Consider the following 72,089-nt stretch of genomic DNA (forward strand, 5'->3'; position numbering starts at 1 on the left):
TAGTTGTCTTTTCATGTTATAGTTCCAAAGCAAGTGTAAGAAGGGGTAATTCTCATAATTCATATTCTGAGTTTTAAAATGATATGAAGTTAGACAAATAATATTAAGGACTGTGTGCCAGAAATTGTTCTAAATGTTGTACATAGCTTAATTCATTTGATCCTCACATGCATCTTATAAAAAACTAAGGCAAATGGCTTGCAAAATTTGCCCAAGATTGTATATCTGGAAGTTGGTGGACTTAACTTCACAGAACCATGTGAAGGGTTTCTGTGCTTTCAGGCCCCATGGCAGTTGAACATTAAAAAGCCCTGTTATTTGCTTAAGAACAGTTATCCTATCATTAGGAAATTAATAGATGCATTTAATTTTGCCAACCCTTTGCTATACCCATATGCTATACAACCCAAAGCATATGAAAACTGCTGAGTCATGCTGTGAAATGGTCATTTTTCAGCTATATTCAATTGACTAATGAACTTTCTTAAACATCTGAATGTATTACTCCAGTAAGACATTTCAGTGTTTTAAATAGCTGTTAGGAGCAGTAAGTTTTCTATGAAGACCTATGTTAAGAAATAACGAAGTTGGGAGATCCTCAAAGGTTTATTCTTCTGTTCAAGTAGCAAAATTTATTCAGCAACCATTCTTTCATTGCATTTAAGACTCTACAACTATGCTTTCAAGACTGTGACAGTTACTGGAGACACAAGAAGAAGAAAATGTTCTTTGTCCTTGCAGAGCTCAAGATTGAGAAGGAACAGGTCACCGGGCCTTGCTAATGGAAACATGTGTAAGGAGCCTATCAAGATTGGGGAAGACACATGTATCATAAGGTAGTTCAAAATAGAATAGACTTCACAATTTCATTTGACAACTGATAAAAGCCTAAGATGACTGTACAGGCTAAGCATCCCTAATCCAAATCTGAAACCTGAAATACTCCAAAATCTGAAACTTTTTGAATCTTGGCATGATGCCACAAATGGAAAATTCTGCCCCTGACCTCATGTGGTGGGTCACAGTCAAAATGCAGGCAACAACACAGTTTATTCAGTATCTCCAAGGGAAAAAGACCCCTTTATCTGTGATATATCTTTTCCATATCAGCCCAGATTTCCCCATGGAAATACATCCACAGAGTGTATTAAAATGGCATGTGTACAGGCCAGACACAACAATGGTAGGCTCCCCACGATGCCCTACATGGGGCCAAGACCTGTGTGCATTGCTCACTGTGTTTTGCTTGTTCTCTGTGGTAAAAGATATTACTGAAAATGTCAACAGGCCTGCAAATACCCCTATGAGTTAACAGTGATTCTGAAAAGGGGAAGCATTTATGTCTATAGAACAGAAAGTCAAGCTGTTGGAGAACAACTGGACAGCAGTGTCAATGTGAAACACCTTACAGGAGAGTATGGTGTTGGAGTGGCTACTGTACATGACCTTGGGAAAGAGAAGGGTAAACTGTTGAAGTTTTATGCTTTAAGTGATGAACATAAGTTAAAAAACATGTTTTAAAACACTGCATGTAGCTAAAAATGAAGATCTCAAGTGTGTATTGAAATGTGGATCTATCAGAGTCACAGTGAACACATCCACTTAAGAGTATGCCGATCATGAAACAAGCAAAGATATATTACAATGAACTGAAAATTTAGAGAAACTGAATATTCAATAGACTGATTGTAGAAATTTAGGAAAATACATGGCATTATTTTTTTAAAGATTTGTGCTGATAAAGTATCTGCTGATCATGCATCAGTAAATAAATTCATTGACAAGTTTACCAAAGTCATTGCTGATAAAATTTGATGCCAGAACAAGTCCATAATGCTGATGAAACATCACTGTTTTGGTGTTATTGGTCCAGAAAGACACCAATTTTAGCTGATGATACAGCCCCAATAAGGGGAGGAGAGAACAACTGTGCTGGGATGTGCTAATACAGCAGACTGGCATAAACATACATTTGCCGTGATAGACAAAAGCTTGCATCCTCACTGTTTTCAAGTAGTGAGTATTTTGCCAGTCCATTGTTATGCTAACAAACAGACAAATATTATCAGGGATATCTTTACTGATTGATCTCACAAATATTTTGTATTAGTGGGTCACGTTCACTGCAGGGAAGCTTGACTGAATCATGACTATAAGATTTTGTTCTCCCTCGATTTTGTTCTGCTCCTCTTCCAGCTGAAATTCTCATTAAAGGATATGTTTATGTCGTATGCTTTTCCTCAAACGTGGCTATTCAGTCATGTGACCACAATCTCCTTAGGTCAATGAAAAGTAAATATAAAAGTACTTTCTTGAATACTATGCTAGCAGCAGTGAACAGAGAGGCACGGATCTGGAAGGTATTAAAAAGGATTTTAGCATGAAGTATGCCACATATACCGTTACCAATGCTTGGAACACAGTGACTGAAGACGCAGATGTGCATGTCTGGCACAACCTCTGTCTTGTGACTATGTTCAGTGATGATGATGAACAAAGTAGTACCTTTGAAGAATTCCGTACATCAAATGAGAAAAAAAAATGTCTAACCTCCTTCCAAAAGCAGAAAATACACCTTCAGAGTCCATTAGTAAGCTGGAAGAAGTGAATATTGAAGAACTTGTTTAATATTGATAATGAGACTCCAGTTGTTCCTTTACTGACTGATGGTGAAATAGCTGAAATGCTTTTGAATCTAAATGCTATGATCATAATAATAGCAATGATAAAAATGTCTTTACTAACGCTGCAGAAGAAGTGCCTATAGACAACAGAGGAAAAATGTGTGACGGACCTGTTGAAGGATTAGAGCAGCATACAGTTAGAACAAGAAGTCACATCAGTTTATAAAATCAGAGAGTCTTCTAAGACAAAACTATTGTTACTGAAGCAGATGACTCTGGGAGAAGCATTTTAAAAAGCCGTCTAGCAGAATGCCTCCTCATCCCTATGGGATACACTTGCTGGTCCCTCAGCTGCTTCTCATGTTTCTTCTCAGCTAAAAATAAAGTAAAATGATAAAGTCTACAGTAGCCTTTTAAATTAAAAAAAAAAAAAAAAGCACTGCAAGTAGAGACCAAAAGCCTGCCATCATTTGTCGTTGTCATTGTTTAAGCTGATACAGATATTCTGGTGATGCTAATGTGCACCTTAGTTATCTTGATCACATTTTTTTTACCATAATAACAGTATGTCATATCTTTACTGTTAAGTACTTATATGTGAATAAGTGTAAGAAAATGATTGCTCATCAGTAGCATACAAATTGAAAGTCGGGAATGATGGTGATGCTAAACAACCAATTGTCCATGTTGGTGGCTTAGTGACACCTTTGCTTTCTGATGATTTAATGTACACAAACTTTGTTTCATACACAAAATTATTTAAAATATTATATAAATTACCCTCATGCTGTGTCTATAAGGTATATATGAAACATAAATGAATTCATGTTTGAGTTTCATCCCCAAGATATCTCATTAGGTACATGATAATATTCCAAAACCAGAAAACATCCAAAATCTAAAACACTTCTAGTCCCAAGCTTTTTGGATAATGAATGCTTAACCTGTATTTATTTAATATAAATTAATGAAATGTATTCCTGAGCATAGTCGTAGTCTTTCTTGACATTATTATTGGTGTTTCAGATTGCTATTCTCATGAACATGCTATACAGCAGATACTCACACTTGCTGTGGAGTTGGATGACATGAGCTTGAATTTAGTTCCATCAGCCAGTATCTCTCTAACGTTGTACAAAGTTACTTAGCCCCTCTGAGCTTTGGCACCATCTTCTATAAAATTAGGGTAACGGGAGATAAATCATATAAACATTCAATACATATTACTTGTAGCTACTAGTATTACTGTTGTTGAGAATGAAATAATGAAGTGTGAAATTGACAAAAACATATTTTTACATTCAAATTTAAGCTTTAAAAAATGCTGTAATAATGGAAGTAGAGATTTTTGATGATCAATTCAAGCATGCATTTGAGAATATCTGGACACTTCTCTCACTGATACTGGTCAGATCAATGTGGTTAATACTTCATGTAATTGCAAATATGCATTGTTCAGTGTTCACTAGTCAGAATCACTGTGAAATATGCCACAGAATGGGCAGAGACAGAGGCTCATTTTTCTGATGTATTGTGTGAGCTGGCGTGGGATTAAAGTAATCATGAATCAAGCCTGTTGCCTAGGTTGCTCTCCCTCCCCTTATCATGGTCCAGTCCATCTGCTTTGAGAGATCGCAACAGAGTCAACAATTTTTAGCATGTTTTCTTGACCTTATTGGCATTGTTTTAGTTTGAAGTACACAAATTTGGGGTACCATTTCTATTTAGACAATTAAACTTGAATATTTATGCTGGTTGCTAAGTCTATCAAACATTCTCACCAAAAGAGGAAAAGGAATAATTCAAGCCATTTAGGAATTTGGAGCTGTAATGATGCAAGTGTGGCTATCAGTTTTCTTTCTTTAAAATAAAATTGGCAGCTTAAATAATGGAGTCAAATTGACCAGATGTTTTGCACTTGATTAAATGCATTCTAATTAACCAATCAGTAAGAACAACTGATTAGATCTTTTGCTAAAGAATTTCCACTAAACAAATAACAACAATGGCAACAACAATAACAAAACAGTTCAAAGAAGTTTCTTTTGCCTTCTACTTGCTGAAATGAGAGAATCTGCAAATGGAGAAACCATGTTAGATGAATCTCTACCCTAAGTTTTTATGTAGCTTCCAGCTGACCTAAACAATATCCTAAAATAAGTTTGAAGTTTTTGTTTAAAAAAAGTTTCAAATGGATGAACACAGTATTCGCATAGCTTTGGTAATGACGACATATGCAGTTTTTTACATTGTGGACTATAGATATGAAAATTACAGACACTACATCTTAAACATAAGTAGAATGTTTTACTTTTTCTACAAATCCTTATTTATAAAAGGTGTTTATTAGGAAGAATTGGCTCACCTGATTACAAGGCAAAGTCCTGAGATAAGCCATCTGCAAGCTGGGGAAAGAGGAAAGCTGGTAGCATAGCTCAGTCCAAGTCCCAAAAGTCTCAAAACTGGGGAAGCTGACATTGCAGTCCTTACTCTGAGGCTGAAGGCCTGAGAGCCCCTGGGAGGTCACCGATGCTAGTTCCAGAGTCCAAAAGCCAAAGAACTTGGAGTCTGATGTCCAAGGGCAAGAGGAAAGGAAGCCAAGCATGTGGCATGGCACAGCAAGAGATAAAGCAAGCAGACTCAGCAGGCAGTTTATTCCCCTTCTTCTGCCTGCTTCATTCCAGCCACACGGGAAGCTGGTTAGATGGTGCCCACCCACACTGAGGGTGGGTCTCCCTCTTCGAGTCCATTGACTCAAAAGTCAATGTCCACTGGAAACATCCTCAGAGACACATCCGGAAACAGTATTTCACCAGCCATCCAGGCATCCCTCAATCCAGTCAAGTTGGACACCTAATATTAATCATCACATATAGTTATGACTTTTGCATAAGGTAAGAGTTTAATATGAACAAAAATAAAATTAAATCAGAATTGAAAAATACTGCCGTGACTGTACGATACAAGTGGGTAGACCACTTCCAGAATTCCAGAATTACTGGCTAAGTTCATCATAATCATAAACACCAAACTTGGAATCTGGTTAATGGGAGTTTTCCTCTTAGATAATAATATATAATATGGCCAGGCATGGTGGCTCATGCCTGTAATCCCAGCACTTTGGGAGGCCAAGGGGGATGGATCGGTTGAGCCCAGGAGTTCAAGACCGGCCTGGACAACATTTGAGACCAGGCTGGGCAACATGGTGAGAACCCATATCTACAAAAAATAAAAATAAAAAATTAGCCAGACTTGGTGGTGCATGCCTGTAGTCCCAGCTACTCAGGAGGCCAAAGAAGGAAGAGACCTTAGGGCTTAAGCCATGATCGAACTACTGCACTCTATAGCATGGGCAACAGAACAAGACCCTGTCTCAAAAAAAAAAAAAAAAAAAAAGAGAGAATAAATTTAGCAAAGTATTCTCATCACAGTATATAAATAAAAATGCACACATTACATGTCCATAGAAAATAATAACTTACCTTTTGGTGGTGGTAATATATATGGTTTTTGTTTAACTACTTTCTATTGGCTTGCATTGTCCATGTTTCTATAACAATTGTTTGCTTTATGAATATATATTCAATGAAGCTTAGTTTTTTAGAAGGAGACTTGTAGTGGATAATCTATTATTTGGTCATAAATGTACACACCTGTACATTTAGTATCTATTTATTCCTGCCTGGAAATCTTCGTACCAGGACTGACGATTCCCTTTGCCAGGAATAATACTTCCCAGTACCTTCTTACTTCCCTCCTGATCACTTAGGCCTCACTTGTCATTAGAATTCATCCTTATGAGCCTTCACTGAACCACTCTATGGTAGTTCTCCAATAAATCACATCACCATTTTATGTACATTAAAATTACAAAAGCTATTTAACATTTTCTTCCTGTTAGTATATTAGATGTTTGTCTAATAGAATTTAAACTCCATAATAATGGTGACCCACTATAAAGTCTTATTTATTACCACACCCCCATTATATGATTACAAGGGAAAGTCCCACGATAAACTGCCTGCAAGCTGGTGAAAGAAAGAAGCCAGTAGCATGGCTTAGCCCAAGTCCAAAAGCCTCAAAACCAGGGAATTGTTTTCTGGTATTGTGTGTGCGTGGGGCGGGGGGCATTGGATGGAGGGAATAGGAATGCTATAGGAATTTTTGGTTTCTATAGTGTATTAGGCTTTCAGAGGAATGGAAGATATATATAATATATATCCTATTAATACTACAAATCCTTATATGGTGGATTAGTACATAGTAGATGCACAATAAATTTTAGTTAGAGAATTGAGTTGAAATGAATTCAGTAAGTGAATAAATCAATTGTGCTCAAATGGCAGTCTTGTAAACTCTTGGGCTGTGTCTCTTGTCCATGGGCTAAAATGGTGTTTAGAGATAATGAAGTTATTTCAATGAATAACTTCATACCACATATTGATAGAAGATGTTGTTTTGTATAATTTGACTCTTCCTGTGATAGTGAGGGCTTTACTTACATGATTTTTTCAAGGGAGACCCTGACCGTCCCAAGTAGATGCATGATCAATAATCCATTTTTCCTGGGGAAAAATGGAACATTTTATAGCTTAGAAATATGTCGGATTAGACATAGTGAATGAGAATTAAAAGGCTGCAAACTACTCTGTAAGCCAAGTCAACCCAATAGACCATATTCAGTGTAACCATAAGGGATTTCTCTCAAACTCAACTCACAAGAAGGAAAATATGCAAGGCAGTCAATTTTCCACTTGAGGTCCCATAACAAAAGCTTTCAGAACTGACAGCTTATACTTTATTAAACAGAATATAAATTAATAAATATGCACAAACAACCTTGTGACTAATTGTATTTACCAGCATTTCAGGGTCAGACAAGAAAGAATGTCTTTTTGAGAAAACCGTCTTATTCTTCTCTCTCCTCCATCACTTTTTATGCCTGCTGACTTTTGCAGTCTTTAAAGAATGTTAATGCATTTTTTAAATTTAGGAACTATGACATGAAAGCTTTCTACAAGCCAGAGACTATTCCAAGTGCAGAAGATAATGCACTGAAAAAAAAAGACAAAAACAAAATGTTAAAATTCTTATTTTATATATTTATATTTTTATTGTACTTTAGATTCTGGGGTACATGTGCAGATCATGCAAGATTGTTGCATAGGTACATTCATGGCAAGGTGGTTTGCTGCCTCCATCCCCCCATCACCTATACCTGACATTTCTCCCCACATTACCCCTCCCCATCCTCCGTCCCACTGTCCCTCCCCTCCCCTAGCCCCCACCAACAGACCCTGGTGTGTGATGCTCCCCTCTCTGTGTCTACATGTTCTCATTGTTCAACACCTGCCTATGAGTGAGAACATGCGGTGTTTGATTTCCTGTTCTTGTAGATGGAGGGAGAAAAATATATTATTTAACAAAATACACCAGAATGTGTTAAATACTAAGGAGAAAAATAAACAGAAATGCCAGCCATGAAGTGTCGGGAGGAGATAGGAAGGAGAACTAAGTACGATGGCCCTGAGGTCAAAATATTCCTAGGAGTTCAAATCAAGATCTATAGAGTTGGGACAAATAGAGCATGGGCAAAAGTAGTTAGAGGTAAGTTACAGAGGTGATGAGAGCCAAATCCGAGAGCCTTGCAGCCCACGTAACTTAGCTTCTGCCATAAGAAAGAACAAGAAATAAAAGGCCCCAGATGAATAAAGTCTTTTTGGCCATAGAGACCAGGTGAGAGGAAATTCCACTGTCCAGGATGGGTGAGATTCTTGGCAAAATCATATTTTGGTGGGAGATGGGTGTCAGTTGTTTGATTTTGGACATCAACATTTAAAGAAACCTGTAAATAGTTGGTTGTCTCTGTCTGGACCTCAGTTGAGAGGTCTGGGAGTTATCAGGTAGAGATGGTACCAAAAGCTATGAGAGTGGATGAGGTGACCAAAAGAGAGTATGGAGCCCTTTGAAGTAAACTGAGTCACATTGAAGTGGAGCAGTTAGGGAGAGGAAGAGAAGTGCCTGGTCAAGTAGGAAGAAAATCACCAAAGAGTGTGGTGTCCTGGAAGCCTGCTCAGGAAAGAGTTTGCAGAAAAATGGAGGGACTCACTCTGTTATATTCTACTAGTAGGTCAGGTATAAGAAAAACTTAAAATTGACCACTGGATTTAGCAGATGGAGGTCCCGAGGAATCCTGACAAGAACATTTTCATTTTCCATTCTCACTCACTTGAGTTCCCACTTAGTGAGAATGGGAAAAGCCTGAGTTAAATGAGCTCAAGGAGAGAATGTAGAGATGGTGACAGCTTTTAGAGAAGGTTTTCAGTAAAGGAGGACTAGAAAGCAGGTTACTAGCTGAAAGCCAAATGAAGAAATTTTGAACGTGAAATAAGTTGCAGCATGTTTGCATGCTAAAGAGAATGACCAAGTAAAGATGGAAAAATGGATAATTCATTAGAGTAGGTAATTTGCTAGAGTGGCAATCTTGAGTAGACTAGAGGGAAGTGGGTCTAGAGCAAATGCCAGCATGCATGTTTCTCTGTAATGAGCAGAAAATTTTCAATTGAAACAAAAATCTCAATTAAACTAACATACACAGTAGTAGGCAGAAAAACAAATGGTAGTAATGTAGAGCTTCCATGTTTACTGCTTCTTTTTCACGACATAAAATATGAACCAAAAGCATCAGCTGAAAGTGACAACTCAGGCAGTATTGTTGGAAAGTTAAGAAGATAAACAAGGCTAAAAATTGTCCTCCAGGAGAATGGGAGAGTAAATATATAAGAAGAGATATCAGCAAACTGTCTATGAAGGACCAGATAATAAATATAAATATTTTATGGTTTGTGGTCTATCTGGGTTTTTTCACAACTACTAAGCCCTGCATAACAGCCAAAGCAGCCATAGATACATATACGAGTGGGTGTTGCTATGTTTCAACAAAACTTAAAAAAATCAGACAATGGATTAGATTTGGCTCTTCAGGCCATAGGGTGCTTACTTTGGGAAAGCACTAAGGGGTATCTGAGAATATTTGTTGATATGGTCTAAATGCTTATGTCCCCCCAAACATATGTTGCAATCCTAACCCCCAAGGTGATGGTATTGAGATAGGGCAGTAATTAGGTTATGAGGGTGGCGTCTTCACAAATAGAATGAGTGATTGAGGCAAAAGATACCCCAGAGAGCTAGCTAGATCCATCCATCATTTGAGGACATAGCAAGAAAGCATTGTCTATGATCCAGAAAGGAGTTCCTCATCAGATTCTGAGTCCACCTTGATCTTGGACTTTCCAGTCTCTAGAACTCTAAGAAATACATCTTTGTTAATTTTAAGCCACCCAGTAGTATTTTGTTAAAACAGCTTAACCAGACTAAGATAGTGGTCACGAAAATGTAAGACCATGTAATACATTGCATGTTCTTTTTAAATCAAGTTCTCTATGCCAAATAAGTAGAAAATCTGATTTAATCAGAATTGAGGGTGTACAAGGTAAGAGTAACAAGTAGAGTGAAGTAGAAGGAAATTGAGCATGTATACAAAGGAAATATTGTAATAGATAATCATAGAATGTAATTAAGCCCATTAAAGAAGGGAGGAGGACATGAGGAAAATGAAAAAGTAAAAAGTTGGTAGGCTCAAAAGATTGCAGTTGTAGTTAAGGAATGCTGTATTCAGCATATTAAAAAGACAGATGTTACTTGTTGAATGAGGTAGCTAAATTATATTATGGAGGGATACAATTATTAGTATTAAGACCTAGAAAAACATCAACGATAGTGAATTGCTATGTATTGGAACAAGATCTCTGGAGCAAAGGAAGTAAAAGAATTGAGAAGCCAAGGAATTAGAAGAGTCATTCACAGATATATTTAATTTACCAAGAATTTTGAGAAGTAGTTTTACAGAGCAATATATTTGATTGACCAAAAATTTAGAGAGTCATTTTAGAGAATTTGGAAGTAATTTTAAATCAGGTGATAAAATCTCCAGGGAGTTAAAATATGAAATAACCCAGAAAAGGATGGGTAATAGTTAATGTAGTCTAATGGTTAAAACTTCCAATCTGGGGAATTGTTTAGGAAAAAAAAAAAGAAGAAGATGTCTGAAAACAATCATAAAGATAAGGGAGAACCCTAGCACAGCTTCAGGTAGGAAGTGTGTTCCATTTCCTGGGAATATGGAAAAAAAGGCACCAACTGAGAGAACTGTAAGGAAGCAGCATCCTCAAAGGAGAATCGGGTGTCAGAGAAAGAAGGTAAAATTAACACTCAGCAGAGAGATGGAGAATGTAGGAGGTTTGCTCATACATGACCCTCAGGTCCAGCACAATCTGATAAAGCTTTTGGGAGTTGGACATTGGCAGTAGAAGGACATAGAAAAGAAAATGCATAGAAACAGAAAATAAAACTGAAGGATTATATGGGATTCCCAGTGCTTGAAGAAAACAAGAATAAAAGGCGTAAGATTAGTCTTGATGGGCACAAGGCAGGTGGTGATGAGATATTGCTCGTTGGAGAGAAAGGAGGAATGGTAGTCTTGCCCACATGTTCCTAAGCAAGAACAGGACCATGCTCCTTCATCTTTTTCAACATTTAGCTCCCAGTTCTGACTTGCAGGTTTATGTCATATGATTTTTGCCTTCCACCCAAAATCTTCAAGAAATGTTTAAAGTGCTGGGTTACTTCAATTCTCAAAGCAATCTAATACTTAAAAGTCCCATCCTTTTCCCAGACCATGACTGGTCTCATTTCTTGCTCTTGCTGTTTAACTCTGGGCTAGGATCTTGCTGTACCCATGGAGTCACTGGATTTTCTTAATTTTTAATAGGCAAGTAATCTTCAAGTTGAAACTCACTGCAATTCTGAGATGACAATATAACTCTGAAAGCCATGTTTTTCAAGTAAAAAGATTGTTCTGAGCTTCTTTATTGTTCTGTCTTTATGGTCAAAGGCTTTGTAGAGTTTGTCTGGATTCGCTTTCAAAACATAAAAAGGCATCACTCTCTGCCCTTCAGGGTGTTCACATACGAGAATGCTTTTTGTAACAAATAGCATAGTCAAATAATAATGCTTATGGGGCAAAATATTTCTCGAGGTTGGAGAATGAGTGCATGATATAAAAATAACCACTTGTGTGTTTAGAGCTATAGTGATTATATCATTTGTTGTCTAATCCAGGATACTTTCAAGCATGAAATAGGGAACTGATAATAATTAATCTGGGACAGCAGGTATTGTGTTAGTGTATTGCTAGTCTTCTTTAACAAAGATATTTCCAAATACAGAGACTTAAATAAGATAGAATTTTATTTGTCTCACAAGATACAGAGGTGAGAGGTTGGTGGATGCCAAGTGGCCCTGAATCTTGTTATCTTTTTAGGTCTAAGGACTGCTCCATCTATAACGACTTTGCAAAAAGCAGGAAAAGAGAGAGTGGGTTCGAGGCAAGCAGCAGGATTTTAAGAACTTAATGCAAAAATTGCTCAGATGTCACTCATGTGCCACTGGACAAAGCATAGCCACCTGGCACACCTAGCTGCAGGGAAGCTGGTCTTTAACTGGTTGGCACAGGCCCTGGCAAAATCCGGGAAGTAGATACTCAGGAATAATTAGCAATATCTGCCTAAGGAATGTTAATGGTATAATAAATGTGCAAGATTAATAAATCCCAGAATTAGAAATACTTTGAATTTCCTGAACATCTCACTTCCCAATTTTCTTACATTTGTTCTTTTATTGCTTTGTATTTTTATTGCCCTTTCACCATTTAATCTATTATGTATTTTAAAAATTTATTGTATTTCCTCTTTCTTGAGGCTGAAGTCTCCATGAAGGTAGTGAATCTTGCCTATTTGGTTTAGTGACAAAACTTTGGTTTCTAGAAAAGATCTAGTATTGAGTTGATGCTCAAAATATATTTTTGGTGCCAATGAAATAATGAACGAAAGCATATTTTCAGTGGTCTATGTGTTTCTAGAGACACATATGTTAGGGTTTTCACCCATGGTAATGCATACTTATGTAAAACATAAGATAAAAATAAATCCTCTTCCAGTGACATTGCTATGATCATTAGTTGTTTATATGACATTAAAAGTCAAATTATACTCTTCCCTTGGAATTCACAAATGTGATTGGAAAATGCATTAATACATCAATTATTTATTTTGCCCTGTATTTTTCCTTCTTTCTTCCACAAAGACAGTCATACCTTCTTGACTCTTGAAACCTCAGAAATTTAAATGACAGGCCAGATTCAGGACAAGATGGCTGACTAGATGCAGCCAGGAAGCACCTCTTCCACTAAGAGAGACAAAAATATTGAGTAAACTAACATACTGTGAACAGATGTTTTAAGAAAAGACACTGAAAGGCAATAGAGAAGTGACACAGACTCTGAGGCTGAAGAGGGAGGAAGCTTGGATCCCTGCACAGGGTTGCTGAGCACCAGAACTGGCTCCTCATCCTGAACAGCTCCTAAGGAAGGGTGAGTGAAGCGATGGCAGGGCAACTCACACTCTTCTTAGACTTCTGGGATCTTCACTACGGGAGATCCCATGACCTCCATAGACATTTGAATTGGCATCAGGATCTTCCCAGAGGGTAGGCAGAAATAGAGCTGGAGCCTGCAGGTAGCCCAGGGGTTTTTGCACCTGGGTCTGCTGTAGCAAAATGTGGCCATGAGTGCCCATCTCCTAAGGCTGTCCATCTTCCTTGGACTGATTCTAACCACTACCAACTTCTGGGCCAGGAGAGAGCAGGGCTGTCGTCTTTCCTGCAGGACTGGGACACATTGGCTCTGTGTACCCACCTGCCTATCAGCCCCTCCCAAGGCTCCTACCTGAACACTCCTTCAAGAATGTACATACAGCACAGCATCTAGTGCCCAGCCTAAGCACTTTGCTGGTATCCTGGGAGCATATCAGCTTCTATAGCACAGATTGACTCTGAGGGGCCAGGAAACAAAAGCTGACAGCCCAGTCCTAACACCAAGGGTTAGAGCTCAGGAAGGCTGAGCTGAGATCTGTATCTGGCACTTGAGAGGAAGAAGAGTCCCTACTCTCAGAACACGAAGAAGAATGAGATGCAAGTTTATGGACTGATGTGGGAGCTGGGCTTGCCTCCCTCTTCAAGGCCAGTCTGGGAAGGATGTGACCTGTCTGCTAGCCACAATCTCTGCCTAAGGGAGCACCACAGCCTGGAACACCTAATAACCTAGCAATGTGGGTGCAGAAGGTATGAAAAAACACCAGCAGATCAGGCCAGATTCTGGTGGCTCCCCAGAGTGAGCTAAGGGAGAGTGAGCTAAGCAGTCCCACAGCTGTCTGCTCAGCAAAAAACCATGGGCTGTGGGTGCCACACCAGCTACACACCCAAGGCAATACCACCCCTCCTGGAGATTATCACCCCTTAAATTACTGCATCAACAGATGGCCTGCAGATATACCCTACAATCCACTCTGACTCTGCTAAGCACAGAGGACCAGCAGGCCTCTAGAATGCTATGGGTTTCCTGGCAACCTACTTTTCAGCTTGGGTTGGTCTCAGGGAGGGGAGCACGGCTGGCTAGGGCACGCTTGGGGCTAAGGAAATACAGATGTAGTGCCAGCAATTGGAGGGGAATCCCATAAGGCCTGGGAATGGACCTGGCAAGCAGGTCATTGCACCCTATTGTCTCCCTCACCACAGAGCACTGCTGTGTATGCCCTGAATTGCAGAAGTTTGGAGCTGAGTGAGAATCTATCTGCCATCCATTACTTTTAAGCACTATCTACTGGATCACAGCCTGAATTATACCAACAACAAAATCCTTTTTGTATGCATTACTTGTGAAACCTAATGCAGGAATCTAGCCACAAATAGATTCCAAACATAGCCTTAACTCACTGAAAAAACTCAAAAATGAACACAATCAACTATACTCAACTTAATATAAAAACAAAAATCCCTATCCAAATAACAGCAAATTTGAAAAGATAAAGAAATACCAGCCCTGTCAGATAAGAAAGAATCTTGCAAGAACTCTGGCAATTAAAAAACCAGGGTGTATCCTTACCTTCCAATGATCACACTAGCTCCCCAGCAATGGTTCTTAAATAGATTGAAACAGCTAAAATGACAGACATAGAACATAGAATCTGGATGGCAAGGAAGCTCAACAAGATCCCGGAGACAGTTGAAATCCAATTTAAGGAAGCCTGTAAAACAACCCAAGAGTTGAAAGACGACACAGCCACGTGAAGAAAGAACTGAACTGAACTTCTTAAATTGAGACAAAAATAAAAAAATGTTTTAAATGAACAAAGCCTCTGAGAGATACAGGATTGTGTAGAGACCAAACCTATGACTCATTGGCATGCCTGAGAGAGAAGAGAGTAAACAATTTGCAAAACATATTTGAGGATATAGTCCACAAAAAATTTTCCAATCTCACTAGAGAGGTAGATATGTAAATTTAATAGATTCAGAGAACCCGCACTAGATACTATACAATACATCCATTCCCAAGATTTATCGTCATCAAGTTTCCCCAAGATCAACATGAAAAAAATAAATAAATGCAAGTAAAGAGAAGGGTGAGGTCACTTACAATGGGAATCCCATCAGTCTAGCAATAGACCTCTCAGCAGAAGCTTTACAAGCTAGAACAGAGTAGGGACCTATTTTTAGTATACTTTAAAAAATTCCAACCAGGAATTTCATATCTGGTCAACATTTCTCATATGTTTCATAAGCAAAGAAGAAATAAAATCCTTTTTGGAGAAGGAAAGGCTAAGGGAACTCATTACCATTAGAACATCATTGCAACAAGTCCTTAAGGGAGTGTTTCAACATGGAAATGAAAGAACAATACCTGCAACCACAAAAACATACTTAAGTACATAGCAAACAGACACTATAAAGCAGCTACACAATCAAATCTACAAGACAACCAGATAACAACATGATGACAGGATCAAAATTTCACATATCGATATTAATCTTCAATGTAAATGGTCTAAGTGACCCCCTAAAAAGGCATAGAGTGGCAAGTTGGATGAAAATTCAGACCCAACTGTCAGCTGTCTTAAAGAGACCATCTCACATGTAACAACACACACAGGCTCAAAGTTAAGGGATAAAGAAAGATCCATCATGCAAATAGAAAACCAAAAAGAGAAGGAGTGGCTATTCTTATATAAGATAAAATAGTCATTAAAGCAATAAAAGTAAAAAAAGGACAAAGAAGAACATTACATACTGATAATGGGTTCAATTCAACAGGACAATTTAATTAAATATATACACACCCAACCATGGAACACCTAGATTCAAAAACGAGTTCTTCTAGACCTACAAAAAGACCTACAATAATAAGGGGAGACCTGAGACCTCAATACTCCACTGTCTCATGGGTATTTTTTATTAGTTTCTGCCTGAATGATCTGTCTAATGCATTGCAAAGATCATTAAGGCAGAAAACTAACAAAAAAATTCTGAACTTAAACTTGATACTTGACCAGTTGGACCTAATAAACATCTATAGAATAGTTCAATTAACAACCACAGAATATATATTCTTCTTATCTGCACATAGAACATAATCTAAATTGACCACATGCTTGTACATAAAGAAGTCACAATAAATTAAAAAAAAAATCAAAATCATACCAAGCACCTTCTTAGACCACAGTTCAATAAAATAGAAATTAATGCCAGGAAGATCTCCAAAGTTTGCATAGTTACATGGAAATTAAACAACATGCTTCTGAATGACTTTGGGTAAATAAAATTAATGCAAAAACTTAAAAATTCTTTGAAATTAATAAAAATTGAGGCACAACATACCAAAATATTTAGAATGCAGCTAAAGCAATGTTAAAAGGAAAATTTATAGCACCAAACATTTCCATCAATAAGTTAGATCTCAAATTAACAATCTTATGCACCTGGAGGAACTATAAAAACAAGAACAGGGGACTTCTGCCAAGATAGCCAAGTACGAACAGCTCCGGAGCACAGTTCCCAGTGAGAGCAATGCAGAAGGTGAGTGATCTCCACACTAACAACTAAGGTACCAGGTTCATCTCAATGGGACTGGTTGGACAGGAGGTGTAGTCCAAGAAGGTCAAACCGAGGCAGGGCAGAGTGCTGCCTCACCCAGGAAGTGCAACTGACCGGAGGACTCCCCTCCTACTAAACAGAGGCCATTGGAGACTTTTCCTCACCAGCATTCCGGTTCAGATACTGCACTTCTCCCAAGGCCTTGACAACCTACAGACCAGGAGATCCCTGCCGGTCTGACAAGTGCTGTGAGTTACCTTCACAGATCTGAGTGGCTGCTCTGGCCAGCATCATGAGCTATCAGGACAAATCTGGGTGGGCGTTTTGGCTGGAGCCTGGAGCACTTGCAAGACAGAGCTTCTCTCTCCCCAGAAGGAGGGGGAACTGAAAACAGGAAGCCAAGTGATACAGCTTGGTGGGTCCCACCCCTACAAAACCAGCAAACTGAAACCCTCATCAAGTAGAACTGCAAACAACTGCTCAAGGAAATAAGAGAGGACACGAACAGATGGAAAAACATTCCATGCTCATAGTTAGGAAGAATCAGTATCATGGAAATGGCCATACTGTTCACAGTAATTTATAGATTCAATGATATCCCCATCAAGCTACCATTGATCTTCACAGAACTGGAAAAAACCACCTTAAACTTCATATGGAACCAAAAAAGAGCCCATATAGACAAGACAATCCTAAGCAAAAAGAGCAAAGCTGGAGGCATCATGCTACCTGACTTCAAAGTATACTGCAAGTCTACAGTAATCAAAACAGCGTGGTACTGGTACCAAAACAGAGATATAGACAAACGGAAGAGAACAGAGGCCTTGGAAGTAATACCACACAACTATAACCATCTGATCTTTGACAAACCTGACAAAAACAAGCAATGGGAAAAAGATTCCCTGTTTAATTAATGGTGTTCGGAAAACTGGCTAGCCATGTGCAGAAAGCTGAAACTGGACCCTTTCCTTTCACCTTACAGAAAAATTAACACCAGATGAATTAAAGATTTAAACATAGGACCTAGCACCATAAAAGCCCTAAAAGACAACCTAGACAATATCATTCAGGACATAGGCATGGGCAAGGATTTCATGACTAAAACACTAAAAGAAAAGGCAACAAAAACCAAAATAGACAAATGGGATCTAATTAAACTCCAGAGCTTCTGCATAGCAAAAGAAACAATCATTGGAGTGAAACAGCAACCAACAGAATGGGAAAAAAATTTTGCAATCTACCCATCTGACAAAGGGCTAATATCCAGAGTCTACAAAGAGCTAAAACAGATTTACAAGAAAAGAACAAACAACCCTATTCAAAAGTGGGTGAAGGATATTATCAGACACTTTTCAAAAGAAGACATTTATGTGGCCAATAAACATATGAAAAAATGCTCATCATCACTGGTCATTAGAAAAATGCAAATCAAGACCACATTGAGATACCATCTCATGCCAGTTAGAATGATGATAATTAAAAAATATGGAGACAAGAGATGGTGGAGAGGATCTGGAGAAGTAGGAACGCTTTTACACTGTTGGTGGGAGTGTAAATTAGTTCAACTATTGTGGAAGACACTGTGGTGATTCCTCAAGGATCTAGAAATAGAAATACCATTTGACCCAGAAATTCCATTACTGGGTATATACCAAAAGGATTATAAATTGTTCTGTTATAAAGACAGAAGCACATGTATGTTCATTGCAACAGTGTTTGCAATAGCAAAGACCTGGAACCAAACCAAATTCCCATCAATGATAGATTGGATAAAGAAAATGTGGCACATATACACCATGAAATACTATGCAGCCATAAAAAAAGATGAGTCCATCTCCTTTGTAGGGACATGGATGAATCTGGAAACCATAATTCTCAGCAAACTGACCCAAGAACAGAAAACCAAACACTGCGTGTTCTCACTCACAGGTGAGTGCTGAACAATGAGAACACAAGGACACAGGAAGGGGTACATCCCACACTGGGGTGTGTTGCAAGGTGGCGGGGGGGCAGGGGAAGGATAGTAGGGGGTAGGGAGGTTGGGGAGGGATAACATTGAAAGAAATGCCTGATGTAAGTGATGGGGGGATGGAGGCAGCAGACCACCCTGGCATGTGTATAACTATGTGGCAATCCTGCAGGATCTGCACATGTACTCCAGAACTTAAAGTGTAATAAAAATTAATAAGTACCTAAAAATAAATACCACTAAAATGAAAACAAAACAAAACAAGAACAAACTAACCATCCCAAAGCTAGCAGAAGAAAAGAAATAACGAAAATCAGGATAGAAGCGAACAAAACTGAGACTTGAAAATCTGTACAAAATATCATAAATGAAAAGTTGGTTCCTTGTAACTATGAATAAGGTTGATAGGCTTCTAGCTAGATTAACAAAAAAAGAGAAAAGATCCAAATAAGCACAATCTGAAATGAATACTATGACACTACATGTAATTCCACATAGATATAAAAGATCCTCAGAGACTATTATGAACATCTCTATACACACAGATTAGGAAATCTAGAGGAAATAGATAAATTCCTGGAACCAGGTAACCTCCTAAGATTTAACCAGGAAAAAAAATTGAAAACCAAAACAGACCAATAACAAGTTCAGAAACTGAATCAGTAATAAAAACCTACCAATTATACAATGCCCCAGACTACATGAATTCACAGACAAGTTTACCAGATATTTTAAAAAGAGCTGGTTCTAACCCTGCTGAAACTATTCCAAAAAATTGAGGAGGAGGAACTCTTCCCTGACTCATTCTATGAAGCAAGCATTATCTTCATTCTAAAATCTGGTACACAATGAAAACGAAAACTTTAGGCTAATATCCTTGATAAGACTAGATACAAAAATTCTTAACAAAATACTAGTAAACCAAATTCAGGAGCCCATCAATAGCTATTTTCCCATGATCAATTCTGCTTTCTTCCTAGAGTACAATGTTGGCTCAACATGTGCAAATCAATAAACGTGATTCACAACATAAATAGGATGAAAAACAAATCCACATCATCATCTTAATAGATGCAGAAAAGGATTCTATAAAATTCAACATTTCTTCATGATAAAAGCCCTCAAGAAACTCTCAAGACGTTGAAGGCACACATCTCAAAATAACAAGCGCCATCTATGTCTAACCCACAGCCAACATCATATTGAATGGGTAAAAGTTCAAACCATTCCATTTGAGAACTGGAGAAAGACAAGAATGTCTACTCACCACTCCTATTTAACGCAGTACAAGTAATCAGGCAAGAGAAATAAAAAAAAAGTCACCCAAATAGAAAAATATATCTAAGAATCTCTCTTTTCTGAAAATATGATTCTATATAAAGAAAACTCTAAAAACTGCTAAAAGGTTTCTATTGATAGAACTGATAACCAAGTTCAGTAAAGTTTGAGGATACAAAAATTAATGCACAAAAATCAGTAGCATTTTAATACACCAATATGTTCAATCTGAGAGCCAAATGAAGAATGCAATCCCATTAACTATAGCCAGAAAAAGAATAAAATACCAAAAAGTACCTGTAACCATGGAGGTGAAAGATTTCTAAAAGGACTACTATAAAACATTTCTGAAAGCAATCATAGATGACACAAAGAAATAGAAAAACATTTATTTTATGATTAAACATTTTATGATAATGGATTGGAAGAATCCATATTATTAAAATGACCATACTGCCAAGGCAATCTACAGATTCAATCCCATTTCCAATGTCAATTTTCACAGAACTGGGAAAAAACTACAAAAAAATTCACAGGGAATCAAAAAAGAGCCCAAATAGCCAAAGCAAGCCTAAGCAAAAAGAACAAAGCTAGAGACATCACATTAGCTGACTCCAAACTATACTATAAGGCTACAAAAACCAAAGCAGCATGGTACTGGTACACAAACAGACATGTAGGCCAATACCACAGAATAGGAAACCCAGAAACAAAGCCACACACCTCCAATTATCTGAACTTTGACAAAGTTTATGAAAATAGGCAATGTGGAAAAAACTGGCTATTCAATAAATGATGCAGGGCAACTGTGTAGCCATATGCCAAAGATTAAAACTGGACTTCTTCTTTACACCATATACAAAAATTAAGATGAATTAAAGACTTAAATGTAAGACCTTAGGCTGTAACAATTCTAGAAGAAAACCTAGAAAATACCCTTCTCAATATCAACCATGGGAAAGAATTCATGGCTAAGTTCTCAAAAACAATGGCAGCAAAAACAAAAATTGACAAGTGGGAACAAATTAAAGGGGTTTTTTCACAGCAAGAGAAACTTTCAAGAACATAGACAACCTACAGAAGGAAGAAAATATTCACAAACTGCATCCAACAAAGGTCTAATGTCCAGAGTCTAAAAGGAACTTCAGCAAATCAACAAACAAAAAGACAAATAACCCCATTAAAAATAGGTAAAGGACATGAACAGATATTTCTCAAAAGAAGACATACAGAGGCCAAAAAACATGAAAAATGTTCATTATCACTAATCATCAGAGAAATGCAAATCAAAACTATAATGCCATATCATACCAGTCAAAATGGCTTTGGCTAAAAAGTTAAAAAATTACAGACGTTGACAAGGCTGTGGAGAAAAAGAACACTTATACCCCGCTGGTTGAAATGTAAATTAGTTTAGCCACTGTGGATAGTAGTTCAGATGTTTCTCAAAGAGAAACTACCATTCCACCCAGCCGTTCTATTACTGGTTAGATACTGAAATTAAAATAAATCGTTCTACCAAAAGGACACATGTACGCTTATGTTCATCACAGTGTTACTCACAAGAGCAAAGATGTGGAATCAACCTAGGTTTCCATCAACAGAGGACTGGATCAAGAGAATGTGGTACATAAATATCATTGAATACTATGCAGCCATAAAAAGAAGGAAATCATGTTCCTTTGCAGCAACATGAGTGCTGCTGGAAACCATTATACCAAGCAAACTGAAATAGAAACAGTAAACCAAATATTGCATTTTTTTGCTGTACATTGGGTACACATGGACATAAATATGGGAAAAAATAGAAATGGGAATACAAGAGCAGGAGGAGAAAGGGCAATAAGAGTTGAAAAATTATCTCTTTGGTGCTATGCTTACTACATGGGTGACAGATCTATTCGTACATCAAATTTCTGCATCACGTAATAGACCTTTATAATAAACTTGCACATGTACTTCCTGAATCTAAAATACAAGTTGAAGAAATAAATAAATTATAGGCCAAATGGAGACATTCAGAGCAAGAAGCTGTCTCCTTTTTGTTTTATATTTCCTGAAGCGTGAGCTATTAAAATATAGTTGTAGGTAGACAATGGGGTTTTACATAAATATTTGTTCTTTCTCTCTCTGGAAACATTGGTGAGATTGTATTTCTCTATTGCATTGAATTCAGTTGTACTTTTATGATTTCTCTGGCAATGAAATGTGAGCACTATAGATGGTTTTTATTTGCAGGTGGAAAGTGGGAATTTTAAAAGTCAGTGCTTATTTTCCACATTTTCTTCTTTTTTTCCCTTCCGTTGTTACTTCCAATGTTCCAGAGAGTTTCTGTGTTGATATCCTATGTCCCAAAATGAGAATAATAAGAATGCAGAATAGTGCCCAGCCTCCCAAAATAGACATAGTGTGAGCAAAAAATAAACCACTGAGCTTTAGGGTTTTGTAATACCACAGCACAACTTTGTCTCTCTCTCAAGGGAGACAATTAACCAGCTGGGAACATGGAGAGAGGAATTCCCTTAAGATTCATCAAGATCAATAAGTAATAGTATCTTGATTAAGGTGAAGGTTCAATGGGTTTATACATATGTCAAAACTTATTAAGTTGTATACTTTAAATATGCAGTTTATTGTATTTCATTAATAGGTTACTAGAACTGTTTTTTTTTTTTTGAAAAAGAATTAATAAAGAAACATGCCCTGAGACTGGAGAAGGGGCAGACTATTGTAGTTTTATCAAATTCAGCCTTACATTTGCTCCACAGCAATGCCCAGGTTAATAACATGATCTTCAATGATGGTAAGCATATAGGCTGACTGCAACCCAAGCTTGGCATTAAACTTGAGTCTGAAAGACCTACAAGAGTTGAGACAGTGGGATTTTTATAGATAACTAAACTAAACTGAACAAATTACCTCTAACTCAAGAAACTGATCAATGCCTTGGAATAACAAAGTAGCACAGATGATAAGACCTAAGCAAATTAAATATAACACTAGGTAAAGAGTTTTATGTAATGCAGTAAGGTATATGTCAGAAGTTAGAATAACAAACACACACACACACACAATAAACACATATACTTCCTTAATACTTTAAAACTTTATCCTATTACATTATGTAAGTAGTGTATTAATCCATTTTTACACTGTTGATAGACATACCTGAAACTGAGAAGAAAAATAGGTTTCATGAACTCACAGTTCCATGTGGCTGGAACAACCTCACAATCACGGTGGAAGGTGAAAGGTACTTCTTACATGATGGGGACAATAGAGAACAAGAAAGAAGTGTTAAGTAGAAACCTCTTATGAAACAATCAGATCTTGTTAGACTTATTCACTACTACAAGAACAGTAGGGGGGAAACCATCCCATGATTCAATTATCTCTCACTGGGTTCCTCCCACAACATGTGGGAATTATGAGAGTACCCTTCAAGATGGGATCTGGGTGGGGACACACAGCTAAACCATACCATTCCATTCCTGGTCCTTCCAAATATCGTGCTCTCACATTTCAGAATCAATCATGCCTTCCCAGCAGTCCCCCAAAGTCTTGACTCATTTCAGCATTAACACAGAACTCCACAGTTCAAAGTCTTATCTGAGACAAGCAAATCCCATCCACCTATGAGTCCATAATATAAAAAAGCAAGTTAGTTACTTCCTTGCTACAAAGAGGGTATGGGCATTGGATAAATACAGCCATTCCAAATGGGAGAAATTGGCCAAAACAAAGGAGCTACAGGCTCCATGCAAGTCTGAAATCCAGTGGAGCAGTCAAATCTTAAAGCTTTAAAATGATCCCCTTTGACTCCATGTCTCACATCCAGGTCATGCTGATGCAAGAGGTGTGTTCCCATGGCCTTGAGCAGCTCCACCCCCGTGGCTTTGCAGGGTATATCCGCCTTTCTGATTGCTTTCAGAGACTGGTGTCAAGTGTCTGTGGCTTTTCCAGTCACATGGTGCAAGCTCAGTGGAGCTACCATTCTGGAGTCTGGGGGATGGTGGCCCTCTTCTCATAGCTACAGAATGTGGTGTCCCAGTAGGGATTCTGTGTGGGGGCTCTGACCCCACATTTCCCTTCTACACTGCCCTTGCCGAAGTTCTCCATGAGGGCCTCATCCCTGCAGCAAACTTCTACCTTGGCATCCAGGCATTTCCATACATCCTCTGAAATCTAGGCAGTTGTTCCCAAACCCCAATTCTTGACTTCTGTGTACCCGCAGGCCCAACACCTATGGAAGCTACCAACGCTGGGGCTGCCACCCTCTGAAGCAACAGCCTGAGCTGTCCCTTGGCCCCTTTTAGTCACAGCTGGAGCAGCTGGGACACAGGGCACCAAATTCCTAGACTGCATACAGCAGAGGGACCATTTTTTCCTCCTAAATGTCTGGGCCTGTGATAGGAGTGACTGCTGCAAAAGTCTCTGGCATCCCCTGGAGACATTTTCCCCATTGTCTTGATGATTCACATTTGGCTCCTCATTACTTATGCAAATTTCTGCAGCAGGCTTGAATTTCCCCTCAGAAAATGGGATTTTTCTTTTCTATTGCATTTCCAGGCTGCAAATTTTCCAAACTTTTATGCTCTGTTTCTTTTTAAAATGGAATGCATTTAATAGTGCCCAAGTCACATCTTGAATGCATTTGTGCTTAGAAATTTCTTCAGCCAGGTACCTTAAATCATTGCTCTCAAGTTCAAAGTTCCACAAATCTTTAGGGCAGGGGCAAAACGTTGCCAGTCTCTTTGCTAAAACATAACAAAAGTCATCCTTGCTCCAGTTCCCAATAAGTTCCTTATTTCTTTTTTTTTTTTTTTTTTTGAGACGGAGTCTCGCTCTTGTTACCCAGGCTGGAGTGCAATGGCGCGATCTCGGCTCACCGCAACCTCCGCTTCCTGGGTTCAGGCAATTCTCCTGCCTCAGCCTCCTGAGTAGCTGGGATTACAGGCACGCGCCACCGTGCCCAGCTAATTTTTTTGTATTAATAGAGACGGGGTTTCACAATGTTGACCAGGATGGTCTCGATCTCTCGACCTCGTGATCCACCCGCCTCGGCCTCCCAAAGTGCTGGGATTACAGGCTTGAGCCACTGCGCCCGGCCTCTTTTTTTTTTTTTTAGACAGAGTCTTGCTCTGTTGCCAGGCGCCAGGGTGGAGTGCAGTGGCACTACCTCAGCTCACTGCAACCTCCGCCTTCCGGGTTCAAGCAATTCTCCTGCCTCAGCCTCCCGAGTAGTTGGGACTACAGGTGCGTGCCACCACGCCCAGCTGATTTTTGTATTTTTAGTAGAGATGGGGTTTCACCATGTTGGCAGGGATGGTCTCGATCTCTTGACCTTGTGATCCGCCTGCCTTGACCTCCCAAAGTGCTGGGATTACAGGTGTGAGCCACTGTGCCTAGCCTAAGTTCCTTATTTCTATCTGAGACCATCTCAGCCTGGATTTCATTGTTCATATCATTATCAGCATTTTTATTAAAGTCATTCAACAAATTTCTAGGGAGTTCCAAACTTCCTACATTTTCCTGTCTTCTTCTGAGTCTTCCAAACTCTTCCAACCTCTGCCTTTTACCCAGTTCCAAAGCTGCTTCCACAGTTTTGGGTACTTCTTCAGCAGCACCCACTATACGGGTACCAATTTCCTGTATTAGTCCATTTTCACAATGCTGATAAAGACACACCCAAGATTTGGGAAGAAAAACAGGTTTAATGAGCTGACAGTTCCACATGGCAGGGGAAGCCTCACGATCATGGTGGAAGGTGAAAGGTACTTCTTACATGACAGCAGCAAGAGAGAATGAAAAAGAGGCAAAGTGGAAACCTCTATGAAAACCATCAGATCTCATGAGACTTATCACTACCATAAGAGGAGCATGGGGGAAAAAAATGCCCTCATGATATAATTATCTCCCATGGGGTCCCTCTTACAATATGTAGAAATTATGGGAGTACAATCCAAGATGAGATATGGGTAGGGACACAGAAAATTGTAAAAATACTCTGAGGTTGGTAGGACCCATGAAATTATTATCTCATATCCCATAAAACCTCCTCATTTTTTCTAGCTGAAATTAAAGTTTATAATAATCAATCACTTGTCTGCTTTGTTTCCTGGATAATAGGAACTAAAACACAGATTCATAGCGTTTTAAGGCTGAAAGAGAATTTGAAGATCACTTGATCTGTTTCACTCATATAATAGGAGAAGCTGAGGTACAGTAATGTTGAAACTCAACCCTATTTTTCACCTGATTAGTACTAGAACCAGGGCAGAAATTGTTCCAAGTTCCCTAATCCTTTGCTTATTTAATTCATTCTGAGGTGATAACACTGAATGAAAATCCAACAGTGACTTCCAAGTGGCTGGCTTTAACTGTTGTTCTGCTTTTCACCCATGGCTTCTCAATTTGGCTTCATCAAAGAGACCAAAAGACATTTGTAGGATTACAAATGAATTTTCATTCATTTTATTTTCATTTTTATTTCATTTATTTTATTTTCATTCATACCTTTTAAAATGCTTTGCAAACCTAAATTGCATAATTTTTTTCAACACTTTAAAAACTGAATTAACCTATACTGCCTCTTCTTAACTTGAGATTTCTACCATGAAATTTCCAGTGAAAGAAAAATCACTTAATATGTAATTTACCTGTGTTAAAGTAAACACATACACATGTTAATGGCCTTTATGAGACTCTGGAATAAATGTCTTTGTGTTTCTTTATGTTTTTGAACACTATATAAACTTTATGCCTGATTTTGTGTTATTTCTTTGCAACATGGGTTATAAAACACGATTTAAACTTTTGAATGGTACAAACTAATCAATAACATAGTGTTTTGAGCCAGGGAATGCATGCAGGGAACCAGCATGGGTCTTTTAAGGAAAAATGCTGTTCAGGGACTGAAAAATAGCACTACCACTTGCCAGGGTAATGCTAAGTTTAATCTCAGGGAGGAGTGAAAATCACTTAATGTGTGTGGCAGTGAGAAGTCTTTGTTCTCCAGTGGAGGCCAGGTTTCTATAATCAAAGCCCAGTTGAATGTTGAGAGTGAAATGAGTCTCTACTTCAAGTTCCAAGAAAATCATTTCTGTTCCAAGTGGAGCATATACAGAATGGCTTCATAGAAAATTGACTGGAGTTGATTTTGAGACAAAGTTCCTCTGCTTATTGTGGGAAACAGGCTCAGAAAAGTGAAAGGTTTTCAGCCTTTCAGGAAGAGTGAAAAATGTACATTGCCTTTTGAAGACCAGCTCAAGGACATAAGAGCAGGAGGATTAAAGAAATAGAGTTGAGTGACAAAAATTACATTGTCAGATAAAAGACAAGTAGAAAGGAGCCAACATCAACTGCAGGGACAGTGGGAAATAAATAGAAGGTCAAAATTAAGTGTTTAAGAGTTTAAGGAAACTGAACCAAGATTAAAATTCACTATGGATGGTGACATTATAACTGATAATTATTCTCCTTTTTTTTCAGGAGATTATCTGTATTTTCTAAATTTCTATAAAGCAAATGAAGGTTTCCATAATATGAAAAATACAATAAAATGTATTATAGAAAAAGAAACAAAATATATGCTACAGGAATGTAAGAATTGAAATTGAAACGGAAATCTTGCTAACGTGAGAGGTTCTTGCAGTGATTATAGATTGTAAACCAAAAATTATGATGTGTAGGTTAAAATACATGCATATGCACACACATTTTTCCCTAAATTTGTCAGGTATTTATTTAAAAGAGCTTCAAATGTTAAAAAATTAAATCCATTTTAGTTTTATATTCAGTGCATTGCAGATAATTATGTGAAATCATGGCATTGTCCTGGAAAATTTAGTACAAGGGGTAGCTATATAAACTGTCTTCATTTAGGTCGCAGATATCAATGAATGTAAAGTTTATAGTTCAATAATGCCGAAGATATGTGGCAGACATTAAGAAATATTGCAGTAGAATGGTAATATTCAGAAGACCAGAGGAAGCTTATGACTTTGCTGAAAAGAGAATACTGTGCACAGTTAAAAATGTTGTTAATAAATACCTTAATAGTTTTAAAAAATATATTGCCATTGTTTCTTCAAAGATACTGATTTTTTTTTAAGCTAAAAAGAATCTTTAGAGGAAATTTTATAGAAATTTCATATTTTAGGATAATTTTTAAATGACTTATATGACTAAAATGTATAGAAAGTTCAGTTGGAATTTATACATTCAAAATGATTACACAAATTAAATAGGACAGAGGTAAGACTTCTCATTTCAAACATTTCCATTCATGGAATTCAACTTTTTCCAGACAGAAGCAACTACCACCCATAATTTCTTTGAATAAAAAAATTTCATCATGATTTTAAGTACATGAGTATGCCTTTGCTTTTCTAAGATCACAATTACCACCCTACCTTTCAAAAAACATTATTAAGTCATCACAATGTATTTTGATCCAATACCTTATGGGAATTGAGTATTTTATTCACTAATTCAAATACAAGAACTGAATGCATCTGCTTTTATTGAATACTAACATTATGTTGTTCACTGTGTTTTTGTAAGAAAGTATGCTTACTGCTGGGCGCGGTGGTTCACGCCTGTAATCCCAGCACTTTGGGAGGCTGAGGCGGGTGGATCACGAGGTCAAGAGATCGAGACCATCCTGGTCAACATGGTGAAACCCCGTCTCTACTAAAAATACAAGAAATTAGCTGGGCATGGTGGCGTGTGCCTTAATCCCCGCTACTCAGGAGGCTGAGGCAGGAGAATTGCCTGAACCCAGGAGGCGGAGGTTGCGGTGAGCCGAGATCGCGCCATTGCACTCCAGCCTGGGTAACAAGAGTGAAACTCCATCTCAAAGGGAAAAAAAAAAAAGAAAGAAAGTATGCTTACTTTTGCCTTTTTTTCCTCTGTCTACTCACAATTTCAGTTTTTTAATTTTTAAATTATTTGTATAAGTGTATAGGATGCCAGTGTAATTTTATTATACACATAAATTGTGAAGTTAGACTTTAGGACATCCATCACTCAAATAGTGTATATTGTACCTGTTAAGTAATTTTTTATCATCCTCGCCCAAACTTTGTAATTGTGCAAATACTTAAGTAATTACTAAAGCCATTCAAACAATATTTGACTGTGTTTTAAATCTCTTAGGCCCTTCTCCCCACCTCTTCCCTCAATGTGGCATATGACACAGGTAGATGAAAAGTGTTATTGTGAATATCATTAGCTAGAAAATGGAATTCTTTCTGTTTATGTGGTTGCAATAGATTTTATTTGAAGCTTTTGAAATATAATTAGGAATTATATTTCTTAATATTATAGTTCATGAAATACATAGTTTAAAGAGTTAATATATAGGAGACACACATATTCCTATTTATGGGTAATAATGATAATACACAAATACTTTGTCCATAATAAAACTGACATCTCAATAAAGAATTAAAATCAGGAATCTATATTACATTGTGAAACTCAGAGAGGGACATTTAATTGGTTGAGAATATTGCATTTTTTCATTGAAAACGAGTTAGAGATATTTGGCATGGAGAACTTTTAGTGAATTTGTAGGATTTGGTCTTGAAATCTGACTAGAAAACAACTGAAAAAATCAGTTGTAAATAAATGTTTAACAGCTATGTTAAGTTATAGTTGATATACAAAGAATTGCACATATTTAGTGTGTACAGTTTTGATGAATATAGACATATGCAAATACCTACGATTCCATCACCACAATCAATGCAATTGACATATTCAGCACCTTCAGAAGTTTTCTTGTGTCCCTTTGTTGTTTTTTTTTGTTTGTTTTGCTGTTTATGATAAGAACACTTAACAGAAGTTTAACTTTATGCTTATTGAACAAAAATTTATCATTTCTTACACTCCCAACTGCTGGTAACCATAATGGTATTCTCTGACTGTATAAATTTAACTATTTTAGATACCTCATATAAATGGAATTATGTAGCATTTGTGACTGGATTATTTCTGGACATTAGAATGTCCCCCAGATTAATCCATGTTGTCTCAAACATCAGAATTTTCTTCTTTTCTGAGGCTGAATCATATTCCATTGTATGTATTTATCACACTTTTTAATCCATATATCTGTTAATGAACATATGTTGTTTCCATATCTTGGCTATTATGAATAACACTGCAATGAACATGAGGGTGCAGATATATCTCTTCAAGATTCTGATTTCAATTATTTTAGATGTATACCAAGAATTGGAATAGCTGCATCATATGGTCGTTCTATTTTTAATTTGGGGGGGAAATTCTATATTGTTTTCCATGGCTGCTGCACTACTTTACATTCCCACCAATGGTGCTTAAGATTTCTAAATTCTCCATATTTTCACCAACACTTGCCTTTTGTTTTTTTGACAATAGACATCCTAACAAGTAGGAAGCAAATTCTCACAGTTTTTCATCTGAATTTCCCTCATCATGAATGATACTGAGCATCTTTTCATGTACCTGATGGCCACTTGTGTGTCTTCTTTAACTAAATGTCTCAGTGCCTCTTTATTAATCAGTTGATTTGGGTTTTGCAATTGAGTTTTGTAAGTTCCTTATGTATTTTAAAAATCAATCCCTTATCATATATGTGGCTTGCAAGTTTTATCTTTTATTTCATAGGTTGTCTTTTCCGATTGTGTTGTTTCCCTTGGTGTGCAGAACTTTTATAATTTGATGTAGTTTCTCTTATCTATTTTGCTTCTTTTTCCTGTGCCTGGTACCAAATCCAGGAAACCTTTGCCGAGACCAAGAAACTTTTCTCCTATGTTTTCTTCTAGGAGATTTAGTTTCAGGTCTTACGGTTAAGACTTTGATCCATCTTAAGTTTACTTTTCTGTATAGTGTAGTTAAGAATCCAATGTTATTCCTTTGTGTGAGAATATCCAGTTTTTCCCAACTCCAGTTGCTGAGGAGACTATTGTATCCCTGTTGTGTATTCTCAGCGACCACTTCAAAGATCAGTTGACTGTATTCTGGGCTCCCTATTCTGTTCCAATAGTTTGTATCTGTTTCTATGCCAGCACTATACTGTTTAATTACTGTAGCTTTGTAATACACCTTGAAATCAGGAAGTATGATGACTCCAGCTTTGCTCTTCTTTTTCAAGATTGCTTTTGATAGTTTGTATCTTTTCTAGTTTCATATAAATTTCAGGATTTTTTTCTATTTCTGTTATAAATGCCATTGGGATTTAATGAGGGTATCATTAAATATGTAGAAAGCTTTGGGTAGTATGAATATTTTAACAGTATTAAGTCTTCCAATATATAAACAAGAGATGTCTTCTGTTTGTATGTGTCTCCTATAATTTCTTTCATCAGTAATTTGTAGTTTTCAGTGTATGAGACTTTCACCTTCTTGGTTACAATTATTTCTAACTAATTATTTTAGATACTTATCTACATGTTCTCATTGTTCAACACCCACCTATGAGTGAGAACGTGGTGTTTGATTTTCTGCTCCTGTGTCAGTTTGCTGAGAATGATGGTTTCCAGATTCATTCATGTCCCTACAAAGAACACAAACTCATCATTTTTTATGGCTGCATAGTATTCCATGGTGTATATGTGCCACATTTTCTTTGTCCATTCTATTGTTGATGGGCATTTGGGTTGGCTCCAAGTCTTTGCTATTGTAAACAGTGCCACAATGAACATACGTGTGCATGTGTCTTTATAACAGAACAATTTATAATCCTTTGGGTACATACCCAGTAATGGGATTGCTGAGTCAAATGGAATTTCTATTTCTAGATACTTGAGGAATTGCCATACTGTCTTCCACAATGGTTGAACTAATTTACACTCCCATCAACAGTGTAAAAGTGTTCCTATTTCTCCACATCCTCTCCAGCATCTGTTGTCTCCAGATTTTTTCATGACCTCCATTCTAACTGACATGAGATGATATCTCAATGTGGTTTTGATTTGCATTTCTCTAATGACTAGTGATGATGAGCATTTTTTCATGTTTGTTGGCCTCATATATGTTCATAACCTTTGCTCACTTTTGAATGGGTTTGTTTGCTTTTTTCTTGTAAATCTGTTTTAGTTCTTTGTAGATTCTGTATATTAGCCCTTTGTCAGATGGGTAGAATGTAAAAATTTTTTCCCATTCTGTTGGTTGCTGGTTTGCTCTAATGATTGTTTATTTTGCTGTACAGAAGCTCTGAAGACTAATTAGATCCCATTTGTCTATTTTGGCTTTTGTTGCCATTGCTTTTAGTGCTTTAGTCATGAAGTCCTTGCCTGTGCCTGTATCCTGAATGGTTTTGCCTAGGTTTTCTTCTAGGGTTTTTATTACGATAGGTCTTATGTTTTAGATACTTTTAAAAATGGAATTGTTTCTTAACTTTCATTGTTAATTTACAGAAACACAATCTAACTTTTAAGCTTATATATTCTGGTTAATTTCTTTCCATAAGGTTAACTGATAGTATAAATTATACGTGTCCTTGGGATCATTTTATTTAAACGGAAATATCTTCTCAGGCATGAAATAGGCAAAATTTTCAAGTAGGTAATTGGTATCTGCCTTCCTCCACCTCTCCTGATAGACTGACAGAGAGGGAAAGAAAGAAAGAGAGAAACACACACATACACACACACTCAGTCTGGAAATACAAAGAAAGTGAAAGGTTAGCACTAAAATGTGAGTATTGCTTTTTTGTTATTCTATATCCTTATCTATCAACATCATTGTCATGATGTACAAAAGATATTTCATTGAGCATAAACAATTAAAAGCTCTGTTTTAATAAGTCTCTTTAAAATATGGCTCAAGCCTGTAATTTCAGCACTTCAGGAGGCCAAGGTGGGTGGATCAACTGAGGTCCAGAGTTCGAGAGACCTACCTGACTAACATGGAGAAACACCATCTCTTAAAAATACAAAATTAGCCCAGCATGGTGGTGCATGCCTGTAACCCCAGCTACTCAGGAGGCTGACGCAGGAGAATCGCTTGAACCCAGGGCGTGGAGGTTGCAGTGAGCCAAGATCACGCCATTGCACTCCAGCCTGGGCAACAAGAGCAAAACTCCATCTCAAAAAAACAAAATTTAAAAGAGCACATTTTCATTTTTAAAAAGTCAGCAATTGCTTCAAGTTTCAATCAGCTAATTATTGTTTACTTATATCTATCACTTATTTAATTCAGCAGAGTAAAACTAGAATATATATTCAAAGAAAGTCTTTATTACTTTCTTCATCTCATTTCTCCTCTGCAATGTCAAGTATAAGTTCAACAAAAGACAGACCTCTATTACACTAGAGATGTAAAAGTTTCCATAAACTTTAAAACAAATTACACTACAGTTTATTATTAGTATAGAGTATACTACAGTATATTTTTAGTACATGATATACTATAATATCTGATTAGTGTGTGGTCAGCTACATTAAACATATTGTATGTATTTCCCTTGAATAATATACAATTGTAGAAAAATAAGATAATTTGTCAAATATTTTTTTAAAAAGTAAAACTTTATAGCCTATTTTATACTTATATGTTGAATTCTTTATTTCTCTACCTCTATTTATAACCCACGGGAATCAGCTCTTCACCTAAAAATGTTCTGTTTAAATGGTTAGCATTTTTTGCATATATCAAATTATTTTTGTATACCACCAAACAGTCAATACAGCTGGTTTACAAAAGTTAAAACAGTAAATGATTACAAGTAATAATTACATTGTTGCCTGAAATGTTAGTATAATATGGGCCATATCAATGGCACATACTGTTTGAAATCATTAACCAATTGAGCTATTATGCAGTTGCCATGCATGGGTTTATAGAGTGTCTACCTACCATACACCTATGAGTTGGGCACTAAGCACCCAGAGACAGACCACAGCGGGAAAGAGGTTGGGAAATTAAGTGATGCTTTACAAAAGACAAAGACCACAAGAAGCAGGTTTTATTTTATTTAGTATTTACCTTATGTAGAATGCCCAAATGCACCTGGCATAAATTTTTTACACCTTATTGGCATAAGTATGAGATTAATATACTCATTGGCATAAGATTAAATATTCCTATTATCAAAGGAAACATTTTGGCTTCCTTTTCATTCTTTACTGCATTGTTCCCTAGCACATCTTCTGTTGTCAAAATTGTTGCTTGCTTTGACATTTTCACATGATGTACGTTATCTGACTATTGTGTATTTAGATATTACAGAATAAACTTTAAAATAGTCCTAAATATCTATTTGTTAATTATCTAGTTTCTAATATTCTGTAATTGTTTTTATGTATGTCAGGTAATGGGTAATGACCATTTTATCAATGTAAATAAACATGTCCAGCAAGTCACAGCCTTAGTTCATGGCTGCATTTCAAGAGACTTACAAAGGGCATTTAATATTGTTTCTTTTCATTTGCCCAACACTAAATGGTGTTGAACTTAATTGATGAGATCTTTCTTCTATTTAGTTTTTGTAATGGCCATAGTTTCATATTAAAACCAGAACTGACTTCTCTCTGGCTTTTTATGTAACATCATACAACATGCTTTATTGCTTGAACTTTTTGTGCCAGCCCCAAATCTATTGTTATATTTCATACTTGTAATTTGAATTAAATTAGAAAATTCTAGAGCTCAGTTTTGTTTTTAATGTTTTTAAATCTTTTTCACATGTTTTTAGGTGAAATAATACTTAAATATAGTTTTTAATTTCTCTTTATCTGACTTTTCATTTAATCCTTTATTTATATTCCCAGGTTTCATAATGATTTTTTCTAGAGAAAGAGAGAGCTATTTTTGGTAAAGTGACATGAAACCCCTCCTCATTTTTATGAAAGAGCTGAAACATATGTTCCTTCCCCTATGTTAAGATTTTTGAACAAGGGAAAGTTATAAGTGTCTTTGACATTCCCCTGTATTTAAAGCCATATTGAAATTTTTTGCAGGTAGACTGACAGTTACAATTTTTTTTTTCTCCTATTACCTTTTAAAACCACAGCTTGGTCTCTAGAAAGAGTAATAATAGGGGAGTTAGAAAGCTAATTTACCGTACTTGATAATGTAAGACAAGAGACTTTGTCAGGTAAAATACGGTGCTTTATTTTGTAAGAGTATTATTTTTTTAAAGACTATTAAGCAAGATTTAGTTTTTATTTTCCACCAACACTTTCCAATTGTTGTATGCTTATCTGTGGATGATGTTAAAGTTCATTTTTCTTTTTTTTTTTTGAGACGGAGTTTCGCTCTTGATACCCAGGCTGGAGTGCAATGGCGCGATCTCGGCTCACCGCAACCTCCGCCTCCTGGGTTCAGGCAATTCTCCTGCCTCAGCCTCCTGAGTAGCTGGGATTACAGGCACGCGCCACCGTGCCCAGCTAATTTTTTGTATTAGTAGAGACGGGGTTTCACCATGTTGACCAGGATGGTCTCGATCTCTTGACCTCGTGATCCACCCGCCTTGGCCTCCCAAAGTGCTGGGATTACAGGTGTGAGCCACCGCGCCCGGCCTAAAGTTCATTTTTCTAATAAAATTCAAGAAATTTTCTCGACCATGCTCCTTTATAGGTACCCTTGTATGGCAGTGCTGACCATCTACATACAAGATAGCTATGGGCAGCACACGCCTTTAGTCTTTATCTTGGCTATGTTTTAGTACTGTGGTTTGTTGAAGAAATTTTGTTTTTAAAGTGTTTTCTTTTCTTTTCTATTCTTTTTTGAGATGGAGTTTTGTTCTTGTTACCCAGGCTGGAGTGCAATGGTGCGATCTTGGCTCACCGCAACCTCCGCCTCCTGGGTTCAGGCAATTCTCCTGCCTCAGCCTCCTGAGTAGCTGGGATTACAGGCACGCACCACCATGCCCAGCTAATTTTTTGTATTTTTAGTAGAGACGGGGTTTCACCATGTTGACCAGGATGGTCTTGATCTCTGGACCTCGTGATCCACCCGCCTCGGCCTCCCAAAGTGCTGGGATTACAGGTGTGAGCCACCGCGCCGGGCTAAAGCTGTTTTCTTATATAATAAAATTGCACAGAATTACCATGTCTGAAAAATAACTAAAAATTTTCTTAACTGAGCACAAAAACACCTCTGCACATGTCTTTGATGTTTTTATTCAGTTATTTGAAGAATAATTAGTGCTTATGACTTCTAGTATTTTAGTATCCAATAGCTTCTGTGGTTTTTGGGGTAGTCACATTTTAAAATATTTGGTTTTGTTTTATGTTTTTGTTTTTCCCCATGTTGTTGTTTCTACTTCTTACACGTTGAACTGATTTTTTCCCATTTAATTTGTAAGGCTGCAGATGTTGCATACCATTTGGCATAGTGGCTGGAAAAACTCTCAGCAGCCCTAGAGATGTTCAGTTAACCTATGACAATTCTAACAACATACTTTCTTTCCTCCCCGCCTGATCTCTTAATTAATATTTATTCATTAGTGAAAATTAGGTACTGTGTATCATGAAAGAGATGCATATTGTCCATTTCCTTGAAGAAATGCATATTTCAGTTTAAAAGATAAGATACCATCTGATTTAGAGAATTTTTTTGACAAAACATCAGGGAAGATTCTCTTTTCTTTGTCTGACCTCAAGCCCAATAATATGTCCTTGAAGTGACTCATTGGGTGGTAGTTAAGAATACTCAAACATTAAGAAAGGCTTTTCAGCAAATGTTTGGAAAATCACTCAATGATCAGACATCGTCCTTGTTTTGGTGAGGTTGCACTGTCTCTCTATTCTTCAGATGTTTATATATCCTTCTCTCTCTCATCCTTGGTGAAAAAAAAAATCATGTATGAGCTAACTTTGTTTTATTTATATATAGATTATATAAAATATAAATTTTTATAATTTATATTAATTATATAGTTTATTACTCAAAGTATTTACATAGGAAATATATAAACATTTTATTAGTATGTACAGTCTATAACATATGGTTATATATATTAATGTTGCATATTTATTGAATCATGAATATAATTTTTATTTATAGAATACAGAAAATATAATTTGTTTATAGACTATGCATATAAATTATATATAGACTATAAAATAGGTATATATACATATATGATATATATAATATATATTACATATACATTCATAAATATATATGTATATATGTTATATATACATATCTCCTATATATTTGTGTGTATATATATAATACATATCTATTTGAAACCTAATGTTTTTAACATTTTTCTGAAGATAAAAATCTTCAAAATACTTTTGCAAAACACATTCCTGGGCTCTAATCCAGACCTAAAAAAATCACAATTGATAGGAATAAATTCTGTTTATCTACATACTCAATATTTACCCCAGATGATTTTTATCAGGAATTATAACAGTACTGTACTCTAGTCAACACAGATTGGTGTGCCATACAAAGGATTTACAAGATGGTCATCACCCAGTTTTACAAGTTTTTCTCCTGTGACTACCCTCATCTATGTTCTAGCCACAAAGCATGAGATTCTTATGATATTCATGCTTTTAAGCTTTACACTTGCTATTTCCTCCTCTTAGAATACCCTTTCCTCTCCCTTTATTCACTAGTTGAATTCCTTGCAATTTTCTAGACTTAGCTAAAATATAAACCCCTCTAGAAAACCTAAAATACAAAGTTTATATTCATAATAATCACTAATAACTTTTTAAGTTGTTTTTATGGACTATGGTAACTTGCTAAGTACTTTATTCACATTTTCTCATTAAGCTGTATATCATCATCCTCTATGCCTAGGTATTGTTGATGTCCCCATTTTATAAAGGAGGTAGAAAATTTTAAACATATACAAAATTAAAGGGAAATGTTGTGGTCCGTGAGAACGGCACGTCTGCCGGGGGTCTCTTGACCAGCAAGAGGGTCCCAATACCTGGAAGAGAGAGTGTGCAGAAGAAAAGAGAGATAGACAAATGGGGTCTGGAGGACTGACTAAGGAATCCTCAAGTCAGCAATTTATTTTATGCACAGGGTCTCATTATGTACTCTTTAGCCTGCAGTGGCTGACGTCAAGTCTCTTAGTGAGGTTACTACAACAAAGGAGAAGGGAAAGTTACAACATTGCAAGCCTGGGGTTCAAGATAAAACTAGTAAAAGGAGAAGCATACAATCAACTGTCATAAAGATTGATAAAGAAGTCATAAAACAAACAGGTGACCTTTTCTACTTATCCGATAATCAAAAACACAGAAACAAGATCACATTTTACAACAGTCAAACCAAGGTATAAATCTTAATGGTAACAATTTCAAATGTCATATGAATAGTCACAAGCTTCAGTGAGTACCTGGTAACAGAGTCATAAAACTAGCCCAGAACAGGAACTTCAAGACACAATGCCTAGTAAAACCACACAGCCTTCACCCAGCCATAGTGTTAGGTCAATGAACCAGAACTAGACCTCTGCAAAATCAGGCTTCTTTCAGTTCCTTCTTTCCCTCAACTCGACTGCCTCCAGCGAGGTAGAAATGTGTCTGAGCTCAAACTCCATTATGGCGGAGACACTTAGGGGTCTCTATGTTGGAGTGATCCCCACAGGGAAAGGCCTAATATAACTACACCTGTTTATTACCTAGTTCAAACAGTTGTGTGAATTAGATTAAATACTTCTATTGATTATTTTTTCCAAGATGGTAAATTAGAGACATTTAACATGCCTTAGTCACTTGGGAATAGCAAGATAGTACATAAATATCACCTCTGTGAGCTTTAATTCAAGTAGCAAAATGGAAATCCCTTGGAATAACTCAGGACTCTCCAGATCCCAGAGAGTAGAATATGAGCAAACAGCCCCTGTGTTGGTGTCTGACTGATAAAAGTGAGTTAAGCCCTAGTACCGGAGAGAGGCAGAGAGCCTCCTTCTGTGACTCACCTTTCCACTGGGGATCCAAGCAACCCAGGATAAAAGACAGCACATTGTTTCTCCCAAAACCTTGAGCTAACTTGGGGAGAGGCTTGGAGATGCTGAGAGGGGAAGACACCATCCAGACATTTTCCCAGACCTGGAACCAGGAAAAGGACATTTTTAATCTGGGTGCATACAAAATCAGCAATTCTTTGGCAACCCAGAAACATGGCCACATAGGCATTTTAGTTTTGGGACAGAGATTAGAGGACCTTCTCTGGAGCAGGATAGGTGCTTCCACAGCCAAAACTGTGGAAAGTGTCTCAGCAGTAGGCACTGAGTACGATTTCAGTGCCTACTCCTGAGGCACTTTCCACAGTTTTGGCTGTGGAAGCACCAATGTCACAGGCCTGGTCAGAAGGAGAGCTGCTATCGCTGCAGTTTCTCTTGGGTGATGAGACTTACAGACAGAGCCAGCTTGGTGACCTGGAACTGGTCTGCATGTATCACTTCTGGGTGCCTCAGACTCCTCCTCTGAGATCTTGGTGCAGTAGGGCCCTCTCCAGTCCATGCCCAGGCAGGTCTCTAGACATTCCAAGCACCTCCCTGCTTGGATCAGCCAACTGAGCTGCCCCACCTTTCCTGTGCATAGATCATGGTGCAGTGGAAACTTTTTTGCTCCACCATGCAGGCAGATGTTCAGGCATTTGGAGCGCTTTCTTCCATGGACTTGCAGCATGAGTTGCCCACCCTTCTTGTGCATAGATCATTGTGGAGCAGGGCCCTCTCCACTCCATGCCCAGGCATATCTTCAGGCATTGAGAGAAACTACTTGCCCTGATTGGCAGTCTGAGCCACCCCACCTTTCTTGTGCAGAGATTTTGGTGAAGCAGAGCCATCTCCACTCCATGCCAAAGCAGATACCCAGGCATTCAGAGCACCTGCTTCCCTGGATTGGCAGCCTAAGCTAAACTGTCCTTCCTGCACAGAGATTATGATGAAGCAGGATCCTCTCTACTTCATGTCCAGGCAGATCTCTAGGCATTTAGTGTGGCCACTTGCTCGAATCAGCAGCCTGAGCTTGTCCATCCTTCCTTTGCATAGTGTGGTAAAGTGGGGCCTTCCCTGCCCAGGTTTAGGTATATTTACATGCATTCAAAGCACTCATTTGCATGGATTTGCAGAGGTGACAATCTCACCCTCCCTGGATAGAGATTGTGTGTCATCAGGGCCCTCTACATTCCACACTCAGACAGATCACCAGGTATCTGGATCACCCCCTTCCCTGAGTGAGGAGTCTAGGCTGCCTACACTCCCCATGAAGAGAATTTGAGGCCTCTAGGTTGCCTCCACTCCCCATGCAGAGAACTGGAGGCCAAGAGATTCCTCAGCTCCATGGCTAGGCACACTACCAGAAACTTGGCCACTTGCTGGATTCTGCCTTGGTGCTGATACTTAGGAGATTAGGGGACCTCTAGGCAGGCCTGCTCAATATGGCCATACCCATCTTGCTTCCTGAACTGTCCTGCCCCGCAGCAGGGCTGAACAGGAAACTCAGATCACTGTATAATCTATGAATCAGCCTGTTGCCTGAGGCACCAGAGAGCTTCTCCCAGTAGACTAGGATGTAGTATATACCCAGCCACGTTGGCTGAAGCCGGCTCTTACTCATAAGTGTCAACTACTGGAATATAGGTTGAACCACACAGCCCAATATAAAACCTGCCAACAGAGGTGCATAGGGCTAGAGAAGGGAAGGCAAAAGACTCTACCCAACATTCTGTATGGTCACATACTCTAAGGAGTGGTAAAGGGAAAGAAAAATGAAATAAGTAATATTATAGTGAAAGAAAGAAAAATATCCTACCTGTATGAAAATAAGCACAAAAATTAAAAGTGCCATCATCTTCAGATGAGAAGAAACCAGTACAATAATTCTATCATCATAAAAATTCTGAATGTAGTGACACCACTAAAGGATCACACTAGTTCTCCAGGAGCATTCCCTAACCAAAATGGAAACTAAGAAATAACAGATAAAGAATTCAAAACATGGATTACAAGGAAGCTCAATGAGATCCAACCCAAGATGGAAAGTCAATACAAGTAAACTAAAGTAATAGAGAAAAGAAAGAATGAGATAAACATCTTTTAAAAATCAGAGTTTTTGGAATTGAAAAACTCACTTATAAGTTTCAACATACAGTTGAAAGCTTTATCAATAAACTAAACCAAACAGAAGAATATCAGAACCTAAAGATGGTCTTTTGAACTAACTCAGTCAGAAAAATAATAAAACTTTTTAAAAATGAACAAAGCCTTTGAAAGATATGGGATTATGCAAAGTGACCAAAATTATGCATCACTGATGTTTCTGAGAGAGAAACAAAAAATGTAAACAACATGAAAAATATATATGAGGGAATAAATAAAAAACATTCTCCTAATCCTGCCAGAGAGGTAGAAATCTAGATATAAGGAATCCAGAGACCATCTGCCAGATACAATAGAAAATGAACATCACCAAAGCATATAGTCTCTGGACTCTCCAAGATCAATGCTAAATTATAAAATCTTAAAGGAAATTGGAAAAAAAAAGGAAGCTGGAAAGAAAGGTGAGATCATGTACAAAAGGAACTTCATCAACCTCACAGCAGACTTCTCAACAGAAATGTTATAAGAGAGAAGAGATTAGAGGGTTATTTTCAGTATTCTTAAAGAAAAGAAATTCAAACCAAGAATTTTATGTTCTCCCAAACTAAAGCTCATAAGTGAAGAATAAATAAAAACCTTTTCAGACAAGCAAGCACAAAGGGAATTTGTTATCACTAGATCACCTTTACAAGAGATCCTTTAGGGAGCTCTAAATGTGGAAATGAAAGAACAGTATCTGCTACCACAAAAATACATTTAAGTACATTGCCCACAGATCTTATAAAATATCCACATGATAGAAACAACAAAGCAATCAGCTAAGAACTGTATAATGGGATCAAAATCTAATGTATCAATATTAACCTTGAATGTCAATGATCTAAACACTCCACTTAAAAGGCAGAGTGGCAAGTGGGATAAAATAGTTAAGACAAATCCATCTGCTATATTCCAGAGACTCAACTCACACATAACAACACCCATACGCTCAAAGTAAAGAGTTGGAGGGGAGAGTCTGTCACACAAATGGAAAACAAAAAATAGTAGGAGTTATTATTCTTCTAGCAGATAAAATAGACTTTAAACCAACAACAGTAGAAATTGACAAAGAAGGGCATTATATAGTGATAAAGAGTTCAATTCAAAAAGAAGACTTAACTATGCTAAATGCATACACACCTAACAATGGAGCACCAGATTCATAAAACAAGTAATTCTCAACCTACAAGAAGACATAGACAGCCACACAATAACAGTGAGGAACTTAAACACCCCATTGACAACATTAGACAGATCATTGAGGCAGAATACTAACGAAAGTGTTCTGGATGTAAATTTGACACTTGACCAATTGTATCTGATACATATCTACAGAATACACCTCAACCACAGAATATGCATTCTTCTCATCTGCACATGGACCATAGTCCAAGATCAACCACATGCTCTGCCATAAAGCAGGTATCAGTAAGTTCAAAACTATCAAAATCTCACCAACCATACTAACAGACCACAATAGGATAAAAATATCAAGAAGTTAATTCAAGAAAATCTCTCAAATCAACGAAATTACATGAAAATTATACAACTTACTCCTGAATGATTTTAGGTAAACAATGACATTAAGGAGGAAATTTTTTAAAACTTTGAAATAAACAACAAGAACAGAGATGTAACATGACACAATTTTTAAGACAAAAAGGTGAGAAAATTCAAATAAGCACATTCAGAAGTAAAAAAGTTGAGATTATAGTGATCCTCTAGAAATACAAAAGACTCTCTGAGACTATTAGCAACACTGCTATGCACTCAAACTAGAAAATCTAGAGGAAATGGATAATTTCCTGAAAATGCACAATTTCCCAAGATTGTGTCAGGAAGAAATTGAAACCCTGAACAGGTCAAACATAGAGTTCTGAAATTGAATCAGTAATAAAAAACCTACCAGCCATAAAAAGCCCCAGACTAGAGAGAGTCACAGCTGAATTCTACCAGATGTAAAAGAAGAGCTTGTATCAATCCTATTGAAACTATTCAAAACTATCAAGGAGGATGGAATTCTCCCTAACTCATTCTCTGAAGCCAGCATCACCCTGAAACAAGAACTTGGCAAAGACACAATGAAGAAAGAAAGCTACAGGTCAATATCCCTGATGAATATAGATGCAAACATCCTGAACAAAATACTAGCAAACTGAATTTAGCATGACATCAAAAATCCATCAGATTCTAAGTTAGCTTCATTCCTGGGATGCAAGATTGGTTCAACCATATGCAAGTGAATAAACGTGATTCGCCACATAAAAAGAATTAAAAACAAAACCATGTGATCATCTCAAAAGATACAGTAAAAGCTTTCAATAAAATCCAACATCCCATTGTGATAGAAACCCTCAAGAAACTAGGCATCAGAGGAACATAACACAAAAAAATAACAATTTATGTCAAACCCACATTTAACATCATGAATGGGCAAGTGTTGGAAGCATTCCCCTTGAAAACTGGTGGAAGACAAGGATACCTTCTCTTACAACTCCTGTTGAACATAATATTGAAAGCCTGCACAATCAGGCAAGAGAAAGAAAGAAAAGGCATCCAAATGGGAAAACAAGAAGTCAAACTCTCTCTCTTCACTGATAATGTCTTGTATACCTAGAAAACTCTAAACATTCTGTCAACAGTCTCCTGCAACTGATAATTGACTCCAAGACAGTTTCAGGTTACAGAATCAATGTACAAAATTCAGTAGCATTTCTGTATACTAATAACATTCAAGCTGAGAGTCAAATCAAGAATGTACATGACTATGTAACAAACCTGCACATGTACTCCAGAACTTAAAGTATAATAAATACTTTTTTTAAAAAAAGAATACATGTAACCAAGGAGGTGAAATATCTCTATGAGGAGAAACTATGAAATAATCCTGAGATAAATCAGAATAACACAAACATATGCAAAACAATTCCATGCTCATTAATTGGAAGAGTCAATACCATTAGAATGCCCATACTGCTCAAAGAAAACTACAGACTCAATGCTATTCCTATCAATTGACCAATGTCATTTTTCATAGAATTAGGGGAAAAACTGTTCTAAATTGTATATGGAACCAATAAAAGAGCCCACATAGTCAAAGAAATCCTAAACAAAATGAACAAAGCTGGAAGCATCACATTATCTGACTTCAAAGTATAAAGCTACAGTAACCAAAACAGCATGGTACTGATACACAAGCAGACACATAAAGCAAGAGAACAGAATAGAGAACCTAGAAATAAAACCACATACTTGTAGCTATCTGATCTTCAACACAGTTGATAAAAATAAGCAATAGAATAAAGACTTTCTTTTCAATAAATGGTGCTGGGATAGCAGGTTAGATATATGCAGAAAACTAAAACTGGTAAAATTGCCTTTCACCATATATAAAAATTAACTCAAGATTGATTAAAGATTTAAGTGTAAGACTTCATACTGTAAGAATCCTAGAAGAAAACCCAGGAAACACCATTCTGGACATCAGCCTTGGGAAAAATTATATGACTAAGTCCTCAAAAGTAATTACAATAAAACAAAAATTGGCAAGCAGGACCTTATTAAACTAAAGAGCTTCTGCACAGCAAAAGAAATGATCAATAGAGTAAACAGAAAATCTACAGAAAAGGAAAAAATATTCACAAACTATGCATCCAACAAAGGTCTAATATCCATAATCTATAAGGAACTTAAATGATTTAACATGTAAACAACACGTAATCCTATTAAAATGTAGGCAAAAGACATGAACAGACAATTCTCAAAAGAGGATATACAAGCAGTCAACAAACATGAAAAAAATGCTCAACATCACTAATCATCAGAGAAATGTAATTCAAAATCACAATGAGATGCCATCTTACACTAGACAGAATGACTATTATTAAAAAGTCTAAAAATAACAGATGCTGGCAAGGCTGTGGAAAAAAGGAAACACATCCTGTTAGTGGGAATGTAAATTAGTTCAGTCACTATTGAGAGCAGTTTGGAGATTTCTCAAAGCACTTAAAACATAACTACCATTTGATCCAGCAATCCCATTACTGGATATATATCCAAAAGAAAACAAATCATTCTACCAAAAAGATGCATGTACTTATATGTTCAGCACAGCAGTATTAACAATAGCAAAGACATGTAATCAATCTAGGTGCCCATCAATGGTGGATTGCATTAAGAAAATGTAGTACATACATAACATGGAATACTATGCATCCATAAAAAAGAACAAAATAACGTCTTCTGTAGCAACTTGGATGCAGTTGGAGACCTTTATTCTAAGCAAATTCAAACAGGAACAGAAAACCTAATAGTGCACATTCTTACATCTAAGTGGGAACTAAACACTCTGTACTTATGGACATAAAAATGGCAGCAGTAGATACTGGGGACTATTAGAGGATAAAAGGAGGGAAGGGGACAGGGTTGAAAAACTATTGGATATTATGCTCACTACCTTGGTCATGGCATCCGTTGTACATACTCCAAACCTCAGCATCACACAGTACAGCTGTGTAACAAACATGTGCATATACCTCCTGAATCCTAAATAAAAGTAGAAATTATTTAAAAAATAATTTTATTAAAGTTACTTAAGACAGTGCCTGGCATATGGTACATACTCAACAGTGAAATTAATTTTATTTTACCAGAATGAGCATTGAGTAGTATCTCATGGCCCCTTTTTCAAACCCATTTTCTGTTCCTAGTAAAAATATTTTAGTTTAAAAATAGAAGATAAAGGAAGTAGAAAGTAAATGTCTGTAGAGGCGTCTTCTAATTTTTTGCCTCCCTTTTAATTGGAGGCCAGAGTCTAAAGCAATTACAGGCGCCCCACATAAACCTGGCTCAAACTAATCAAAGGCAACCCATCAGAACTATAAGATTTTTCATATGTGTTTCCCATGTCTCTTCTTAACCTCTTTTCCTCATCTTTGCATTCAGTTTTCCTCCAAGACTCCTGGCTCTGCACACCCGGCTTTTGCTCTTCCCTTCACAGCTCTGGCTCTGTGCACCTCTTGACCCCTAGTTCTTACCACTCTTCCTAAGACCTCGCTATGCTGTTGACTTTGATAATTTTTCTGCACTTAAATTGTGCTCTGGATGATAATACGTTTTCACAACCCATTGTATTTTTTATCTTCTTATTATAATTCAGTTCAATTTTCCAACAAAACCTCTCTCTCCATTTTTCATTTCTTCATGTTTTTCTAGAAACCAGTACAGAGAATCATACATAAGAAACGTCCCTTTTTTTTAAAGAAAAATTTTCTTGTTGTGGCCTAAACATACTGTTCATGCTCATAATATACCACATGTTATAAGGAACCAAATCAATAGAAGAAGGCTATTTTATGAATGGATGCCATAATCATTTTCCTTGTATATGCTAATAGATGTCCAAAGAGCAGGCTAGAAGTCACTAAATTGGGACATGTGAGTTCTAAAAGGAAAAAAAGTAAGTTGACTGCGCTTAATCTTTTCCCCTGAATTATTGTTTTGCTCTAGTTCGTAAAGCTGTCGTATACATTGTGTAGATCCACTCTGAGTATTGCAAAAGTCTCAAAGCAGTGCCTTGCACAATAGCATGAGGATGTTCTGTCTTTTCTGCCCTCGCTTTTCCTATGTAATGGTGTCCATTTTAACTGTTTATATAGAGATCATGAATTGAACCTCTAGCAAAATTTTATAATAGACTATTGCAAATTTTATTATCAGCCTCTGACCACTCCAAATAACTCTACATCCCCTGATTTCACCCCATTTGAGACACTGAGCATTCATAGGAACCTCAGTAAGTTTGAGTTCTTTACCTCCTTATCCTCAAACCCATTAAAACCTGAAAGCCAGAATGGAGATGGAATCACAGCTTTAGTTTTGGAGTAAGACACTTCTGATTTCAATGCCAAGCCCTGAGAACTGGTTCAATATAACCCATAGCAACTTATTTAATCAATTTAACATCCCTTATAAATTGAGTTTCCTCCCTTATAAATGAGGATAGTAACAGTCCTTAGTTCTCATAAACTGTTGTGAGGATTGTATGAAATTGCTAGATACTGCTGAGGTTTGGTAGGAGTATTAATTCTAAGCTGGGATCTTTCTTCTTTCTCTCTCTAAAAAAAAAAAAAAAAGAATTAAAGTAAAAATATGAGTGCGGTGGCTCACGCCTGTAATCCCAGCACTTTGGGAGACTGAGGCAGATGGATCACGAGGCCAAGGGATCGAGACCATCCTGACCAACATGGTGAAATCCTGTCTTTACTCAAAATACAAAAAATTAGCCAGGCGTGGTGGTGCACACTTGTAATCCCAGCTACTAAGGAGGCTGAGGCAGGAGAATCACTTGAACCGGGAGGCAGAGATTGCAGTAAACCACGACTGAGCCACTGCACTCCAGCCGGTGTCAGAGAGAGACTCCATCTCAAACAAACAAATAAACAAAAAAGTAAAAAATATATATATACACACATACATATACACATGCACACACACGTGTACACATATACATATAAAACATATAAATATATACACATGTATCTATACACATATTTGTTTATACTAGAATAAGTGTTTGGCATTTCAGTTTTTTATCTTGTTATTGGAAGGATCCGTCCTGTTTCTTGTACATATCTCCAAGAGCACACCTTGAAAAGATGTATTCATTTCTCCCATAAAGGAAGTTTTCCCTACTGTGTTGTTGTCACACTTAATATGCATCTTCAAGGTAAATGATGTTTTAATGGTGAGTGAGAAAAATTACTACCTTTACAAGACAAATCATGTAATGAAGAAAGCATTTTAAAACAGATGTGTGAAAATATCCCCATTATTATGTGAGCTTCTTTTGAAAAATACTTACTGAGTGTATGTACCACCTACATAACCTCTCATATCTGGACACGTGCTCAGAAATTGATTTTCTAAAGTGTTTCAGTATCCTTTAAAGGATAAGTTCCAGTGAATTTTCATCACTTTGATTAAACACAAATATATACACTTTCTGACTGGTTTAAAAATGCAATTCATATAGATAGAAAAGGAGATGACATTTTCTAGCCTATTTTTTCAATTAGAACCTTACCTTAGTTGGTAGTTGAGGCTGGAAAAATGAGTCCTATGATTTAGTGAGAACAGTCAATCAAACCCCTTCCAAAAATGGACCAATATATCTCTGTGACAGGATTTCACCATGTTGGTCTGTGACGTAGTTTTCTGATTTGACAGTCATTAGGACCATGACCTGAAATACACTGAATTTGAACTGGGGCTTTTCAAAGCTTTATGACAAAGTTAAAGTAAACATTTACTAAAAATTTTAAAGTACAGGTTTTTTGATTTATCTCACTGAAAAGTTATTACTAATAATATGTCATATGATAGCAGTTTAGAGAGAAAAAGACAATGTATTTATTAATAAATATGGTAGTAACTAAAATATTCCTTTATCTTTCATCTATTATTAATTGCTATTTTTGTTTAATTATAATATCTGATAAATGTTACTATATTAGTACATTTGTCTATGTATACATTGATGGCAGATCTTAATGTCAAAAAATGTTTCTAAACATTTTGAAAGGACCACATTTTTTAAAAGCATCTTCTTGATGTGGGCACTACTGATTTTGTTGTAAAGGTGACACTGAGACAATGTATGAATTCCTTTGCAGAAGACATAGATTGAGGGTTGGTTGAAAGAGAAGGAATTTGTGTTTTTGTGTTTACAGAGTGAGAGTGTCCTCCCTCCCTCTAGCTCCCTCTGTGTTAATTTCTGGGCCTGGCATAACAATGTACCAGAGACAGCATTGCTTAAAACAATAGAAATCTATTCTCTGGCAGTTTGGGAGGCCAGAGATCTGAAACAAAGATGGCAGAAGGGCCATCTCCCTCTGAAGGCTCTAGGGAAGTGTCCTTCCTTGCCTTTTCCTGGCTCCTAGCTCTTGGCCAACCATTGGCACTCCTTGACTCATAGCTGCATCACTCTACTCTCCACCTCTTATCATCCAAGGTCTTCTTCCCTCTATGTCTCTGTATCCAAATCTCTCTCTTTTTTGTCTTATTCAAACACCAGTCATTAGCTTTAGGGCCCACCCAAATCCAGTATGACCTCACCTTAACTTGGCAAAGACCCTATTTCCAAATAAGGTCACATTCACAGGTAATAGGGATTAGGACTTGAACCTCTTTTTGGGGGTCACAATTCAACCCACTATATCCTGGTTCTCCCAATCCTTCTCTGCTTCCCTGCTCTCTTCAATCATTGCCTTCTTTTTACCTAGTACTACAGGGGCCTTTGCATTTTCTGGATATTCTCCATATTAGAGCCCTTGTACAACACCAAAAGACCACGGACTGTGTGGGACATGAGGCTTCAACTTGCAGGAGGGACTGAGCTGGGTCGGGGCATGAAGGATCATGCAGTGTGCTTCAGTGGTTATCATTTGTTTTCTTATCCTCTGCAGTCCTCTGTGCCCTAGAACTAAGTGGAAGTAATTGAGTACATTTTTTTCCTTTTATTCTATTGTGGCTGCATCCAAGAGCAGCATGGATTATGCCATTTTACCCAACACTGTCTAGATTTCAGAAGCCTGCACTTCAACCCCAAAGGGAACCAGTCACTTTCTCTGTATCCATGCAGAGGAGCATTGGGATGAATACACCAGCCCAATCACAAGCCTTCTTTGAATTGAGTATCTCGAAGTTCATGTTATCCATCCGAACCTATTTCATAAAAGTGTCCACATTTTCCCAGTAGTCTGAAGACTTTTCTTTGTTCAGTTCAATAACATTTCCATGTGCTTTTGTTATCCAGTATTTACTCTGCAATCACGAGTCCAGGCTAGATATAGATGCTCCACAGAAAGATGTGCCTTGATTATTGATGCTTAAATTAATGAGTTTTATTTTTCAACTTCTACAGTCCTTGTGCTATATTCTTTTACTCTCTCATATTTTTCTTCTTTTTCATGATTAGATTCCTGATACTCATTCTGGCAATATATAGGTAGTTGTCCTTCCTCTCCTCTGTCTCATCTCTAATTCAACTCTTCATTATATAAGATATATATACCAGCCTAGTACCATCATAGTTTATCTCTGTAACTTTTTTTCCCCTCAATAGCTGCCTAATCATTTCATGTTTTATGTTTTGTTTCAACTGATATATTAGACTGCAGCTTTTCATTTATGCCAAATTCACCTGTAGAGTCTCTTTCCAGAGTAGACTCAGGGGAACCAGCTTCTTTGTTCTCCTTATCTTTGACACTACCTCACTATTAATGACACTCTAAAGAACTGAGCTAACTGGCCCAAAAGGATAATTTAATAGAACTAATAGGTGACAGACATTTGACTTTATGAAAGGCAGACATTTTTTCCCCACAGGAGAACATAGAGTTCTTTCAATAGAAAAATAGGATGCAATTTTATTTTTGAGTGTTAGGGGACATGTCTGTTATTCAGACCAATTGTCTTTCAAGCTGTGACAGTTTCTACCTCCTGTACTGTAATGATAGCTGAGCTTTTCACAATACCTTTGCTCCTTAACCCATTTTTTTTCTGCAAACACATTCATGAGAGACATTTTTCTGAAGATAACTGTGCATGAGATATATTGCTTGAAGGTTTTTAAAAATATATTTCTTTCTATTTTAAACTCTTGCACCAAAGACATAAATAATGTCACCTTCTTTTGCTGGACTCTCCTTCATTTTTTGCCCACTTGTTCCAGGAAAGGATTACTCCTTTTCTTCAAAAGAATTCCTTATTTTACCTTGCCCTCTTTTCAGGAGTAATTTGGTTTACTGAAATACTCTTGCAACTCTTACTAGTACCTTATTCTCCAGCTTACTTACTGTTCAGAGTCCTCTACTCCATTCTTCACTTTCCTTTATCATCCTCATAGTTTTTCTGTCAACCTCTTTTATACTTGGCATATTTCCTCAGAGTGTAACAAAAAAGTGTGTGCTTTGTTTTTTTTAAACCATTGCTCTATTTGCCACATATAGCCATTCTTTTAGTAACTGTCATAAAGCAAATCTCTGCTAAGGCTTTATTGCTGGAGTTCAGCAGCAAGAATGATTTCCATTACCTAGCATTTCAGGAGTCTTCATATAGTTGATCAGCTTTGTTTCAAGGACTTTGCTATGTCCCTTGTCTTTGAAATGGCCTGCCATGAGCTTGCTTAAGTGCTGCAAACTCTTTCTAACATACAGTGGTGAGCATATTTATTTCAGGGGCCTTACCTTGCCTTCAGAGCCTTATTATTAATTTCCCTTTTCTTCAAAAGTTGTGTTTTTATGTATTTAGTGTTTCCAGCAGTCAATAGCATTACAACATTAAAGACATGGTAAACCAAGGTCTTTGGAGTCTGGCAGAGACCTGAGTAGAAATCTAAGTTTTGCCACTGACTGGTTGGGTCACCTTCATGAGTTAATTAACTGCTCTCATCCTTAGATTCTTCACCTGGAAATATGAAAAATAATAGTTACTCAACTGTAAGGTTATTGGGAGGATTATGTCTGTGTTTGTGACTGTGCACTGGAGAATGTTCAATAAATGCTATTACTTTTTACAAGTGTATCCAGAGCTTTCTCCAACATCACACAGTTTCTATTTGTGAAACATGCCCTCATATTATGTCAGTGATTTCTCTTACTTTATCTATTTAGGCTTTTAAAGGCTTGATAATTTCTTCTTACTTAAAACTGTGTAATTCTATTCTTTATAAGTAGATCGTTATATAACATTTTGCCATTCTTCCTTTCAAATAATTTTTTTAAATACAGAATAAAACAATTAAAGTCACTCACAATTTTATCATGTATCTGTAGCAAGTTTAGATGTGTATATGTATGTGTATATGTGTGTGCATGTGTGTGTGCATAATCATATCTACCATTATATATCTATCTATCTATATATTTATGTAAAAGGGTGTCTTCCCACCACTCTAATGTTTCTCTGTTATCACCACTAAAAGAAAACAACTTTTTACAATTTGATTATGTGAATATAGTGATTTATTTCACTATGTTTATAGATACATATTATTTATACATACATTTTTGTTTAAAAATGTGTTTTAATATTCATACTTTATATGCATAATGAATGACAGTTCCTTAGGCAATTTTTCCTTCTCTTTTGCTTCATATTGATATTACTTTCCTGTGAGCTTTAAAGAATTAGTTATTAATAGTAAAATTAATCATACAAAGTGTGTACGTTTCACTCTAGAGCTTGCAATGTGTTTTTCACACGTTTTTTTGTTTAGTGTCCACTGCCATGTTGTGAAATGGATTAAAATATTTCAATTTTATAAATGAAGATATCGTAAATCACAAGGGTTAAGTAGTGGAGAAACTGTAGACTCCAAGACTGCAGGCCTTGAAATCTCAAATCCCTGACACTTTCCTGGGGGAAGTGCATAACTGTGCTAAACAGTTGGTTTTATGTCTTTCTACCATCTCCTACTGTCTGCCATGAGATTGGTACACCATTTTTTTTTAAATCACTTAAATCACTTTATATAGAAAATTGTGTTCATTAAATTTTTAAGGTCTTTCTTATATTCCTCAAATAATTTCTCCCATAAGCATGACATAATCTAAAAGCAGGTACATTACTTCATTTTTCAGAATCCAAGAGTAGCTGTGTTTTCTCTTAAAAAAACCTCATTTTCATTCTTCCCATGTTTCAAATATAATATAGGAATCTAGAAGTAGGCATTAAAACAGTGTAATGGTTACAAATTATTAGATTTGTAGTTACACCACCCAAGTTTAAATCCCAATCCTGAGACTTCTTAGCTGTGTAAGTTTTGTCTGGTCCCCAGTTTCCCTGACTCTACAATAAAAATGGTAATAATACCTGCACCCTAAGATTGTGGAAATGATTAATGGACTCAAGATTTTAAAACATTTAACAGTTTTAAACATTAATTTTGCAAAAGTAATACTGTTTGTCCTATAATGAGTGTTGAGAAATGTTACCTAAGATTACCATTATGATAAAAATAAAGCATAATCAGATAGCTTTCCCAGATAGTATTAAAGATGATGATAAAAATCATTTCCTGCACAAAGCAATGTGCTTTCCACCGATCAGTTTTGTATTGGCTATTTTATGATAACTAATGATAGCTCTGCACAGAGTGAATGACAAAACTTTTACCATATTCTTCTAATATTCCTGTAACTGCCTATGAATTTATGTTTTATGAAGATATTTGAACAGAAAGAATTATAGATGTATTCATATTGTAAATACACAGCTTATATATATCCTATATATGTTATTTATACATCAAAACACTTATTGTGTGATTTCTGCACCCTTTAAAATATTTGATAAAGCAAATTCTGATGGACAAGTGATACTGTAACCGTGCTTTCTACTTTTCAAATAATGAAAATGTTTAGAGAGTGCAATGTGTTTGTGAAAAGGGAAGGAGTCTAGTAGATGCTGGAGTTCTAGTCTATCTGCCCGTAAACGTGTGATCTATTTGATACATTGGTTAATACATTTAAATCTATTCTTTGCCACTTAATATGGCAGGTCTGGAGTAGGTTATCCCTAAAATTACTGCCAGCCTTAGCATTCTTTTTTCTCTATGAATAACTTAGAACTTTATACTTTCAATTGTTTATAAATGTAATGCGGATCATGAAAGTGTTGATGACCATAGAAGTGTTGTCTTAAAATTCTTACCCTGAATTGGCTGGGCGCAGTGGCTCATGCCTGTAATCCCAGCACTCTGGGAGGCCAAGATGGGCAGATGATGAGATCAGGAGTTCGAGACCAGCCTATTCAACATGGTAAAACACCATCTCTACTAAAAATACAAAAAAAAAATAAAAAATAAAAAATTATCCGGGTGTGGTGGCATGCACCTGTAGTCCTAGCTACTCAGGAAGCTGAGGCAGGAGAGTTGCTTGAACCCAGGAGATGGAGGTTGCAGTGAGGTAAGATCACTGCAACAGTGAGACTCTTTCTCAAAAAAAAAAAAAAATTTTACCCTGAATGGAGAAGAGTCTAGAGTGATCCACTCCTGGGAAAGATACCTGTCTATGTGATATTGTATACTGGCATCTAGTAATTACCATCCCTCACATCCCACGTAAAACCCTGCAGTGTTTTCCCACTCTTCTTAGGAATAAAGTCCAAAATTTTTAAGATAAATATGTGGCATGGCATAACCTGACCCAATTAGATCTCCAGTCTTACTTCTACCACATTTAACCCTTCTCTGCTCTGGTTTCTTTTTGTGTTTTTTTTCACTTTTCCTGGAATTCTCCTCTCCTCTTTTAACCCACTCCTCCCTCTAGCGTATTCTTTAAGCATCAGCTTGAATATAGGTCACACCCTTCTGTGTTGAACACACAATGTTATATGCATTAGAGACACCATTGTGTACAAAATAATCCAGTTTCAGGCATCTCTTTTAAAATAAGGATTGGACAACATCTGAGATCATGTTTGTCACAACTGGAAATGTTAGCAGATAAGTATCCCTTTGAATTGGGTTCTAAAGGTTTGGGCCCCATTAAATATATTCATACATACTTGGAACCAGCTTCACTTGGGTGGATCACTTGTTTCTACATGCAGGGTTATAAATTACAATCTCTAGCTAAAATTTTACTTCCTTAAAAATGCCTTCCCCTGTATCCTTGAAATAGGTACTTCCACAGTATACCGACCACAGCATCCTATAATCATCCTTCAACATATTTAGCATAACTACAAGAGTCTCTTTTCTCAAGAATATAATCGTTTTAATGTACATGTTTTCCACTAGATTCTAAATTTCATGAGAGTCAGTGCTGTGCCTTGTCCCCTCCTCACCCTGTTCTCCTTAATACCAAACCTTTTGCCTGGTCTTTGCTATGTTCTTGCCAACGATGTCAGCAAAATCTCTCTTCTGATCCACAGGAGATAGGTTGCAAAACCCACAGGGGATGCCTGAAATCTATATATACCATGTTTTTATACATATATATGTATAATAAAGTTTAACCTATTAGGCACAGTAAGAGGTTAATAACAACTAATTATAAAGCAGAACAATTATAACAATATGCCAGACCTACTACTCTGGCACTGGGACCATTATTAAGTAAAATAAGAGCGACTTAAAAAAAAAGCACTGTACGCCTGTAATCCCAGCACTTTGGGAGGCCGAGGCGGGTGGATCATGAGCTCAAGAGATCGAGACCATCTGGGTCAACATGGTGAAACCCCGTCTCTACTAAAAATACAAAAAAAATTAGCTGGGCATGGTGGCGCGTGCCTGTAATCCCAGCTACTCAGGAGGCTGAGGCGGGAGAATTGCCTGAACCCAGGAGGCGGAGGTTGCGGTGAGCCGAGATCGCGCCATTGCACTCCAGCCTGGGTAACAAGAGCGAAACTCCGTCTCAAAAAAAAAAAAAAAAAAAAAAAAAAAAAAAAAGCGCACTGTTATGCTGCCACAGTGAAGCTGATAACCAAGAAGACTACTAAATAACTAGTGGGTGGGTAGTGTTAGCATGGAGACTCTGGACAAAGAGATGATTCATGTCTTCTATAGGATAGGTGTGATGGCATAAAATTTCATCATGTTACTCAGAAGGGCATGCAATGAAAACGTGAATTTTTATTTCTGGATTTTCCATTTATGATTTCTGGACTCTTGTTGACTGGGTGTAACTGAAACCTAGGAAAGCAAAACAGAGGATAAGAGGGACATTACCGTATATGCCAGACACTGAGCTAGTGTCTCAATAGCTAGATGATGAATGACTAGAAGCCGTAGATGGCAGCCCTAGGAGTAAAGAGGCAATCCTAGATAAAACCATGGTTTAAAAGGATATGGCACCACGGAAGGAATGATCAATTTCATGAGCAAATGCAGTTCAGTCGTAAAAGGCTTGTTTATTTGTTGTCTGCTCCTGTTAGAAATGTGCTTTTAAGGTTGAATTGTCGAACAGTACTCTGTGATGTCAGGAGGACACAGGATTTACAAGTGACTGGTCACCTATGCAATCTGGCATTAATTTTACATTCTCCTCCAAACTAAATTGAGAACATCTGTAAGGAACACATACTTAACAGAGATTCCCAGAGAAACATGCCTACTAACATATTTCTGCTTCTGACAGTCTATAATCAGCTCATTCCTTCCCAAGGCTAAAACAATCTAATGAAATAGCTAAAGAGGAAAACTAGAGCATAATCAGGTAAAATATGGATAGGGTACCTTAGTCCCTTCTTTTGTAGTGAAATAAAATAATTGAAAGGAAAGGAAGTTATGATTACAGGTATGTGATGAATGCGCACTATGCCTGGAGACTAGGGACAAGTAAGACAGTCACTGGAATTTACTTTAAGGTAAATACTTTAATGCGCTGTAGCCATTCACACACTTGTTATCCCACACTTGTTACCAGAGTCACTGAGATAAATCTTTGAGCTTCATTGCCTTTGTTTTTTTACTAGTAATTTTACTTATTGCATGTTTTTAATATGCTAGACACAGTGTTTAATGTAATGCATATATTATCAATAGTTAATTGTAGAACTATGCTGCGAAGGACATCACTGTGCTCATTTTACAGATGAAAAAACAAAGGCTCAGACAGGGTCTACTAGTAGACAGTACAGGAATTGCAGTTTGATTCCAGGTCTTCCTCAAAACTTATGTATATACACTTAGCCTCTATTTTATACAGCCTTCAAAATCTTTTTCAGTGGAGATACTTGAAGTAAAGTGAAAAGAGAAAGCAGATAAATTCACAGTTTACATTTCACCCAATAACAAATGAAATTTTTCTTACTCTTGTTTAGTCTAATAATATAAACTTATTTTCTTAACTGGCTTAATGCATATTCATAAACACTATTAAAATATCTAGGTTTATCAAGTAGACCAATTTTACTTCTCTTTTAGTAACAACACAATTTCACGTAGAAAACATTTTGAATTGAACAAAGATCATTGTGGGAGCAAAGCCTGAATTTCATAAATGTCCTTGAAACCTTTTCTAGCATAGAAAAGTTCCTATTTTAGGCCGGGCGCCGTGGCTCATGCCTATAATCCCAGCACTTTAGGAGGCCGAGGCGGGTGGAACACGAGGTCAAGAGATCGAGACCATCCTGGTCAACATGGTGAAACCCCGTCTCTACTAAAATACAAAAATTAGCTGGGCATGGTGGCGAGTGCCTGTAATCCCAGCTACTCAGGAGGCTGAGGCAGAAGAATTGCCTGAACCCAGGAGGCGGAGGTTGCGGTGAGCCGAGATCGCGCCATTGCACTCCAGTCTGGGTAACAACAGCGAAACTCCGTCTCAAAAAAAAAAAAAAGAAAGAAAGAAAGAAAAAAAAAGAAAAGTTCCTATTTGATGGCCAGCTATGACCAGCTCTCCAGAAATATTCACATGCTCACAAATTTTGAGTAAGCTTTAGGAATATTAGGCAAAGAAAAATGTTTAAAATAATGATGAAAATGAAAATGAAAAGTTATGGAACACTGAACATGTAGTATATGCAAGGAAAATTAAATGAATTTCTTAAATGTATTATTAATTTACTTTATTAGAGCTTAGGAGCATATGAGATTCCATGTTGTCCTAACTACAAATCAGAACAGTAAGGAGGACTAGTTTCTTTTGAACCAGGGCTTCTCAACCTTCAGTGCATTATCTTTAAGGGATTCATGCATCCCAGAAGTATTACTCAGTTTTCATATGCCTTTATATTTTTCTGGGGAGAGAGTCCATTTTTTTCACCAGACGGCTAGAGATATCTGTGATTTTCTCCAAACTGACCTAGAGATGAAAAAAATAAAACTATATATACTGGCAGTAAAATTGTGGTCAATATTTAATGCCGTTGAAGAGTACTTTTAAAATAATGTTGATTAAAAATTAAGAAAAAATTTAGGTAGAGACATCCCATAATATCTCACTTCCATAAAAAATTTTACTAAAGATTTTAAATGTATCATAATGTAAACAAACAGTAGTCATCTGTTCACAGGTAACTTTTAGTCTCTTTTTCTATTTAGTTATTAATGTTTTAATGTTTTAAGGTATTATTTTAAATAAATGACCATATTTTAACTTTATACTGGAAAAATCAGTATCTTAATTTAAAGATATTGGAATAAATAATATAAAATAAAATATCTCCAATATCATTCCCCCGTCACCATCAGATTTTCCTGAGAAAAATGGACTTTTCATTTATCTAGAAATTTCGATTCAAATGTTTTAAATGTCCTGATTCATTTGTTCTGAAGAGAGTCCTGCTGGCACTGTCAGGAATGTCAATATTCATCAATAACTTATGATTTACATTCATGTCTCCAATACTTTCCAATTGGGAAAAGTGATCTTTATGTTCTCAAACTTCTTTGCTAAAGGAGAATGTTTATAGTATGATTTTTATAGACAATCTGGTATGTATGCTCCAAATTAGATTTTAAAAAGCTTTTTTGCTCCAAATTGGCAGCTATTTAAGGACATTGGTGGCAGAAGATTCTGGTCACCATCATGTCTCCAATCCTCTGAGATTTTATAGCTTTTTATAGGTTTCATTTTATTTAAACCTATGAAAATTTTTGAGAATATAATCACATATCTATAAGGAATCTTCTTAAAGCAAATGAAATTGTTTAAGTGGTGATTATGCATTTTTATAACACTGAGCTCTGACATTCACTTTATTTTGAAGAGGAACTTTAAAGGCTTATTACAGAATAGCTCTTTGACTGGCCATATATGAAATAATCTTTTTAAATGGCAGAATGATTGTTTGATTACAAAATTATTAATTGCAATTTGAGGTCTTTAGAGTTGGATGGGATGTCAGAGGTTATCTGGTATATTTTTTATCTGATGCCTAAGTTGTCTCCAAATTTTCTAACATCTGAACATGCTGTGTGACCTAGAACATATTATCTTATTGAGCAAGGCATTCTGAATCAAGTAACTTTAATTTTAGACAAGCTTCTTTATTGCACAAAATCCCAATGCTTCTCTTTTGAAATGCTAGTAATTAATTTTTGTCCTGACTTTTAGGGTTATATGAAAAAACTCTTATTCTTTCAAATTCCAGATGGAGAGGATTTGCTACAAGCTACAATAAACCAGTCCAAACTAGATTAAGCAAAAAAAGATAATATATTAGCTCAATGCAGAATTGACCAGGTAGAGTTTGGCCCAAAGTGTGTGGCTTAATTAGGACTTTGGCTTTCTATATGCAAGAACCTCTCAGCATAGAGTAATGGTCTTATCTGTGGGACACTTTGTTGCACTTAACATAAATTTTAGCAGTTTTATACAACACTATTAAACTAATTTATTTTTCTCCATGTGTTTCTCTTACTCATATCAACTTTACCTTTTGTTTATGAATCTCCTTTTGAAACCAAGTTTTAAGATTTATAGTCATGATGCTTCATTTTTTTCTGATATTAACTATAATAACTGGTTGATATCTCTGGTTTGGATTGCCTGTACATTTTATGAATATGTCAAATGTCTCTTTAGATTATATAATGCATATAGATAACCTAACACTCTACCTGATGCATATAGACTCAAGGTCTATTTGAAGTAAACTGTAGCATCATTCAAACCATTACTAACAACATGGTTGAACAGGGCAAAGCATAAGATAAAGTTCTGCCCTAAGACTTTACTCTTCTATAATGACAAACTGACTTCAACTAATCATCACATTTAGGTTGCACATCAACTGAGAGCCCAATCCAGGTTTTCTTTAGCCAACCAGAAACAAAGCAAAAAACTTTAATCAAATACCTGACTGATATGTGTGCACGCTCACATGCACACACACATGTGCATGCAGACTATACTTACATTTGTATGCAAATATGTGCATATGTATGCAATCTAGGCAAGGAACATTTAGCACAGTAGCTGTCTTCAGCCTTGGATATATAGTTTTTTATTTTCCATAATTATTACATTTTACTTTTCAAATAAAAATAACATTTATCTTACGTTGGGTTTTTACCTTACTTAGTAAGTCCAAGTTTTTTATTTGACACAATTTAAGCTATCTGATTAGCTTAAAGTATCTAGGAAATGTCTACTTAGTAATTTATTCCAGAATTTTCTAGGAAATTATTTTTGATTCTTGATCTTTGGTTTATGGAATCTACCTCTCTATCTAGGCATTTGTCTGACTCATTTTTCTAGTACTGATTTGACTTTCCAGGAGTCCATGAAGTTACACTAATGGATGCCATGCCCAGATCCCCTCTTCAGGGCTGAAGGACTTCACTTCCAACAGCTGTTGCACCTGCTGCTGGTAAAGGCCTCAGCTGTCAGCCCTGTCTAAAAATGTCCTTCAGCTGAAGACAGCTACCTCACACAAAGCCTTGCTCTTTTCGAGGGACAGCCTGCATCCGGTAACTCTTCCATACAGGAGTGTAAAGACATCAGAATAACCCTGACATCAGAATAACCCTGAGGGCCCATCCCAGTCTCAGAGCTCTCCATAAGATCACCTGAGCTCTTAGTTGTAACTGCTTTGTAGCTCAACTTTTCTTTACCAATCCTACTCCCTAATAAACTTTTTTTCATGTTATTCTCAATCTTTGCTTCCCAGGGAACCCAATTTGAAGAAGTTACTGAATCCAAGTCAGAGCTCTCATTTCTAAGTTCTCAGAGCAAGGACTTAATTCATGTTGGTCAGATAGCTTCTAATCGGTTTCTACCCTTTAACTCTCTCCAGTCCTACTTGAAATTTAGTTATTTCTTAAATATTTGTGTTCAAATTTTCTAGTCATATGTGCATACACAAAAATAATTTTAGATCATCTCTTTAGCTGGATAAAGAGAAATGTTATTAAAAATATGAAAACCTTGTGTTTTATTATCTCAACCTTCAAAGTTTTAGTGAAAACATTGACACAACTTCATCAGTAAAGATAATGAGGCATAAAATAGAGAGATTATTCTTCCTAGACTGTACTATTTTCTAGTAATATTATTCACAGTTGGCATCAGACTGTCTCAAGAAATTAATCTCATTTATTCAGTTCAAAAAAGTGTTATGAAATTTTTAGGCCTAATTAAAACTCCAATAATTAGCTGCTTATAAAATAAAATAATTTATAACTTTTTAGAAAACAATAACTCATTTGAAAATAAAATGACAGTAACAGATCTCATCCAGAGTAAAAACAACATTTAATATCTTTAAAGATAATCATAACAAAAATATAAAGGGCCTATAAAAGAAAACTTTTTTTTTTTTTCCTGGAGATGGAGTCTCTCTCTGTTGCCCAAGTTGGAGTACAATAGCGTGGTCTCAGCTCACTGAAACCTCTGACAAAATTTTGTTAAGGCACACAGAAAATATATGAACATGTAAGAAGACAAACGTAGTCATTATCTCAAAATAAATAATTTAAAAAATACTATATGTATGCAGACAATGAATTACAATCCTTACTATGTTAACAGCTCCAACAAATTAACGATAAAACCATCAGCACTGTATTAAAAAAAAAGGAGCAGACATGTCTGAGTAATGGAACTGGCTCCACCATTTATTAAGTTTGTATGAAATAGTAGAGTACTAAGTCCCTGTGAACCCGGGACTCCATGTCGACTGTGAAGCATATTCTTTGCCTTATGGAGTTAATGCAAGGAACGATACTGACGATGAAATCTCTAAAACACACCACCTGATTCTTGGCTCCCTAAATTAATTCAATTAATGACAGCTTTACATAATCTTCTTTGGAACTGGGTAGCAGGCAGGGGTTGCATAGAACATAATATGCCTTCAGTCTCTTTGCTAAAACATAACAAGAGTCACCTTTGCTCCAGTTCCTAACAAACTTCTTTTAATTTACTAATACGGTAAATTGGTATCAGCAGTGGAGTGCTGCTGAAAAGATCCCCGAAAATCTGGAAGCAACTTTGGAACTGGGTAACTGGCAGGGGTTGTATAGTGTATATTGTATAGTATATAATATATATACTATATATTACTGTGTAAACATTTTATCCTACATAATAAACATTGTATAGCAATATATATATATTATGTTATCGTATAAACATTGTGTACTATACAATAAACATTGTATAGTATACAATATATATACTATATATTGTTATATAAACATTGTATTATATATTATATAAACACATATATACAATATAATATATACTTTTTATTATATATTATAAAAATAATGTACAACGTATGTTATATTTGTATTATATATAAATACTATATAATATACACTTTCATATATTATACATTATAAGATTTTTATATATTACATATAATGCTGAATATGTTATGACAAAAGGAATATATATAATTGACATCTTTCCACAAACTATCTGAACTGAAGAGAATTTGTGTGCTATAGACATTTTATATATTATAAAAGTTACATTATACTTTAAATATAATGATGAATATATTATAATGACGTTTTTCTTTTTAGTTGTGTATATGTATGTGAACAAGTATTTTGAAACTCTATAAGAAAGAAGAGAACCAGTGTCAGACAATGTATAAGGAAAAGATTTATTTATGACTTGCTCACCAATGAAGAAATTGATAAGGCATATAAGAATCACATGTTTTCAATCCACATTCTAGGAATCCCTAGGGATTATTTAAATCAGTATGTCCCAATCAAAATTTTCTTAGCAGGAGAAAAAAAAAACAGAAAAAGAAAAAGATAGCATGAGAAATGGTCTCAGTTCAAGATTACCAGGAAGGAAGGCATGAAAAAGTATGAATTAGTAACTTCCTCCCACCATCTCCAGCCTTTCTGCAGCTTCCAGTACAAGTGCGAGTGTCTCAGTAGTTTTTGAATTCACACCTATCAGAATGGCTACAACTTTATTTCCATAATTTCAGATATAATTATTTGCATTAAATAGGAAGTAACAAACATTATTGAAGTAGTTTTCTTTCCATGCCCCTCTTTAAAACTGTGTGCATACTTACTGATATGGTTTGGCTGTGTTCCCACCCAAATCTTATCTTGAATTGTAACTCCCACAATTCCCATGTATCCTCAGTGGAAAGTAATTGAATCATGTGGGCGGGTCTTTCCCACCTGTTCTTGTAATAGTGAATAAGTCTCACGAGATCTGATGGTTTTAAAAGGGGAGTTTTCCAGCCCAAGCTCTTTTCTCTGCCACTATGTGAGCTGTGCCTTTCACCTTCCTCCATGATTGTGAACTCTCCCCAGTCATGTGGAACTGTAAGTCCAATAACCCTCTTTTTCTTTTGTAAATTGCCCAGTCTCGGATATGTCTTTATCAGCAGAGTGAAAACAGACTAAAATGGTAAATTGGTACCAGCAGTGGAGTGCTGCTAAAAAGATACCATACAATCTGGAAGCAGCTTTGGAACTGGGTAACAGGCAGGGGTTGAAACAGTTTGGAGGGCTCAGAAAAGGACAGGAAAATGTGGGAAAATTTGAAACTCTCTATAGACTTGTTGAATGGCTTTACTCAAAAAGCTGATAGTGCTATGGACCATAAAGTCCAGGCTGAGGTGGTCTCAGATGTAAATGAGGAGTTTGTTAGGAACTGGAACGAAGGTGACTCTTGTTATGTTGTAGCAAAGAGACTGAAGGTATTTTTCCCTGGCCTAGAGATTTGTGGAACTTTGAACTTGGAGAGATAATTTAGGGTAACTGGTGGAAGAAATTTCTAGGCAGCAAAGCATTCAAGAGGTTTCATGTGTGCTGTTAAAGGCATTCTTTTTTTTTTTTTTTTTTTTTTTGAGACAGAGTTTCGTTCTGTCACCAGGCTAGGGTGCAGTGGTGCAATCTCAGCTCACTGCAACCTCCGCCTCCTGGATTCAAGCAATTCTCCTGCCTCAACCTCCTGAGCAGCTGGGATTACAGGCACCTGCCACCACACCCAGCTAATTTTTTGTATTTTTAGCCGGGACGAGGTTTTACCATGTTGGCCAGGATGGTCTCAGTCTCTTGACCTCATGATCTGCCCACCTCGGCCTCCCAAAGTACTGGGGTTACAAGTGTGAGCCACCACGTCTGGCCAGCATTCATGTTATAAGGGAAGCAGAGCATAAAACTTTTGAAAATTTGCAGCCTAACAATGTGATAGAAAAGAGAATCCCGGCCAGATGTGTGGCTCATGCTTGTAATCCCAGCACTTTGGGAGGCCAAGGTGGACAGATCACCTAAGGTCAGGAGTTGAAGACCAGCCTGGCGAACACGGTGAAACCCCATCTCTACTAAAAAAAAATACAAAAAATAGCCAGGTGTGCTGGCAGGTGCCTGTAATCCCAGCTACTTGGGAAGCTGAGGCAGGGAGAATTGCTTGAACACAGGAGTCGGAGGTTGCAGTGAGCCGAGATCACACCACTGTACTTAAGCCTGGGTGACAGAGAGAGATTTCATCTCAAAAAAAAAAAAAAAGGAAAAAGAAAGTTTCATTTTCTGAGGAGAAATCCTAGTTGCTGTAAAAATTTACATAAGTAATGAGGAGCCAAATGTTAATACCTAAGAAAATAGGGAAATAATCTCCAATGCATGTCAGAGGTCTTCCCAGCAGCCCCTCCCATCACAGACCCAGAGACCTAGGAGGAAAAAGTGGTTTCATGGGCTGCTCCCAGGGTCCCCATGCTGTGTGTAGCCTAGGGACTTGGTCATGTGTGTCCCAGGTACTCCACCCATGGCTGAAAACGGCCAACATAGAGCTCAGGACATGGCTTCAGTGGGTGCAAGCCCCAACCCTTGGCAGCTTCCACATGGTGTTGAGCCTGCAGGTGCACTGAAGTCAAGAACTGAGGTTTGGGAACCTCCACCTAGATGTCAGAAGATGTATGGAAACACCTGGATACCCAAGTAGAAATTTAGAAGTTTACTGCAGAGGTGGGGTTCTCATGGAGAACCTCTGCTAGGGCAGTATGGAAGGGTAATGTGGGGTGGGAGCCCCCACACAGAGTTCCTACTGGGGCACCACCTAGTGGAGCTGTGAGAAGAGGGCCGCTATCCTCCAGAACCCAGAATGGTAGAGCCACTGACAGTTTGCACCATGTGGCTGGAAAAGCCACAGACACTCAACGCCAGCCCATGAAGGCAGCTGGGAATAGGGCTGTAGCCTGCAAAGTCGCAGGGGTCAGCTTCCTAAGATTATGGAAACCTACCTCTTGTATCAGCATGACCTGAATGTGAGACATGGAGTCAAAGGAGATCGTTTTGGAGCCTTAAGATTTGACTGCTGTGCTGGATTTTAGACTGGCATGGGGACTGTAGCCCCTTTGTTTTGCCCAATTTCTCCCATTGTCAATGGCTGTATTTATTTACCCAATGCCTTTACTCCCATTGTATCCAGGAAGTAATTAACTTGCTTTTTGATTTTTAAAGAGTCATAGGTGGAAGGGATTCAACTTGTTTCAGATGAGACTTTGTACTGTGGTCTTTTGAGTTAATGCTGAAATGAATTAAGACTTGGAAGACTATTGGGAAGGCGTGATTGATTTTGAAATGTGAGGAGGTGAGGTTTGGGAAGAGTCAGAGGCAGAATGATATGGTTTGGCTGTGTCCCCAGCCAAATCTCATCTCTAATTGTAACTTTGACAATTCCCATGTGTTATGGAAGAACCCAGTGGTAGGTAATTGAAACATGGGGCAAGTCTTTCCCATGCTGTTTTTGTGACAGTGAATAAGTTTCACAAGATCTGATGATTTTAAAAAGGGGAGTTTCCCTGCGCATTCTCTCTTCTCTTGTCTCATGCCATGTGAGACATGCCTTTCACCTTTGATTATGTTTGTGAGGCCTCCCTGGCCATGTAGAACTGTAAGTCCAGTAAACCTCTTTCTTTTGTAAATTGCCCAGTCTTGAGTGTGTCTTTATCAGCAGTGTGAAAACAGACTAATACAGTTACACATTTAAAAATAAATCATTTTTTCTTAATAAAGGGGAAATGTGAAATTATTTTAAACTCATTACATATTATGTATTGACAATTTTAAATAAATAATTTATTTCATCTCTATTATTGAGTACCAGTTGACAATTTGGAATGTAGTATAGCAGTATTTAACACTATTAGGTACAGGGGTATAAAAATCTGTATGTTTTATATATATATATATATTTATTTATTTATTTATTTATTAGTTGTGTAAGACAATAGTTCTTCAGTTGTCTGAATGTTGTTTCTTTCCAAGCCACAAAGAAGATAATTCAGCTTATATGTTGGACTTATCAATAGAAATGAAACAAAATGATTTCTTTTGTGTGCATACATATAAGTGAGAGTAAAGAACAAATGAAACAAAAATTCTTTGGGCAAACCAATTATCTCTTTTGTCTCAAGCATACTCAATGTGTCTTCAGAAACATGGAGTTTACATTGTTTGAGTCAATAAATCATTCAGTATGAATGCCTTGCTGTACTCTTCACACAATATAATTAGCAAACTAAACCCTATGAAGTATATCAAGGTGTAGAGATGATGTTTAATTAAAAATGGGACTCCTTCCAATAATTTGATTTGTTTTGGGTTGCAATTCTAAGCCTTTTCACTGTTAAGCAGTTATCTAGATTTCCAAAGTGGAATCACATTAGGGGGTATTAATTTTGCCTCTTTGAAAGTGAGTTGCTTTAGTCATTTTCCCAATGAATAGTCTATTTCTTTGATTTTTTTGTTCCTTTTTTTTTTGGTCTGAGAAGCATTCTTTAACTCTTCTGTTTCATTTTGAATATGTATACTATTTGTGTAAGTCATTCCCTCATTAAATAATTATTTATTGCTACAAGCCAAGCACTGTGCTGCTTGTAGGACATACAATGGTAAAAAGGATATAGGAGTGTCTTATGAAACTTACATTGAATTAAAATAGGCTGAAATGACATAAGTAAAGGCACAATTATATACAAAACCAATTTGTGTTAACTAATAGAAGCAGTCACATTGGATTCAGTCATTAGAAAAATCTCTTTGGGGACATTAAGCTGATACTGGAGGTTTGACTATAAATTAGTCATGCAAAAGTGGGAGTGGAAGGTTTTTCTAGAGAAAAAGTGCATGATTTGAATCAGGAAAGACTTTGACATTCTGTTAATTCCCAAAGGTCATTGTGGATAGAGAATAGTGAATATGGAGAAAGTGGCCCTATATTAATTTGGTGATATAAGTATTAGTCAAATTACAAAAAGCGTTATAGTTCATGATTAATAGCTTGAATTTTATTTTAAAGGCAATGAAAGGCATGAAGTTTTATTTTCCACTGTGGAGGAATATGCGTCATGGTTAGACATGGAAGATTAGTAACAGATCAGATGAAATATGATAGTGTCTTGGATAGGGATAATGGTTATGAAAATGGATACATTGGAGCTATTATTAAAGAAATAATTTTAAATAAACTTGGTCCCATTTGATGACATGATGCCAAGTATGTAGCTATTATTCTGTAGTAAAATTTCTCAACAGCAGCACTACTGACATTTTATAACAGACACACAATTTGTGTTAAGGATTGTCCTGTCCATTGTAGTATTCTTGCCTTTACATACTAGATGCCGGCAGCATACTTCCTCCCCAGCCCAGGCCACTGTTTTGGCAGTCAAAATGAGTCCAGACATTGCAAAATGTCATTTTGAAGGCAAAATCTTCCCCAACTTAAGAACTGCTTCTCCATAGTGATAGGTCTAGTGTCTGAATTATTGAAGAGCAATATGCTGGGAATGAAAATAAATGTTAAACTTCACTATAGTAACTCAAGGAAAACAATTACATAACCATAGAGAGATCCAGTGACGAGATGAATTCTATACTTTCTTAATTTTGAAACCTGCCTGTATGTGTGTGTGTGTGTCTGTCTGTCTGTCTCTCTCTCTCGTGTGTGTGTGTGTGTGTGTGTGTGTGTGTGTAAGAATGGGGTCAAGTATGAGAAAGTCCCTTCCATTTAGGTTGAAGGACTGAATAGTAATTTTAAATAATGGTGCAAATCAGAATTTCCTAATGATCTTGGCAGTTTATTTCATTCATACATTTAACAAATACTTATCAAGTGCTCGCTCTTCTCCGTGCCAAGAATGTTTTAGACATTGAGAAGACAGTCGTAAATAAAAGACAAAAATGCCTGTTCTCCAGGAGCTTATCTCTAATAGGGAAAATCTTGATAGAAGTGTAAATTTTCAGCTCTCAGTTAGAAAGATTCTCATTTAGCAGGACTAGGGTGGAACACAGGAATTGGAATTTTTATCAAGGATTGGGGTCGTAAATGTTTTTATTACTACATTTTGAGGAAAATTGAGTTTGAGTCTAAATGGAAGCCTCTCAGGTATTTTATACATATTTTAATAAATCATCCCTTAGAGATCTTTTAGGGATCATTTATCAAAATATGTGCTTATCTCTATTTTTTTATATATATATTTATATATATGTATATACATGTGTAAATATATAGATACAGAAATAAATACATGTAATATATATGTTTCTATATATACATTTCTATATAGCTATCTATAATGTCAATCATAAGCTGGACAATTGCTAGGTCTTTTGGCTGATGCAAAGTTGTATAATAGTATATCTGTTTCCAAAAGCATTATGTTTTTGCTCCCAAAGACATGTAAGTGTGCTTGCATGTGTATGCATATCTATACATGCCGTTAGGTTAAAAAATACTGTTTTGCCTATTAATGTTTTAAAAATTGGGGTAGATTTTCACCAAATATAGCGTATATGCTTAAAATGGGCTGACTTACAGTATTCTATGTACAATATATAAATTTCCATTTGGAGAGTCCCAGGAAAGCCAAATTACTGTACTGTAGCAGAAATTATAGAATGAAGAATAGCCTCTAAGATTGGTGAAAGTATTTTAACACATAAACGAAAGAGAGAAACATGGATCACTTTCAAGTTAGAATATCATATCAATAACCTCAAAAACTTGAATAATTCCAAACTACAGGCATCAATAAATCATTTGCTAATAAAAGCCAGTTATTCAACTGAAATAATATTTTGTTTATCCCTTCCCTTTGTTGTGACTTCAGAACCTAAGTTAAGAGGTGAGCGATGATCTTCCATTGGGAATGTGTAGATCTTCTGAGGTGTCTTGTGGATACCTGGTAATTCTCTGAAGGCTGCCGTCTAATGACCTGGAAAATGAGAAAGGGATGAATATACTGATATCTTGAAATAGAAGGAGCTTCTGGCCAGTAAAGGGAAGCAATTAAATCTCTGATCAATCGAGAAAGCCTGGATTGGCATTGCAGGGCCTTTTCCTAGGTCTTCAAACAAGATGCAAATTAAAAAAAAAATCACCTCTGGCTTTCTTGTTCTATAATTTTGTATTCAGTTTTAACTTGGAAAGTTCAAAACAGTAACAAAGACTTAAAATAGAGGTATTGGTCGGGGGAATCTGAGATTAGGAGTTGTCACACACAAAAAATCTCATTCTGTCTAGCAAATCCCACTAGTCTGTTAGTCACAGGAGATCAAGATATGTACTGGTAACACAATTTAGTTTGTCCCTAACTGGAAAAATGTACATGTGTATGCATAAGCATATGTGTGTGTGTGTGTGTGTGTGTGTGTGTGTGTGTGTGTGTATGTACATATATATATGTATATACACACATATGTTTTCAGTTGGGATTAATTTACAGTTCAATCTAGTTGTGATTAATATATATGTATTTACTTGTGATTAATTCAGGACTAGTCTCTCCTTAGCATTATTGTGGTCAGTGGTGGGGGCTAGGTACACAGATACAAAGATATCAGTTGCAGAGACCTTGTCCTCAATGAATTGTATTGTAATTTAAGTGAAGAGTCCTCCACAACCAAAAACATGTATTAATCAGGGTTCTCCAGGGAAGCAGGACAAATAGAGTGAATGGATGGTAGATGATAGATAGGCAGGCAGACTAGAGGATTTATTATGGGAATTGGGTCTCTTGGTTATGGAGGCCAAGAAGTCCCATGATCTGTGACCTGCAAGCTGGAGACCCAGAAAAGCCATTGGTGTTATTCAATCTGGGTCTGAAAACCTGAGGACCAGGGGAGCCAATGAGGTAGCTACCAGTGCCAGGCTGAAGGCCTGAAAACTGGAATTGGGAGATGCTGATGTAAGTCCCAGAGTTGCCTATGAGGCAGGAAATCTGATGTCAGAGAATAAGAGAAGATGGACGTCCCAGTTCCAGGAGAGAAAGAATTTACCCTTTCTCTACATTTTTGTTTTATTCAGGCTATCAACAGATTGGATAATGCCCATCTACACTGGTAAGGTTGGATCTTCCTTGCTCGGTCTTCAGATTTAAATGCTAATCTCAAGAAATACCCTTTTAGACCAACCTAAAAATAATGTTTTACCAGCTGTCTTAGCCCAGTCATGTTGACACATTAACCATCACATATGGTAAATAATAAGAGTTAAGAAATAGCTTTCTTTACAAGTGTTTGAAATCATAGTCAAATTCTAAACTTCAGCAAAAGTATATATTATTGCTAATAAGTTGACAAGACAAAAAGTTGAACTGCCAAATGCAGGCTACAAGACATAAGTGGTAATTGTTCTGTGAGAGAACTCACAAGGAAGCTACAGGACATGAATTAGCATGAAGGATAAGGAAAAGTGGGTAGATGCCACCAAGGTAAGATGAGACCTGCCTTCTGGCTTCATAAGTTGCAAAGCACCTGAGGAAGCCATTCCTTTGTCTGCGGATATGCCATCATTCTACTAGTTATCTGAGAACCATGAATAAAGAGCTGTTTTCCTCTGAAGATTACAGTTCTCTGTCCAGTTCTAGACCCTGCTACTTGCAAATTACTATAGCTGAAGCCATTTAACTTTTGCACCTTGGCCGACGTAGGTCCAGTTCTACTCCACCCAACAACTCCCTGCCAGTAACCTGATGCTCAGTATAGATCATACCCACCTAATATTATTGTCTAGGTTTCCTGATCCTTAAGCTTGTGTTACAGTAACGGACTTTTAAAAAATTCCTTCTCATCAGGATTATTCCTAGTAATACTGTGACAGTACTAGATTGTTCTTTTGTTTCATTGAGCAGAGATAATGTCCATTTCAAAAAGAATCAAGCTCCTTCCTGAGCTTAAAATTCAGGACTTGAGATTTAAATTCAATGTATCTCATCAAACATGCTTAATCTGCCACCTTTTTAGATGCGTGTGTGTGTGTGTGTGTGTGTGTGTGTGTGTGTGTGTATAACTCAAATATAACAATAAATATTTTACTGTTCTAAGAATATTTTGCATAGACTATCTAATTTAATCTACAAAAAAAGCCCTATGAAATCAGCACTCTTATCATCAATATGCCCATTTTTTTCTTAACAACTGTAGGTATAGAGTCATTTAGTGATTAAGTAATTTGCCAAACCACTTAGCTTGCAATGCTTGTTAAGTGGCAGAACCAGAATTCAAGTCCAAACAGTCTGGCTTAAGAGGCCAGACTCTGTGCCACCATGCTGTCTCTATTTTTTATTTGGTTACTGAGGACTCTAATGAAACTACTTTCTCTGGTGTCTTTAATATAGAAAACCCTTAGTAGAAACCTGATTTTTAGTCTTCAGAACCCACTGCATGGTTATTCTGCTTCCTTCTGCCCTCTACTTCTGATTCTTTTCTGAGTTCCAACTGCATTGGTAGTACAAAGTTGGAGGGTTTTGTGTATTTATTTATTTTACAATGGGCCTTTATGATCTCATCCAGGCTCCATCCCACCATGGATTGCAGCTTGCTTTAGAGCAATACATCATTTTTCCCACCTATTATTGCAACAAACCAACCAAATTAGACCTTATGCAACAACATACAGATTGTGTAAACTCTGTTTTCTGAACTCTTTCATTGCATGTCTGCAATGCTAATATGCTTATTTTAAATATCTTCTTAAGTATACCATTGAGATAATAGAAGCGCTCAAAAATGTAAAAATTTGATCATATTAAAATGGGTTAATGACATTAGGAAAAGTTTCTGTAAGGATCTGGCATACTTAGTATTACTGGTTTTCAAACAACCAAGAATCTGATTTCTGGATTTAGACCTCCTTGCTTGTCTTAGCCACAGTTCCCATTCTTTACTGCCAAACATTTC

The sequence above is a fragment of the Aotus nancymaae genome, unplaced genomic scaffold, assembly GCF_030222135.1.
Source record: "Aotus nancymaae isolate 86718 unplaced genomic scaffold, 86718_ANA_hifiasm-v0.15.2.pri h1tg000046l, whole genome shotgun sequence".
NCBI classification, from domain to species: domain Eukaryota; kingdom Metazoa; phylum Chordata; class Mammalia; order Primates; family Aotidae; genus Aotus; species Aotus nancymaae.